The sequence below is a fragment of the Dryobates pubescens genome, chromosome 16, assembly GCF_014839835.1.
Source record: "Dryobates pubescens isolate bDryPub1 chromosome 16, bDryPub1.pri, whole genome shotgun sequence".
In the NCBI taxonomy this organism is placed as follows: Eukaryota; Metazoa; Chordata; class Aves; order Piciformes; family Picidae; genus Dryobates; species Dryobates pubescens.
In genome coordinates, this window is record NC_071627.1 from 16,012,522 (window position 1) to 16,065,243 (window position 52,722).

At 45.6% G+C, this 52,722-nt stretch overlaps 1 protein-coding gene across 4 annotated transcripts; it reads left to right on the forward strand.

Annotated features, from left to right (window-relative positions):
• The first annotated feature begins 1,835 nt into the window (after window positions 1-1,835).
• CSNK1A1 (casein kinase 1 alpha 1) lies at window positions 1,836-38,235 on the forward strand. Of its 4 annotated transcripts, none has more exons than XM_009904726.2 (11): window positions 1,836-2,415; window positions 3,281-3,387; window positions 17,664-17,790; window positions 19,510-19,608; window positions 22,063-22,146; window positions 25,523-25,662; window positions 28,771-28,849; window positions 30,013-30,087; window positions 31,831-31,937; window positions 32,808-32,956; window positions 38,096-38,235. In XM_009904726.2, exons 1-11 carry the CDS (start codon window positions 2,293-2,295, stop codon window positions 38,101-38,103), a joined length of 1,098 nt encoding a protein of 365 aa, XP_009903028.2. In that variant the 5' UTR covers window positions 1,836-2,292; the 3' UTR covers window positions 38,104-38,235. The 4 variants fall into 4 exon arrangements, with proteins under 4 accessions (XP_009903028.2, XP_054024200.1, XP_054024199.1 ...); XM_054168225.1 differs by having other exon boundaries at window positions 32,808-32,920; XM_054168224.1 differs by lacking the exon at window positions 38,096-38,235 and having other exon boundaries at window positions 32,808-32,961.
• The last annotated feature ends 14,487 nt before the right edge of the window (window positions 38,236-52,722 follow it).

Sequence of the window (52,722 nt, forward strand, 5' to 3'; positions counted from 1 at the left end):
ACACAAAGGGAACTTGGAGCTGGTCTTTGCAGTTCAGGGCAGTGCTGGCTGCCAATTTTCCCTCTCCGTTCCTCCTGGTCTCTCTCACGATGGAGTCATCATGTAGCTGACTGAGTCCACCACAGGAAGAAACACAGGCAACTCAGAGACTTCCTTTGCTGCCTAACAGCCAGATGGACACAAGCCAGGACTTTTTTGCACTTGTGCAGACTGGGAGTGTTTGTACCACAGTGCCTTTACCAAGGTAGAATGCAACATGGTAAGTCTAATAAAAGCCTCTACCACCATGTGGATGCTGTTAAGAGGACTCTACCTTTATGTGAACAACATCCTACTTGATACAGTGTGTCCCCTAATGTGGACCTCTTGATCTCACTTTTCTCCAAAGTAGTTAGCTAATCAAAAACCATCTGTGCATAGAGCAGTCTTGAAATCAAATTTTGTACTATTCTCATGGCTTTGGGTGCATCAGGCAAACTAGAAGTCAGCTTCTCTGACTGCTCCCCTTAGAAGCAGACACCCTGAATAGGCTTTCCTTCCAAAAACATGAGCTACATTACTGTAGGAGCTTTCTTTCTCCTGCAGACTGAATCATTTCCCAAATGTAGGCTTGCACAGCAGAAGACGCCACTCTGACAGGGAGTGATGATGAGTCACTGGGAATTCACAGTTTCATGTTCCTGCAAAGCAAAAACTCACAGCACCGAGCAAAGGGGCAAAAGAGATCTCAGTTTTGACAGACAGCAAAGAACAACTCCTGGAGCACAGGCTGCTGGGTCAAAGCAGTATTGAGGAAAGGAGCTGAGTGTAAGGGCCATGTGAAAAAGGAAGCCTAAAGATGTGGCCATGATGGATGGTTCTGCTCATGGTATGGTCCTCGTGAGAGGGCCACAACCTTCTCAGCCTCCTCACCTGGACTGAGAAGCTCCCAGCAGAAATGTGTGCCTCTAGTCCAGGATCTGCAGTTCTGTGCACTACAATCTGAGTAGACCATGGCCGAAGGTCGGGAGGATAAATCAGAGGCGGCAGGCTGATCAGTGAAGGGTGACAAAGTAGCTGTCTGTGTGTGCAGGGAAGGCGCCACCAGCCCCACAGCTCTGCCCTACAACCTGCCAGGCTGCAGATACCACGGGGCCATGGCGCTGCGGGGGCACAAGGAGACAGGTTGTTGTGGGCTCATCTATCTGTAAAACCAGACCATTAACGTGCATGCAAAACAGGGTTTGCGACGTGATAAGAACCTTGAAACGGTGTCATCAGCCCAGCCACATCCCCATATAATGGAGGCGTGAAGCATGCGTCACGGTGGTGACTCTGACCCGGCCTTATCTCCTGTCCCCTAGCCCCAAGGGCTGCCGCACCCTCCTGCCCAGGCTGATGAGGAGCTCCCCATGGCGGGAGGCTCACGGCTAGGCAGAGCAGGCACCCGGAAGCCTCAGCACAAGCCTGGCGGCTTCGCAGCCCCGTTGCTCTTCGCCCCGAGGGGGGCAGCCCGGGGCAGTTTGGGCAGAGGCCCGCAAGCGCGGGCTGCCTCTTTAAGGGGCAGGTAAGGGCACGCCTGCCGCACGTCTGCCTCTCGCCGGCCTCTTCCGCCCGGCCTTGGGCTCGAGCGGTGCGCGTGCGCGCCTTGAGCACGCGGTGAGCCCCCGAGCCGGGGGCGGGCAGAGAACGACGCCGCTGATTGGCTTGGGGGGCGTGCTGGGCGCGCGCTTGCGCGAGTGGCGCGGCTCTACCCTCTCCCCGCCCTTCGGCCCCGCCCGCCCTGCCCCGCGCGCAGGCGCGGTGCCGGAAGGGGGCGGTCTTTCTCCGGCGCACGCGCGCCAGCCGCCCCGCCCCGTTCCCAGCGTGCCCCGCGCGGTGAAGAAGCGGCGGCTGCAGACTGGGGGCATTTTGTGTCCGCGATAGCAGTGGTTGAGAGACAAGATGGCGGCGGCGGCGGCCGAGTGAGGGACCGGCGGTGGCCGGGACCCGGCGGAGCCAGCGGCTTCGCGTTTCCCTTTTCCTCCCATTCCTGATCCCTACCCTTACAGCACCTCGAAGGTCGCCTCTTGTCTTTCTGGAGTGCCCCGAGAGCCGCCCGGCCGGGGAGCGGGACAGATCCGCGGAGGGGGGCGCCCGCCGGAGGGGCCCGGCTGGAGCTGAGCAGCGGGGAGCAGTCTTCCTTGTTCTGCCCCCCTCCCCTCCCCTATTTTACCTCCCCTGCCCCGATCCCCTGTTTTAGGGCGGAGGTAGAGTCCAGTTTTTTCCCCCGAGCTTTTCAGCGTCGGGAGGGCCCCTCAGCCGTCTCTCGCCATGGCGAGTAGCAGCGGTTCCAAGGCCGAGTTCATCGTTGGAGGCAAATACAAGCTGGTGCGGAAGATCGGGTCGGGCTCCTTCGGGGACATCTATTTGGCGATCAACATCACGAATGGGGAGGTAAGGGCGGCTCGCACTTCCTCACCTCCGTGGGCCCGCCGGCGCGGTCCCTCTCGCATCTTGGTGGGGGGGCAACCAGAGACCGGCGATAACCTTACCCAGGCCAACTTGAAGCGTGGTTTTGATCCCGGTATCGCTGCTTGCCAGGCCCAGGGCGGCCCTGTCTAGCCAGGGTGGCCTAGCCGCCCTCCGCGGGGTGGGGAAGTGAAGGTGCGGACCCCGGGGTTGAGTGGCTTCCTCCGCCGGAGGGCCTTCGCTGCTGGCAGGGAGGCATTGCCCTTTCCGATAGCAGAGCTCTACGGTCGTGGGCCCCCACCCAGCAGCTGCACAGCTCGCTTGCGAATGATGGGGAGAGGAGGCCACCATTATGGAAAAACATACTTTGTCTTCTCTGAGCGGCCAGAGTCGTCCCTCTCCTGCCAGTCAGCTGTGCCCCCCCTCAGCTGGAGAACACTTTATCTCGTTTTCATCAACAGTAATAGAAACAAAGAAGATCCCCTGTTTCTTCTTCTTTTTTCTTCCCTTTTTTGTTTTTTTTTCTTCCTCCCCCTCATGACTGAGCTGTAAAGAAGAAACACCCACGTATGTTCTTCCTCACTTACACGGATCTAAAGACTTTACATCTTCAGCTCAATTCTGTGACCTGGGATGGATATTTATGTACAGATCATCACGATCGGATTTCATTTGAAGATACCACAAAATGCAGGACATTGAGCACAGAGAGCTTTACAAAAACTATACCCGAGTGCATTCGCAGCAGGGATGTGTGGGGTATTTTGAAGTGCTCTGCCCCTTGAGCCTTGGTGGCAAGGCTGTGCTTGGTGGACACTCTGCTCTGACTCCTTGTTCTCTCTCACTGTAGGAAGTTGCTGTGAAGTTGGAGTCTCAGAAGGCTAGACATCCCCAGCTGCTGTATGAAAGCAAACTATACAAGATTCTGCAGGGAGGAGTTGGCATCCCACATATACGGTAGGAACCACTTGCATATGCCGGTACAGCGACTTTTCTTTAGCCTTAGTATGAGGTAGGACACCACCGTTAAAAAGGGATTTATCTGGGGAGTGATTGTGTCGTTGGGGAGAAAAAATATGTTCCATTCCAAGTGCTACAGCTGGTTCGGTATCCTCTTATCCATACATTCTGTGCTTTGAAAGTGAGATCTTCAGCAGATCCTGAGCTGTGAGAAACCTTTGTCACGATTAGGGTAAAATGTGAGTGTTTTGGTGAGAGCCAATGTTGCTGCTGAGAGTTTGGGGCCGGTACTGGAAATGGCTGCTTTCTTTTGTTGCTTGCTTGCCTTTTTTTTTTCACCCCCCCTTCCCCCCCTCTTTTTTTTGTTTCAACATGTCTTCCTCCTCCGCTCAGAAAATGGCGGATGGACGTGATTAACCCTCCCCCTTCTCGTGTTGGGACAAGGGACGTGCTCGGGCATGTATCTTTTCCTTTCATAGTTATGTGCTGAAAGTCTTGAGACTGCAGAGAACCTCGACCAGGAGTGAAATGGCAGCAGCCCCTCTCTGTTGCCCACAACAGATGCGTCACTAGGATTTTCGTACAGTTAAAGTGCCAACATTAATCCCTCCCAACTGCTCATTATGCAGCTTCCTTGTTTCATGTTCTGTCTGAAACTTTCAGCGGTGTCTAATAATTTCCTGATCTGGAAGAAAAACTGGTGCAGCAGACTCTAGGAGGAGTTATTTCTCTGGGGACTGAGGTGTTGTGCTGGGTTAGTTCCCAGCTACTGAATCTATGCATCAGAATCGATTAAGTAAAACTTAAGTTTTCCTCCACAAAGACTTTGTACAAGAAGTTGTTCTGGTTTTTAAAACTTTGTTAATAAGTAGTTTTAAAGTTAGTATTTCTCATGTTTGCACTATGGCATAAAGTAGTTTTATTCTGTGAGGTGCAGAAATGATTTCACTACAGATGTTAGGTCAAACAGTGGATTACATTTGATCTGGCAACCCTTCCCTGATTCAGTTGTATCTGTACCTTTATCACTAGTGGGCTGTAGGCCTGTTGTGAGGTTATAATGATGGTATATTCTAGATCATGTATTAATTTTAGCAAAACCTAAATAAAACCTGCACTTCTGAGGTTAATAGCTTCCCCCTCACATAAAACTGGCTGGAGCCCTGGATGTGAACTGGAGCTTTATAGCAGAGGACAAAGTGTTGTCTTGGCCATCTGTCCTCATTCACTACAGCCTTTTGCAGGAATAGAATAACAGTACCTGAATTAAACAGAATACAGCTGAAACAGCTGTTTATGTGACAACAGGCTTAAGCTTTAGACTACAGTTTCCTTCATCTCCTCAATTGAGTGCCCTTCTTTCACAGCTGAAGTAACAGAAATTGAATTTTGGGAGATGTAGTTGTTACATGGTAAACCAGGGATAACTGGGAGAAGAGCCAAAGCAAGCAGATACCAGGTGTTTTGTCACAACCTGGAAAAGCAGCCCTTCTCTGACTGGTTCCAAAAAAGCAGATGAATCTTTGGTGCTCTAACAAGGCCTAAGTGCCACATATTTCAAATTGTTTGGGTGCAACAGAAGTGAGCTGCTATTACAAGTTCTTGGATATGGTTAAAATACCCTTTGAGAGCATTTTTTGGAAGCTGAAATACTGGAAGTAATCTCACACGCTGGGAAACTTGAAGCTTGTATCTTCAATTACAGCAGTCATATTTGAGCTTTCTCTGTGTTTATTCCTGTATCTGACTTTGTGTAACTGGTGACTGTGGTTTAGATGTCTCATCACCACAGGGGAGCTACAACCTTTCTTGAACACAGTCACACACTTCCTCCTCCCCCCTAACCCCACCCCAAATAATGCAAGATTACAAGAACCTGAATAAGAAGGGACAGCTGAGGCAATAGTTATATTTGAAACAGCTCAAACTGATTCACAGACAATTGATTCACTGTGCTGAAGGTGTGAGGTCTATCTGATGTCAGCAAGTCTTAAACTTTCTCACTTTCAAGTTCTCCCATTGTTAATCTTTGTAGGATTTTTTTTTTTCCCCCTAGAAACCCGTTTTGAGAGTTTTTGGAAAGGCCTTTTTTTGTTGTTCTTCAGAAACAACTTTGAATTTCAATCAATTTGTGCCAGATGCTGCTTGGCATGGTCTTTGCCTAGGCTTCTATTACTAGTGGTCTTCTTGCCTTATGACATCTGGTGATGCTTGGAGAAATCTAAAAGAGTATTTTTATGTTAATCAGCTCTAAGAGGAAGCTGAGCATGGTACCCAGCACAACTGAGCCATGCTAAAAGGTGTATGTTTAGCAGAAGCACAATCCACGGTACATTGAATCTAAGGGGAAAGGATTTGGCCTGCCAAATGACATACATCACTGAGGTGCTTAACAAGGGTATGACTTTGAATGACTACAAAGAGTAAGACCAAAGTGAAATAACTGCATGAGATTTGAGTCAGTTCATTCACTTTTGGCATTAGCTAGGTTGGGAGGATGTATGACTTTGTGCTCAGGACACTTTGCATGTGTAATTGATAATACACCTTCTGCCATTGTTTTATAATGGTATGCTGTCAAGTTGTCAAGCTGTTCTCTGCCTTGCTATATTTAGAAAGGATGAATCAAGTTGAAGGAAAGTCTTGCAGTGTATTTGTTAAAAATTCTGTAAGGTGACACCTTCAAACAACAACAGCACAAACAGCATTAGATAGAGAATTAATGAATCATTCTAAGCTGTTCTCACTGCCAGGCTGTATAAATTTGGCTCATCATCACTCCAGTGCTACAATTCTGGGAAACAGGCATTCCTCACTTAAGAGTGAGGGACTTGTTCTCTGTTTTTCATCTGCCTAAGTAATGCAGTGGCCAAGATCAGCTTATTCAAAGTTGTGTTACGTGGTTTGCCATACTGAAGTGGTGTGCTGAGGTTCTCTGACTCACAAAACTGGACTAATAAATTAGTTATGCATTACTTACTCACTTTGAGCACCTATTCTTAAAGCTCAATTCTGCCCTTGCAATGTGATTGCAGACTCTACAATAAGGTAGCACATCTGGAGTGTCACTGAAATTATCTGGAGCCAAGCAGAATTTTCTTGATAGCCTGTAAGACTGATTTGATTGCCTTTCTGGCTGAGTGCAAGAAAACTATAAAGAACAGAATCTCAGTTTTGGAGTTAGACCTTTTCTTTTAGTATTCCTTCTGTGGGGTCAGCTGTGAACCTTCACTTGGCATGGAGGGTGAGTGAACAGGGGCCTTGGCAGCCTGCACAGAAAATAAGAAAAAATTTAAACTGGGGTGTCTTTATTCTCTAAATATTCCAAACCAGTTTAGACTTGCAAATCATTGATTTCACTGCTTACTCTTTTCTGGAAGAGCAGCAAAGTTTCTGAACTCTTACTGGCATCTCACAAAACCTTGTATTTCTAAGCTGTGGTTTGTTCTTGATGTACAGATTTCAGTTAATTGGTACCTTAATTTTTCCCCAAAGGCTCTTGAACCAAGCTTAACATTCTAACAATCTGATCTGCCTTTAGGACACAATGCAAAGTCTGCAGTATTCTGCTGGGCTTATTCTCATTGTTCTCAGCCATCAGCTGTCGCTTCCTCCCCCCCTCTCTTTTTCAGTGGCAAAGCATTTTTTATCTGTAATCTTGTTAACTGGACACTGATCCTGTTAGTTTGGACTATCTGCCTTTATTCTGGATTTCTTGGTTCTGGCTTGGAGGAGTGCAGCAGAGTGTGTGGTGATTTTGAGTGTTGTTTTGTTCATGTTGTAACTGCTAAAGCATGCTTGACAAAAGCAATCGTTTGAATTACCTGCAACAACCACTTTTGATTTATGGTATTTATCAGCTTTTGTTAGTGTCCTTTCAGGTGGCCTTTAGGTACTCTTTCAGGCATAATTCTGAAAGAAAAGTGAGCTTCAGATTTTTATTTTTTTTTCTCCTGATACTACTATGGGTTAGCTTGTTTTCCTTATCAGCAGTTTCAAATGGAAAGCAGCTGTACTTAGAACCAGCTGTGGCTCTTGGTGATGTATTAGGTGAAATGTTGCAGTTAGGAGCAGGGAGAACCTAGTGAATGTTGAAACAGATGCTACATGTGTCCTTGTGTGGGCAACACTGAAGAGATACTGTACAGCAAGGTGATACTTAAGTTTAGTCATTTGTAGACTTAAAACCCAAAAGCTTGGCATGGGTTTTTTGGTTTGGTTTTTGCAACGTTCTCTTTCGAAGAAGTAAATCTATAAATCCCAACACTTCTGAACTTTTCAGTGCAGTAAGTTCTTGCAAAATATTTTTGTGTTGAGAAATTCAGTATTGCCACCCACATATCCCTGTGCAAGCTCCTAAATAGTGAAGGATATTGTGAAGCTTCTGGCCAAAAGAGGTCAACCTACTCCTCCAAGGTAAGAGCAATTATGGACAACCAGAGAGGGAGAAGCTTTGGGAACTGTACATCAGCTCCACACAAGTGTGGCTGGGTTGAAGTGGTGTTGAGGGAAAACTCCAATTTTTAAGAAAGCTGCTCCAGAAGGAAGGTTGCAAAGGTTTCCCACTTCTCAGCCTAGTGCTTTACCATGAGGGTGCTGGAACACTGCAACAGGTTGCCCAGGGAAGTAGTGGGGGCCCCATCCCTGGAGATATTCAAGGCAAGGCTTGACAAGGCTCTGAGAAACTTGATCTCCTGTTCCCCCCACTACCACCCCAATCATCTTACCAAAGCAGCTCCTGCTCTCTCTACACCATCCTCCACTCTGCCTAAACAGCTCCTATTCCACCACCACCATTTTTGCACCTATCCCAGAGCCTGGGGCAAGGCCCTCAACCAGCCAAGATACCACACAGAGGAGCTCAGCCCCAGTAAGGAGGCCCAGCTAGCACCCGTGGATGATATTGGAATGACCATCAATGCTCTTCCTACCTAACCAGGGGGCCACCAGGCCCCCCGGCCTTTGTTGTCACCACCACCATCACCCAGTGTGCACCAGGGGCACTCACCAGAGATGAGAGGAGGATCCCTCAGCCCCGACAGGCTCTGTTTGGGGCTTCTGCCTTTCCTGGGGGGGGGTTAAAAAGGGGAGTGGGTGGGGAGGGCAAAGTGGCCACACCTGGGGTGGGAGTAGACTCCAACAGAGTCCAGGTGCCCTGGGGTTTGAGGGGGGAAAAAGGGAGAAAATGAGGCAGGTGGGGTGGGAAAGGGGCAGATATGGTGGGAAAGGGGAGGTGGTGGTGAACAAAGGGGATTTGAAAATAACTTCATTTTCCATAACTCTTCCATAATGCAGTTCCTGGTTTGCTTTGCCTCCATGCAAAATGAACAAACCCATCAGTGCTTCATAAAAAAAAGCACAATGGTGGCTATTACAATAAGCCTTTCCATAAGTATCATTTTGCTGGGTGGGAAAATCTCTGCTTTTCAGATCAAAATAACAAGTTTTATCAACAACAACAAATTCTCCAAGAGTGAATTTTCCCCCTGGATACCAGCAGAAAACACCAGGATGATGAAGGGGCTGTAGCATGTGCCCTGTGAAGAGAGGCTGAGAGCCCTGGGGCTTTTTAGTCTGGAGAAGAGAAGACTGAGTGGGGATTTAATAAATGTTTCTAAGTGTATGAGGGCTGCGGGTCAGGAAGGAGGGGACAGGCTCTGTTCAGTTACACTCTGGGATAGGACAAGGGGTAATGCATATAAACTACAGCACAAGAGGTTCCACCTCAACAGCAGGAGGAACTTCTTCACTGTGAGGGTCACAGAGCACTGGAACAGGCTCCCCAAAGAGGTTGTGGAGTCTCTCTCTCTGGAGACTTTAAAGACCTGTCTGGATGTGTTCCTGTGTAACCTGTGCTAGATTCTATGGTCCTGCTCTGGCAAGGGGGTTGGACTCTTACGATCTTCAGAGGTCCCTTCCAACCCCTAACACCTTATGATCCACTGTCTTTGTTCTTCTGGTTGCTTACTGCCATGTTTTTGGATAATCTGTTAATAACAGACTCTGCCAGTATTCATCTTCACTAAGCAGTACATGTAATGGAAAAACATGGTCAAGTGTGGTAATCTTAGGGCTGTTCTTACAGTGGACTTTTCCCTGAGCACTTCAAATTTAGATCTCTGTAACAGTACTTAAAAATCTGTAACTACACCTCTCAAAAACCTTCATTTTGAACTGTTTCCCCAATAGCTTCCCAGAGCATTAAAGAAAAATGAAATCACACATGCCCCAAAAAGAAAAACCCAACCCAAAACCACCACCAGAAAAATACCCACCAAACCCAGAGGCAAAAAAACCAAACCTCTTGATGCTTCCCCCTCAAAAAACCCCAAATAATCTCAAAACTGGCAGTCAGTCAAATATGGTCTGAAAAGTTTTTTCCTCTCTTCTTTTCATGGGTAAAACTGACACTTTCTTCTAGCCCTGAAAGCATTGGGGAGGAAGGTTCTGTTACTACTTAAGGCTGCAAACTGAAGGGCAGAACCACTCTAGTATCTAGATAAAGAGGAAGGCTCTTGTTCTGGTAGCTCAAAGTAAAATTGAAAGCTAATATTTTAATACATGCAATTTTTCTGCTAAGAGAAGAATGCCTTTAAACAATCTCCTTCATGCTTTATAGCAGTTCAAACTTCTGCCTTAACTGGTCTCTGTGGATTCCTTAGAAACATCCTAGAGAGACCACAGTTTGAAAACAAGTGGTCCATTTTTCATTTTGTTGTGTTTTGGGTTGGGTTTTTTTTTTTCCTCCTTTCTTTTTGTTTCTCCTTGCTTTGGTTCAGCCATTGCAGAGCAGCTGCAAAAGTAGGAAGCTTTAGTTCAATGCTACTCTTGTTTGGAACAGGCGACGACAGAGCTACTACTGAAACACTTTTCCTCAGTGGTGTTTCCTGTGCTTAATGTGGATTAATGGCTTACCCTCTGACTTCTGTGGAAGAAACTTGACTTAGGTTCTCCTCATGCCCTACCAGGTGTAACGTATTCCAACAAACAGCAAGTCAGCTACATGGAAGTACGTATGCGGCGTGACACTAAGCAGCTGAAATGGCCTTACTGTGTAGGAGATGAGTTGCACTGGCATACTTCATGTGTTTGTATTTCTCTCATAACTACAAAAAAATGATACAGAATGTTATTTATAGAGTCTATCTAACTTCATAGTGTAGGGTGCTCGTTGCTGTTTCTTTATTTAGTGCTTTGGTGGCCTAATTCATACTCACCATGGCAACTGTTAGATGACATCTGCTAAATATTCCACTTCAGTATTTCAGTCATGCCATATTGTGTTAACTTCATTTACATTTCTCCTAGCTGGCTAACAGGTAAAACGTGCTTTTCCAGCTTTAGGGGAGATAAACTTGAAATACAAAATGCCAATTTAGACGTTAATCTTATGATGGTAGTTTACCTTTCTTGTGTATTGCTTCAGAATCTATTAGAACACAAATGAGTGTATTTTTGCAGGCAGACTCGACTTCCCAATTTGTCTGAAACATCATTATTTGTCAGGAGATCTCTGTCCTGGGATGTCTGGAATGTGGGACCAGAAGGGACCACTTTGGTCCAAATCCAGCACCTGTTCTGGATTATGTGCTATTCTCTCTGTGAATCAATCAGGTGTAATGTTAAAACTTTCTAGTCTAGCAGGGCTGTGCTCATGATTCTGTTGTTGAACAGAAAGCAAGCTGCTGTGCCCAAAGATAAATGCCTGTAGCCACAGGCAGTCAGCTCCTATTTACTTATTTTTCTTTTTTTTTTTTCTGTTTTGTTAGTAACCTTCTTATTGCAGTCCTCATGTTTCTATAAAGAATAGTTGCATAACTCTGTAGCTGCCTTGCTGAGCTGTTGGAATACATGATTACAGAGGTCACCACCTCCCCATCTTTCTTGAAGTCTCTTTTCTGTCCTTGTTCCAATTTGGATTTCCTTTCCTGAATGTTGGTGACTGGGCTTGCATGTCACTGCCTTTAGCATTGATACCAATTGCTTCACAATTTCTGTGTAGAAAACTTTTACTGCTTAGGATGACTTACTATTTTTCAGTGATGCCTAATGTTAGAGCTATATGATTATAGGGAGGTCTCTGCTTTCTCTTTAGTCACATCATCTGACTAATGCCTAGTTCAGAGACTTGTGTAAATGACTTAGTGCTTGCAGAAATGAAATACAGTTCCAGAGTGTTCATCAGTTCAGTGTCATTTGGTTTTCTGTAGGATGTCTGAATCCTTTTGTGTTCATGAGGCCTTGCAGACTTGCATATTCACCTTCATGTACCTGCTGACTTGTCAAACTTGCTAATAAGATGATTTCAGGGAGTTCTAGCAATAAGTGCTTTCCAGCTTGCTTGTTCACAATACACTTTTGTTAGTATTTTTTAGCCACCTTAATTCTTCCAACAATCTCCTTTTTTGTCATATGAATTCTTCCACTTGATGCTTGAAATCCCAGGTGCTGGGAAACCAGTTGCATAGAGCTACACAGAATAGTCTTAGGGTCACATTGTGAATTATCAAAGTGGAGAAGTTTATGTAATATTGATGAAGTCCAAATCTCTTTGTTGTTTGTTTGTTATTGGTGTTAATGTAGCTATAAAGGTTTCTGGAAGTCTGAAGATGAGCTATTCAAGTCTCATCACAGAAGCATTGCATTTCCTTGCAGTGAGACACCAGGAGACACTTTCTTTTTTTGGGCTCATGAAAGCGTGGTCACCTGCAGTTCTCTTCTTAATTCTGGTTTGCCACAACCTCCACTTGAGCAGTTTGTGTTCAAATGGGCAGAAGCCTTTTGTGTAGGATAGGTTACCTGGCAAAGCAGGTGCTGATGGAGGAGAACTTTTATGAAGCTGGTAAAAAATACTCTTTGTTACAGTTGCTGTGGTAGTAGGAACAGTTTCTTGTGAGACTGAGCTGATGTTCTGGTTTTGTGTATGATAAGCTGTAGACAAAATGACTTGCTATTATTCTAACAGTGACAATGCCTTTACTGTCTTTGTGGTTTCAGAATGCATGGAATTTGGGACTTCTGTATCAGTGATAAACAGTTCTCCAGTTACCCAGTAATTTAGTTTATCTTAATCTGAACTCCAGATTTTTTAATGTGACTTTTCCAAATCCTTTTACTCATGTGTCTAGCTTGCACAGCTTTGATAATCGCTCTGGTTTTGTTACCTTGTTGTTGTAATTACAAGTGCCAGTGTAATGGATAAAATTACTGGTTTTCTACTAAAATTGTCTAAGAGGTACAAGACTCTGAAATGGCCTATGATTTCATGGCTTGTGTCTGAATTTTGTTAGCCTGTTGCCCACCCCTTTGCTAGTTAACCTAACGCAGTTTGACCCTTTTAGCCTGATGGTAGAATAGAATTAACCAGGTTGGAAGAGGCCTTTGAGATCATCAAGTCCAACCTGTCACCCAACACTAATCAACTAAACCATGGCAGCAAGCACCCCATCCAGTCTCTTCCTAAATACCTCCAGTGCTGGTGACTCCATCACTTCCCTGGTCAGCCCATTCCAATGGCCAATCACTCTTTCTGTGAAGAACTTTTTCCTAACATCCAGCCTAAACCTCCCCTGGTGCAGCTTGAGACTGTGTCCTCTTGTTCTGGTGCTGGTTGCCTGGGCGAAGAGACCAGCATCCTCCTGGCTACAGCCTCCCTTCAGGTAGTTGTAGACAGCAATAAGGTATATTAGGCATTAAGGTGTATTTATAGGCAGATACACCAGATCTGAAGAGAATATTATAATAACCAAATGTTTCTTCAGTTAAAAAACCCAGATCAGCCAACAAATAAAACAAACAAAAAAAACCCCCAACAACAAAAAGACCAACCAAGAAACAAAACCAGCCCAAAAACCCACCAAAAAAAAGAGGCAACAAATCAAGCTATCAACAGACATTTTCTCAAACATTTATTTTGTCACAGACACTGATTATGAAATAGATGGTGGCTGAAAGTGGCATCATACCATTTTTGAAAGATGTAGTTCTGAACTCAGGGGCTTGTGCATCAGTTCTTCACTGGTTTCTCTCAAAGGCTAGTCAAGGGAATTTGAAAGAACACCCCACATGAGTTCAAGCAAACATGCGCCTATCATGTGATCGGGCATGGAACCGCTGTGTTACGTGATTTCATTGTTCACCATAGAGCTACAAATACTGACACCCAAGACACTGGAAAAATGAGCTGTGTGCCTATACTGGGACAATGTAGCAAGCTGCTGAACATGATTTGGAAAGTTGATTGGCAAGTCTTGATCTTTCACATTAGATGAGTCATTGAAGTCACTGTTTAACTGTGCTTTGATGGAGAACTTTATAAAGGATACTTCCTGTATTCTGACCGATCTGCAGTAATGTGATCTGTAGCTTTAAACACATGAGATGAGGTAGAGTGACAAAGCATTTTTGTACGTGTGTGAGCTTGGGCAGGCCTTCCAGCTCACATGGGGACTAGGGTTCTCAACAGCTCTGTCAGGTGTTAGCATTGTGCTGCCAGTTCAAGGATAAATCATAGCTCTTCATAAGAATAGTGTCCTTCTAATAATTTCTGTTGTCTTCAATAAATTCATCCTGTTCATGCTGTTCTTTGGGAAAGCTGATAATCATACTTTGTGTGGGGCTTTTTTGGCATAAGTGTAAATGGACCTATGCTACAGACTACATTCTCTATTTGGGATATGTGTGTCAATGGGACAGAAACCATTCAGGGAAGGCATTAGTTTTCCTAGTCTAGTAATTTAGCTTTATGTCTGGAAATAACAGACAGTATGTAACTATGCAGGGTCATTACCCATCTGAAGTGAACCATCAAGTAGTTAAATCTTTGCTCCACTTTCCACTCCTCTCCAAAACTCTTCCTATTTAAAATGTCTTGCTGCTGTTGTCTCCTTGACTTTAGTATGGGAGAGAGGACTCACAAGTGTACTTTAGCCAGGAAAAGTCCATGGAGCTGACAGACATATAGGTTACTTGTATTTTGAGGTCCTAGTGCCAGATATAATAGTTGCCCAGGGCTTTGTATGGATCATTGCTCCATAATAGTAGTTCAAGTTCTGTTGCTGATGCAACATTAGAACTTTGGATGATCTCTTTGAGACATTGGTACTCTTCTTGAATTTCCCCTCCTCCCCCAGAATTGTGCTTGGTTTCTTGCCATATTGTTTTGTACTTTAGCCCAGTACTGTTAGAACTTACATGCCAAAGTGCTCAAAAATTGTGTTCATCCAGAAGGTGTATATATATGCCATCTTATGTTGGTGATGTGAAGATGGGAGTAAAGAGGACTTGCCCATGCTCTTATTTACCATAATATCCAAGGTTTTCTAAGAAGAGCCAAGCCTTCTAACGTTTTTACTCAGAGCTGCCAATAGTAGCAGCTACTAGACTTTGAATGGACATGATGTAGCCTTACTTCTTAATCTCATTTTCCCTGGAAATCTTCCAGGGGAAATGAAAACTTACTTGGAGTGTTAGCAAAGTAAATAAAGCACAAAGTACTCCAGTACCTTAGCAGAAGTTTCAGTTGCCAGTACTGAAATTAAATGATGCAGCAGTCATCTGGGAGGAGTTACAGGCAGGTAGATAAAGAAGAGAATGAAATGTTAAGAGGTCTCTTCTTATTTCTTTGTCTTGCAGAGTTGATTCTGCTTTCCACCAGTACAAAATGATCAGGAGATTAAAATCTCCTTGTATGTATGTAGAAATAGGCCAAATGGAGGTTGTGCAATCAACCTGAAGTACTGCACTTACTAAGGAGAGAGAGAGAGAGGAGCCAAATGTGTTTTTAAATGTAGCTCCCAGGGTAGGCTTCTTTTCATCAGCTTCACTTTTTCTGCAGTGCTGTAACTAAATTTCCTTAGCTCTGCTGAAGACTGATCTTTGATCCCTTCCCTTACAACGCGTTCTCTTGGGCACTGAACCGTTACTGTACCGAACAATCACACTCAACATCTCAATTGGACTTCTGTTTCTTGAAGAAAATCATATTTTGTCTAGGCCTTGATTTACTCCTTAGAGTGCTTCGATTCAGCTCATTCTTTAGACTTTCGCCCAGCAAACCTAAATTTCATGTGACAGAATAACTAGGCAGGTAATTTGGTTCAGTTTTCATTACACTGGATGACCATAATGTTTCATTTTCGACTGTGACCTCTGGAGTTGTTTATAGAACCTTGTCAAACCTAGTCAGTGGTTTGCATGGGTGACTTTGATAGGAACCAAGAAGTAGCTTTACAGGCATAGTCAGTAATTCTTGAACTGAGGCTGGTTTGTTGTTGATTAAGAACTTTGCTCAACGTCTCGTTTTGACTCCTCATCTCTGCATTGCATTTTTTAAACACTCTTCTTGCTTGCTCTTGAGCTTGGAACTAGCTTCTGATCACTCCTTAAAAGGGCCTAGCTAGGCAGGTCTTTTCAAAATGCCTACGTTTCATGGCTTGGTGCCAGGTTGCTGTGTGAGTATTAACCTTTACATAAAGGACAGACTTTATCAAATAATACAATCAGCATGCTTTCCTGGTTGAGTCACTTGTACGTTGGGGTGGTTTTTATTGTACATTATATATGTACAGTACAGTATCTATTGAATGAATTTTTAGAAGGGAAAGCTGGTAAATAGTACTTACAGTACTGGTATGATCATAAACATTGAAATGTCAATAGTTTTCTTCCATTTGAAAGACTGCTTTCAACATACGTGTTCTCTGCATCCCCTCTTATGTAGGGCATGAATAAAGGTCCTAGGCTGACCTGTAAAAACAATGGGTATGATCCACAGCTTGTGTAACTTCAGTGAAGTTTATAACAGTGCATTACAAAGTGCATGATTGTAATGCAGGCAGTAGGACAGCACAGGCCAGTCATTCCTGAAACAAATCCAAATATAGAATCTTTTCTCTGCAATTTAGTAAACATTTTACTTTACTACTCTGGCTGAGCTTGGAATCCTGTGAGTACCAAGGCATTTATCGGTTTTATCAGGGGTAATGATTTTCCAGACAACTAGGCATTAGCCTCCTGGATTCATTGCCTAAAGTGGAAATAAAATGTCTATACAGATCTTCAAGTCCCCACTACTACTGTTTGAGCTGAATCTTGATTATTCCTTTATTTTTAATCTGCTTCCTCTTACGAGGTATGTTCTTGTTGTATCTTGTCTGTAGCACTGTTCTTGGAAACTTCAAGATTGCTCTGAGAGGGAGCTGGTCACTGCCTTATCCACTGACTGCAGGTACTAGGCCCTTGTCATAAGGACTGGGTGCCTAGCAGAAGCAAAATACAACCTTCTGATCCATAAGGTGTTTAATCTTCAGTGATATACTGGTACTCGGCACAGGTCCATGAGGTTTTTCCACACACACCTCTTACTTAACTGTAGGTATCTGGAATGCGCGAAAGGACAGTAGAGAATATTCAGGTTCTGTCTTTCAGTGCCCCTTTAAAGTATGTAAATTCACAGCCAAGATTTGCAGAAGTGAAGAAGTGACTCCATCTTGGTGAAATAACTGTGAAATACTAGACAAGGATTAAAAGGAAAATGTACATGGGAGGGCTTTCTGCTTGTTCCTCCCAGCACTGACATTTATTTTTTTGCCCTAGATTGGTATATCTGACACTTGGGGGTGGGTATCGCTCTTTGGCTGCAGGCAATATTTTGCTGCATTTGTATTTTTGCTTTGAGACTTAGGGGTTTTCCCTTTTATGATGTTAAAACCTGATAAAAGAGCCTTAATCTTCTACTTAGTAGGACACAGAACTTGACTGCCATTAGTTAAATTTGGATGACTAAATGAATGAAGAGGTAGCAAATGAATTAGCTTCATGAGCTGCTTTGCTCTGTTGCAGAGAAGTCATACCTGAAAACAAAACCTGAAGCATGTAAAAATGTTTCTGTGAAGCTAAACACAGGAAAGTGGTGGGAGTGGAAGGTTTCCTGCCTGTAGACTTTGTGCACAGACTGCAGTATGTGGACATGAGTTGGCTTCTGCTTTTACTGCATTTTGCTTTGGGTATTTTGATATTTCAGTTGCTGTTAAAGAATAGGAGTGTTTCCTTTTGAGGGACAATTAAATGTGCACACACACTTACTGATGTGTGTATTCTGTTTTGTCCTCAGACTTTGTTTTCAGGAAAAATAAGATACAACTAGCCTTGTTTCTAAGTCACTTTTCAATGTTGAACAGCAATCTGCAATGTGGCCTTCAGCCAAGAGGTCTAATGGTATTCCGGGCAGCATTAGGATTCCTGCTAACACTGGGTAATTTTCTTTGTTTCAGGTGGTATGGCCAAGAAAAGGACTACAATGTTCTAGTTATGGATCTTCTTGGGCCCAGCCTTGAAGACCTCTTCAACTTCTGTTCTCGCAGGTTTACGATGAAAACAGTACTTATGTTAGCAGACCAGGTATGTACAAACCTTACCAGAGGGACTTGAAACCTCTGAAATACTTGGTGTAGCATGATTAAATCATCTGTTTCAGTGTTGTGTATAGCTAAGTGAACACTTGACCTGCATAGGATCAAAGTGATGGTGGCTTCTCTGTGCTGTGGCATAGAAAATGAACGTAGACCTATAGTGAAACACAGCACAAGTACCAATTCCTTGATGCTGCAAATCTAACAAGTGCAGCTTCAGTGTATTGAAACTAATGTGGCTGGATTCACACCCAATATCAGCTGTGGGGGTGGCATTAGAAGCACTCTCCAGTTACGGTGCTTCTGTTGCATGTTGTACAGCTGTGGTGACAGGTGAGCCATGTGTAAGTCTGTGAGGCTGTTGTTAGTGAATATCACTGTGCTCACAGCCTCCTGTAACTTCTAATACCAGTCTGTGACCTAGAAACTACAATTCTGTTTGTTGCAGTGCTTAAACAGTTCTTAACACTGTTAGTGGAGATGCCACTCTACCTTAGATTTAATCAAAGCTTCTAAAGCTGAGGCCTGCTAACTCTTTTTCTAGCAATTCATGTTTTTTTCAACGTGGTCATGGGCACAGCAGTTGAAATGACCAGCTGTGTTGTTTTTTCCTTGCAATTTAATAAATGGCTTGGGTTGTGCTGTCTTCAGCTACTTGAAAGGGTTTCTCAAGTTGAATTTTCAATGGTAGCTTAAATTTCATTTAATATTACGTAATTGATGTTAGTACCAAGTTGTCACTTGGCCAGATGCTTGTAGAATCCCAGGCTCTTGGCCAAGGAAGCACTCGGCATTTGTGTGCAGACAAGGTCAGCAGTCCCTATTCTCAGCTGCCTTAAGTGAGTGGTACGCTTGCTTTAGAGAGCCATTTGCCTGCCCAGTTAGCTAGAGCCTGGATGTTACAGCATCTCCAGGGAATCTGCATGGGGTTTGTGCAGTATTCCTTTGGATTATAAACGCTGATTGGTTGTCATCTGGGAAAACACAGACGGGATGTGTGATATCAGTGCACAGAACTGGCTTTCAGGACATTGTCCAGTAGGACAGCTGTCAAGAGTATGATGTTGTAACAATTCAACTTGCTAAAGACTGTAAAAAGTGTTTTAGTAGCTGGAAAGCTCTACCACAGAAATGTCTGCTGTGATCTCACACACAGGAAATTGCATGACTGTATGCTAGTACAGATGTGCCAGAGTTCTTCTGTCTTCACTGATGACTGTTACTCCTGGATCATGGTAGCCTAGCTAGGACATTGCAGGCCAGAATCAAGTTGTAACATGCTCCATGAAGACTATTACCTGGAAAAGTGACACTTGATGATGAATGCCCAGATACATGAGTAACTGCTACAGGGGGAGGGAAATGAGCTTTAAATCTGCCTTGTGGTAGGTGCAGAAAACCTTCGTTTGAAGTAAGAAAAACTACTCTTTAGTGGGACGTTACAGTTAGGACATGAACATTTATGCCTGGGAAATAGTTTCAGGTATTTAATTTGCCATTTCCTGACCAGGATTATGGACTTTTAACATAAAGATTTATTTGAACAGCATAAAATAACCCCTTGGTTTTCTTTAAGAAACTTAAGTTGACGAGGAAAGTAATAGTAAAAATTCATGCTTTTATTGAAGATTTAGGTGAATTGCATTACTGTGAAATCTTAACTGTTTTGTTGTGGATGTTGTTGTGTGTTTGTGTTTTTCTTTTACAGATGATCAGTAGAATTGAATATGTGCACACAAAGAATTTTATACACAGAGACATTAAACCAGATAACTTCCTAATGGGTATTGGGCGTCACTGTAATAAGGTTAGTCTAAAGCTCTTTGTTTAAAAGATCCAAAAGGAATGGCTATGGTACTTGATTCACACTGCAAAACCTTTTTAAAGCTCATTGCTAAAACTGATGTTTTGGATGCTGAACCATAGTTCTTTGATGTGAGAGCTTGGATTTCTCAATGTCTGCTTCTAAATGCAGTGGCATGCACAGGTGGGTCTCTGAACCTGTGAGATGCACTGGATTGCAAAATGATTTCTAGACTTGCAGCAGGATAAACTAACCCTAGACAGTACTTGGCTCCTTTTCTCAGTACTGGAGTTTCATTATTGAGATGACTGTTGTAATAGCATTTTTCTTCCTCAATGATGAGGTCAAATCTTACCTGGTTTTGGGGCTGGCTTCCCGGGATGAAAAGAATTTGTGCCAACGTGGGAGCTCCTGACCTACCAGTCATCAGGGCATTAAATTTTGCAGTGACAGACTGGTGAAGACAACTCTTCAGCCATCAGAAATGTGGATACAACTAATAGCTAACATGTAGATCAGTTGCCTTTATAGAAATAAAATTATGCAAATATATTGATTGAAAACTGCTGAGTTGCAGAGTACCTGAATATATTATACAACAACCTGCTCTCTGTTTTTTGGGGGGAAGCAGGGCAGGGGGTGGACTGAGGTTGTTGCACTTGTTTGGATGGGTAAACCTAGTGAGGAGTGCATGTTTCCTGTTGAAAACCTTATAGAGGCAAAAAACTTTTTATTTTTAGTTCTCATAAGTGAAATATACTTAATCCTGCAATTTGTATGTCGAGCTCGGGCAGACAGGCAGCATTGGCAGTGCATTAAGCATGCTACTTAATAGAAATTAACTTCAGGACAAATGTATGTGATAAAGCTGTTTATTGGAAGCAAGATTCCCACTTATCTTCTCTATATGCTGTCCAAGAATGTCTCATCTCTTTAGGCACTACTAGTGTTTAAAATGTTTACCTTTGTTTGCCTGTATGAATGCCAACTTCAGGGCCGTGAATATAAGAAGGGGAAAGCTTGATTAACATGAGATAACAGCTCTTGTCTGAAGAGGTGCAGTGCACTGAATGTTTAGGTCCAACCATTGTTGGAAAAGCTTGTGAGTCCAGCTGAAAGGCAGTCTTTATGTAATCTTGTTGCTGTTAAACTTTGCTTGTTCCCAAGTTTCATACTTTCACTCTGTAGAACTCTATTTTTTTCCCTGCTGTGTCGAGCAATTAGGCTCCTTAATTTTCTGGCATGACTTAGAGTGTAACTTGAAAACTTCAAATATTATTTTTTTTCCTAGTTTTAGTTTCTGGTTTCCAATTGTTCTTTTTGGGCCATTTTTCTATACTTTGCACAGTCATGCGAGGTTGGCATTGCTGCACTCCGTTTCATCTTGATGTGGATTAATGGCCTAGAAATTGCTGCTGTGCTTACTTTAGTGAAGGAACACATTAGATTTGCATCAGCTGAAATGAAAGCCAAAATTGCCTGTAAACCATTATGTTTTTTCCCCATTAGTAAACTAGTTAGGGAGCCACCCAAAGATACGGTGGTAAACACTGTCTGTGGGCTTGGGCTTCATTACTGTTGCAAGGCTTTAGAGATAGGGAGGGAGGTAGTTCTTGACATAAGTGCAGATTGATAGGTTTATACACAAACAAAATGAGGAAGGGGTTGTTTCAGCTGGGGACCAAGTGCCCTATCTAGGAAACAGTTGCCACCATGCAGTCCTTTATTTCTTTTCCTAAGTGTAGTTTGGGGTTTTTTAGAGATGACTATGTAGAGTTGAAAGAGAATCAGCCATAAAGACTAGAACAGCATGGTAATCTTGTTCCAGTAGCTTCCTGGCAGTTACATTTTTCTAAAAAAAAAAAAAAAAAAGAAAAAAAAGAAAAATCAATTATTTTTTTCAAATTTTAATTTGGTGATTGGGAGAAATTTTGCTCCCACCTTAAAAGAGAAAATTTCCATCTCTGCTAGAAATAAGCCCTGCATGCTTATGAAAGTAAACTTTAAGGTGACTAAATGCCTTCTACCTCTTCCTTACTGAAGATTTACTTTTTCTAAATGTCTTTTGGGGCAAGGGCAGTTTGTGGAGCCAAAGGATGCTTCTGTAAGCAAAACTTCAATTTCCTTTTTTAATAGAGCCAAATGTCACCATTGCTATCCCTGGTCAAGGCAGTGCCATTTTGGAGCGGCTCAAAAGTTGAAATTTATCTTCTCAGATCTTTCAAATTTTCTCCTTGGAAAACAAGTAATTAAAAAAAAAATAAAAATAAAAAGAAAAAAAAAAGGCAAAAAGAACATACCTAGCTTTTTTGAAAAGTACAGTGCTTGGTGGAAGAAGGATGGCATTTGGCTACCCTGTTCTTTCTCGAACGCCTCGGTGTTGCCTGTCTGCGCCAGCCGTTGTTGCAATGTAAGCAATACTGTTTGATGCACTGCCACCCTCTATTGTTTGTTCAGTGTTTAGAATCTCCAGTGGGGAAGAGGAAAAGAAGCATGACTGTTAGTACTTCTCAGGACCCATCTTTCTCAGGATTAAACCAGGTCTGAACTGTCTCCTATTCCAACCTCAACCCCAAATTCATGTGCTTTTATTTTTGTTTTGGTTTAGTTGTTGTTTCTTTTTTTTTCTTCTCTTTTTTTTTTCTTTTCTTTTTTTCTTTTCTTATTTTCTTTTTTTTTTCCTTTTTTTTTTCTTTTATTTTCTTTTTTTTTTCCTTTTTTTTTTCCCCTTTTTTTTTTCTTTTCTTTTTTTTTTTTTTCCTGGAGAATGTAGACCTTGCAAAAGCACCTCTTATGTTGGCATTATTCAGACATACTTGGCAAACATGTAACATTACTAAGATGTTTCCCTGTGGCGCTTGTTTAAATGGTGGAATTACTTCTAAACTTGATATTAAAAAGGGCTAAATGTACGTGCTTGAGTTCAGATGCAGAAAGGGAGTTTAGTTTTGTCCTTTAAAACTCTGTCAAAGAATTCACCCTAGTGAAATACCATGGCCTCTGCACAGGGCTCTCTGCTTGCCTTCCTGTAGGGTTCCTGCAGTGTCGATGAATACATGTGGAGAAGCTCTGTTACTGCTTCAGCCAGACTCTGTGCCTTGCAGTTTTGCTTCAGAATCTTTCCAAACGTGTACTGAGGGCACTCGTGTTCCCATCCCTTGCAATTACAAGTGGAATTTTGTAATCAACAAGCTGTGTCTTGGAGAAGCATGGGCTTATCTTGTGGTGTTAAATGTAGTACTCCTGACTCTTGAAGAGAAGATGAATTGAAGAGAAATGAAAACATATGCCAGTTCTTAGCAGGAAATTGCTGAATATGAATCATAGCTCAGGATTCTGGCCATAGAATCAGTCCATAGTTTTCCACAGCGACAGTCTTCACGTATTAAATCCCAGGCAGCTAGCTGTTGTACGCAAGCTGACAGGCTTCTGTTGTCTCCTGAAACTTTCTTATCAGTTGAGGCAGAGACTTTGATCTACTTCTATAGTTGCTCTTGGCAAAAATTTTGCCCTACTTCTCCAGTTTCCTGCTGATCGTGCAACAAACAGAATTGAGGTGGTATGAGGTTATCTGTGGGAATACATCTGTGATCCTGCTGGCTGGCATTGGTACATTCTGTGCTCATCCAAATCAGGCTGTATCTTCCAACTTAACTCTTTGCAAGATGGACTTAATCCTTCGCATTCCATCCAGCTAGAGTGGGAAATACAGATTGAGCATAAACTAAGAAACAGAGTAAACTTCCCTAGAGAAATCAACGTTGTAAAATGTTATCCACTTGCTTGTCTAGTGTATAATATGCCTGTGCTGCAGAATTGATTCCTTTTTTGGGTGTTTTGGAGTTCTACCCATATCTCTTGTGGAAACGCAGAATCATCTCATTCAGGTCTAATATCCAGAGATCCTAGGGTGGTGGAAGAAGCAGAGCATCATTTACTTTTGTAACTCTATCAAAGACAGTAGTCTTACCAACTCTTCCAAACAGGGTGAGACAACAGCTATTTGTTAGAGGCACTCTTCTTCTGTATTACCTGTTTTAATTCATGAGCTGTGACTTTGTCCCTTTGTACCCTTAAGAGCAAGATCCTCAGGATTACAGAAAGCACATAAAGACTTTGAGTCCTCCAAAGTGTTTGTAACTGAATGTGCAGTGAAAATGACCAATGTATATAGTGGTTGGATTTCCCTCCTCAAGGCATAGTAATGTGCTTAAACTAATGGGCAAAGGCCCTGCAAAAGTAGCAGTTGGAAACTATACATCAGAGGTTGTCATCAGATTGGAAAGGTCTGATCGTGAAACAAGGGATTGCATTTTAGCTCAGGCTTTGCTTTTAGGAAAGTTGCATTTGCAGTATATTAATCACAGAGAAGCTTTTATACTGTCTGCTTTAGGAGTTTAGTATCAAAATCGCTCATTTCCTGGTAGCTGGAGAACATGTCCATGCTCTAAGAGAATTACTACCTCTAGTGGTAGCCGTGGCGTGTGCAACAAAGACCAGATCCCCATTTTACTAAACTAAGGAGTGCCTTTGGCTTTAAAACTTGGGTTTATATCCTCTTGCTCAAAGCATTCTGGCCTTTCAGGGTGACTTTTGCTAGAAAAACAAATGTGCTTGTGGTTGCACATAAATCACAGCCAGACTTCAACTCAAGGTGTTCTACTCAGAGGTTTTTAGTGTTTTTATCCTTCCTAGACTACTATAGTTAGAGAACCTTCTTTCAGTAACAGTCTAAAACACTGCTGCCATGCAATTTAGAAACTTCCAGCAGCTTTGATACTTCCATGTTGAGCGTCGCAGCACTTCCAGTGTGTCAGAGCGATCCTTCGTCTCACTCTTGGATGTAGGTATACCTGCATATTAATCTCCAGTACTTGTTTACATCTAAAGCTGCATCCTCTGTTCTGGAATCACCTTTAAGGTGATACCAAATAGGTTTCAACTGAGAACTTAACTGAACCTCAGGTCTCCTTTCCATCATCTCCTTCCCCTACCCAAGTTACTTTTACAAAATCCATTAATCTGCAGGACTTGTAGTCAGCATTGGACTCCAGAGCTCAGCCTGATGGTTTGTAGCTTGAAGACTGCTTGCTAGAATTTGGAATGTTCTTTATGTACTTCTGCCTCAGCTTTTCTTGCCTAGTCCTGAAATCTTGTCACAAGAAGGTACAGTCAGTATTAACCTTTGTAGATAGGCTGGCTGTTAGCACACTAATTAGCACACACTCAGTTATTGCTTAGTATCAAATCAGGCAAACTCAGTTATTAGAAACCTGAATTGGGTTCTGTGTACTAGGCTCTAGCTTCCTGCCTGTATTAATATCATCAGCAAGTGTGTCATGCTGCTGTGATAGTGCTCTGGTGGTCCTAAATTGAGCGTATGACTGAAAGCAGGACGTCTTGTTTGCTGCGTGAGGGTTCTGGTCTTACGCTCTGCGAGTGGCCAGTGTTCTTTGAGACCTAGAGAGCAAAACAGGATGTGCATCATTTGCATTGAGCTGCTGAGCTGCCCTTAACGATCTGTGTGTGTGAGGTGCTGCAGTGTGAGTGGGGTTTTGTGGAGGGTGCTTTCCCACGTACTAGTTTTCTTCTTAAATTGTGCACTGTAGTTATCAAGCTAATGTGATACAGACTACAACAGTAACACAAAATAATTGTAGCACAAGTTACAGATGCTGAGTAGCACAATCTAACCTATTCCACTGGATTGAGAAGAGGCTTGAACTAATTCACTGTTGAGTTTTTGAACTGGCTAGTTAAAGCTAGTTGTGACTCTGCACTGTTACTTTGCTTCCTCTTAACTGTAGGCTGTTATATTTGTGTGGATGTCGTACAATGTAGCTAATGCTTAGTGAAAGAGGTTGGCTGGTTCCTTGCACTGCATGGGAATATAATCTATTTTCATTTTTCTTTTAAGTTATTCCTTATTGACTTTGGTTTGGCCAAAAAGTACCGGGACAACAGGACAAGGCAACACATACCATACAGAGAAGACAAAAATCTCACTGGCACGGCTCGATATGCCAGTATCAATGCACATCTTGGCATTGAGCAGAGGTGAGTCCAAGGAGATTACTGCTGTGCTTTTGGAGGCTGCAAGATGATCTTATTTGTAAGCTTCTGAAGTGCCTGAACTAATTTTATGTGAAAAAGTTTATGTACCCCTTTGCAAGTGCTTTTCTTTTTGACTGCCTATGCAAGCTCCTAATTTGCTTCTTGAAGAGAGTCTCAGTCTTGCAGGCACGAGGTGGAGGTTGTTTGGCTTTTTTAAAGGATAAGCTGTACATTCATTGTGAATCTGCCAGGTAATTCACAAATGAAATGGAGCACTTTCCTGATTGTGTTGATACCTGTGGATGCCACAGCTGACTGGCTTGAAATGCCATTCTGTAGCCAGGAGGGATATTCCAAAACTGGTGTGCGTCCTGTTCTCTCTACTTCAAGTTAGCAAACTTTATCCTTTTGCCTGCAGGCAAGACTTAAACAACTTCTCCTTCATTCACACTGGGTTTCTGGTATACACAGCCATAGTTGTGACCATGTGTATATGTCTGGACATATCTGAGCTTTGTTTAATCAACAAGCATGTTACCATCTGGATCAAAAGCATATTGCTAGTACAGCAGCACTTTAGGTTGTTTGGAAGTATATGTTAGGTACTCATAGGGTATGAAACAATGCCTCTCTTCTCTTCCTAACCTGTTTACTATGCCCAGATACTGTAATGTGTAACAGTGTGTCTTTACTATGTGATGCTGAGGCTGCTTGGACATAGTTAAAACTTCCATGAATTCCCATGCCTCTGACCTTCAATTTAATAGAGATGGGCATGACAGAATTTCTAGTGGTCAGCTTCAAGAAGATGTAACTTACAAATATTCAGTGCTTTAAAATGCTCCACATTTCCGCTTTGCTTTAATTTCATTAAGTGTATTTTGTCTATTATTATTTAAGCCTACTTGACCTATGGGTCAGGAGAGGTAAATAACACATGTCATTTCTGAAATAAGTGCATTTCATAGAACTTAAGCTGTTCTGGTAAGGAAATAGATGTGCTAGCACCTCACAGTGAAGTAGGGGAACTGCAAAGAATGATTGCTTTGTAATTTAGGTCTCTGCTGGTACTGGGAATTCTAATATAGCTAGAAATGTACCTTGGTGCATGCTAAAAGCTGTTAAACATCTGGATCAAGACAACAATGAGGCAAACAATCCTGGATTCAAGAGAAACCAGTCTTGAAATTTATGGCCAAATATTTCAGCTGTTGGTGCTGTACTTCAGCTCAGAGAACATATTTTCCTCTATGTAATGACAGCTTGAGAGGACAGCAATCCTTTCCTTGGTGTGGTAATGGGAAGAGTTGTCCTGTGTTTCCAAATCCTGAAAATCACTTTTATCAGTATGTGCTCAAATGTAACATACCCATTACAGAGTTACAAAAATAAATGCTTCCTGCTACAAAATCATGAAATTAAGCATTCAGACAATGAACTGGATGGGGGATGGAAACTATTCAGCCTTTCATTGCCTCTGAATTTACCACTGCCTTCTCAGAAAATGTAATTTCATGTCATGGTTCCACACTGGTTTGCTGAATCCTGTTGATTAAAATCTGCAATTCCAATAGCCTTAGCAAGTTTTTCAGGCAGGAGTTTGTGGTCTTTGTGTCATTTTTCATCCCCCTGTCTTTGTCTGTGGTTTCATGTTCCAGCTGAGATCAGCTCAGAGCTAGCTGCTGTAAAGAGGAATGAACCAATCTTCTCTTCCCTGACCCCTGGGTGCAGCTAGTGCTGTGTTGGCCTTTTGGTGAAATAGTTTAGGGAGCCAAGCTGATTATTCTTTTTTTTCTCTCTGGGAGAACTCCTGAGCTGGTTCTCCAAGAGCCAGAGAACTGTAACACCAGTTGAGGGTGTGACAGGCAAGCATTCTGGTGGATATTAGTAGTTTTTATAACATAAAGCATCATCTACTATGTCTTTCATATCAGGAATTGAAGGTATATCTGTTCAGGTTCTTACAGATTGTTCTCACTTAAAGGGAGCTGGTTTACCCTCACCCACTGGTATAACCCTGTTTGCAATACCACTGTTAGCCTTTTGCTCCCTTTTAGGGTAGTAGGTGCATAATCTTTTCTTTCACTATTTAAAAGCTTTTGCAGGTCTGCCTAGATGGCAAAGCAACAGCAATAGCTGTCAGGCTCTGCATACAGGAGCTGGGAGGGGAAGACCAAGTTATTTTTCTTTCTCATATTAAATAGATGTCAGCTGCTGAGGGGCAGTCAGAGGTAAAATCTGATTGTACCACAGCTGGGAATAGGTAACTTTGCCAAGAGGGGGAAAAAAAATCATGGAGCATTTTTTCCACTTCAGTGAACTGCACTAGCTTCAGTGGTTGAGAAAGCTGAGTAGCAAAGTATTGTGGTGTTCAGTGTGGCTGCAGTGTAGATCTGGAGCATATGCAGTATATATGAGAGTTTCTGTGCAAATTCTCACTGGAGTCTGTGGATGGATGACTTAGGAGTTCTTTAGCAGCCTTGAAACAGACTTCTTGTAGGAAGAAAGCAGAGGCACCTCTCAGCTTGGTGCATACACTTTTGTGTATTGCTTGTCTTCTAAAAATCATGGAGACAGTTCAAGGTTTTTTTGACAGAAGTGAAGAAAAGTTACAACCTTGTGGGGCCAGGTGTTCAGTATTGGTCCCAGACTGAGACAAGGCTAAAGGAGAAGTCTTTTTTAATGAAGTTAAGACTCAAGTCATATATCTCTCGCTTAACACATTATGGTTCTTGCAGGTAAAATGTTAGTTTCTATCCAAGCTACTTAAGTGAATGGGAAGATATTTAATGTTTCACTTTATATTGTTCAAAGTTTTTGTTTCCCAAATTATTCTAATGCAACTGCAGCTGGAAAACTTCCTAAACACAATGCCTGCTGAAATGCCTTGCAATAGGATCTCCTTCCAGCTTTTGAAGACTTGTTACCTGCCTGCCAGAGGAATCCTGAACACCTAGATGACTTAGATGTGTTAGAAAGAGACCTCCCTTTGCACCAAAACTTAGGTTTTATGCCTTAATTTTTGTTTCAATTGTGGAATGCTTGCACTATTTGGAATCAAGTATGACATGCCAAGATTTATAACCCAGTGTGTGCTTCTTCATTCTGCAGTCGTCGGGATGACATGGAGTCTCTAGGTTATGTATTGATGTACTTTAACAGGACCAGTCTGCCTTGGCAAGGATTAAAGGTAGGTTATGTTGCTTATTCCCCAGTCTTTTTTTTTTCTTCCCATGTTTGGGTATTGTGCTGCCTGCTAGTCTGGATGTGTGGTTGTGTAGAATGTTCAGCTTAGTTCTACAAAGCATGGTATTTATAGAAGGTAGAAGAAAGGTTCGTTCTGCTTCTTGAGCAGCAGGCAAAATATGTGTTGTTTGATTGTCTTACATTTATGCTAAAAGTGTCTTGCATCATCTTTGCAAATTACTGTCTTGTAGGCTGAGGCCCTTTTTGGGAGGTAGAAAATCACATTGTTGGTGGCTTTTTGAATATCTGTAGAGAGCATGGAAATAATCTCTCTCACCTGTAAGGTTCATCTTCAGTGGTACCTTCAGTTGGTGGCACAACTGGATAATAATCAGCTGCAACAGAGTTCTTCCAAGTGGTGAAGCCCTGGAATGGGTTGTCCAGGGAGGTGGTTGAAGCCCTGTCCCTGGAGGTGTTTAAGACCAGGCTGAATGAGGCTCTGCCAGCCTGATCTAGTGTGGGGTGTCCCTGCCCATGGCAGCGGGGTTGGAACTAGATGATCCTTGTGGTCCCTTCCAACCCTGACTGATACTATGATTTTCATGTATGGCAGCCAAGTACAGGCATGGAAATATTGCTTCCTTCTTTTGTACAGACTTCAGTGATTTGTTTTCATGTTTTAATTGTTGCTCTTCCTCCATGTGAGAGTTGTGTAACTCAAATGGTGTTGCAGCTGCAAGTTTTCTAAAAAGACAGGCAGCTTGTGGAACACTAGAACTCTTCAGCTGCAAATGAATGTAATGGCTGCTTACTGAAACATGCAGGCAGCCCTTGAATAGGGCACTGAGTGGGAATTAATAGAACTTTGGCAAATGTAAATGCGAGTCTGGTCTGTTTAATGGACAAAAGCAGCAGCTAGAACTACACGAGCTGTGCCATGTGATGGAAGCATTAGACTGCGACAAATGGTATTAAACTGTGTCCAAATCTTAATACCAGATTGACCTTCATTCTCTTTGCAATAAGTGTGTGGGACTTGGAGATTTCACATAAAATACTTATGGTTGACCAAAGGATTTTTGTCATTTTTTTTTTTCTTTTAACTACTGTCCTTGTTAATTTGGTGTTGTGCAATATCTCTTATGTTGTGACCTACATGTTCCACAGGCTGCAACAAAGAAGCAGAAGTATGAAAAGATCAGTGAAAAGAAAATGTCCACTCCTGTTGAGGTTTTGTGTAAGGTAAGAGTTTCCAAATGATGTCATACTGTGAAATGGAGGTTCTGTTCTTGGGAGTTGTTCTTTAAACTAGAGCCAATATATTAGATAGCCTCACAGGCATTTGCTGCTGAATAATGCTGCTCTGGCAGTCACGGGTGCCTTGTGCTTGGCCACCCAGCAAGACTGAATGTAACAGAGCAGGCATTTGCTGCTATTGCTTGGCATAATTCATGCCACCATCATTGCAGTTCTTGGTGACTGTTGGCTGTGCAAGCTCTCCAGCTCTCTTGAGTTAGGCTTGTTCATTCCTTCAACAGCTTTTGTGAAAGTTCTACGTGTGGCCTTTTGGATAAATAAAACCAAGGTAGAGCTGGATAGCTTGCCCCTATATACTTGTTTCTGCCTCTTCAAGATTGTTCATATTGTCTTCTGCATCTGAAAGAGGCTGTAGTAGAGTGAGGTGTCAACTGACCTTTAAAGCCGTGTAGCAGAATTACTTCTTTTCAACACTGTCTTTCAGGTCTTAAGATTTCTCTTGAATTGTGACAGCCATATGCTTATTAACAAAGGTCCTTGAGAATACCCAGTGTATTTTAGCACATTTAACAACAGCACCATGGATTACACTTCCTAGTCATGAATATTTATATGCCCTGACAGCATCTTCCATACTCTTGGACTATTATTTGTTCTGTTTTTTGTAGCACAGCAATATGTTACATGCTACTAACCACATGTAGGCTTTAATATAGCATTAAATATGCAAAGCAGGGAGTCTCTGAAAAATGTTTTCATGGGTTAAATCCTCACATTTGAGTGGTAACTCTTCAATTTTCTCCAGTGTGCTCAGATTATCAAGGAAACATGAGTGGGATCTTTAAAGAGACAATTTACAACTAGTTTCAGAGACCTGGTTAATAAGACCTGGGTTTAATCGGGATGAATGCAATGCCTTAAATACATGTTGAAGGTTTTGGTAGCAGGGAACTTGTGATTGCAAAGCATGCATCAAGTAACAGTTCTGGGGAAGGAAAGTGTACCCTGGTACCTTGCTGATGAAATCCACTTTCTGAAACACAGCATAAATGAGTAACTAGAGGCAAAGTGGAATTTGCACGTAGGAGCCTTTAGCCAGATTTGGCGATGACGGAGGCTCTTGGAATCAATACGGCTGACCAATATGATCGGGTATTGATCCTTTATTGTTCCAGTATGGCAGGCCTATGGTTCAGGCCTATGGTGAAAGCATGGCACGGTAAAGCATGGAAGGAAAGGAGATAGGAGAGGCAGGAAAAGAAGAAGTGCGTAGCAAGGAAACTCCTGCAATTTATATAACCTTGGTATGCCTTGTTGGCATGGACTCATTGGTCCCCTATGAGTGACCACACATCACACTATTGTAGCTTATTGGTCCAACTGTGGATGACACGTGAGGTTTGTTGATGCAGGTGCATGTCCTGTTATCCCAAGATAACTTACTATGTTTCTAGCTACCAGCATCTTGTTTTAGTTACAGTGCTGCAAGCACAGCACTGTTTTGGCATACTGGTAGCTGGCTCTGCACTTATGCTGAGCATGGCCTACCACCATGTCAGGCTCTAGGCCTGCACTGCCAGATTGCTCGCACTGCTTGTCACTATCATTCCCACAGGAGCCTTCAACCAGTTTTTCCTCTGCCATTATAGTCATAAATAGAACTTTTTGCTTTCTTCCAGGGTTGTTAGCAGCATTTTGCTGAAAGCCATGTTTAACATTGCTTTACAGGGATTCCCTGCAGAATTTGCCATGTACCTGAACTACTGTCGTGGCCTGCGCTTTGAAGAGGCACCAGACTACATGTATCTGAGGCAATTATTCCGTATTCTTTTCAGGTCAGTCTCAAAGTGGAAAAGTACAGAAACTTGTCAGTGCTTTACTGGTTGGCAGCTGCTGAGGGAGACTTGCACTGCAGAAAGTTGCTCCATCTATGTGTGACCTAGGCAGTTCTACACCTTCCTTTACTTCAAAATGCAAAAAGCTTTTTAAAAGACCTGAAAAATACTGTTCAGTGTTAAAGATGAAGGAAAAGATTCCCTTGTCTTTGCATTGAATGGTCTGGCCACTAATGCTAGAGGATTGAGCCCATGCTTCAAGTTCTTTTGCAAGAAATTGACCCCTTGGTAGGAGTGTTTAAAGCTTTTTATGTTTGGAGGTTGGTGGTGAGACTAACAGTGACGCCCAGGAGAGGGATTTCAATGGAAGGGAGTAGTGCTGTTTCATTGAGCTTGTTAGAGAAACCAGGACATAAACTCAACTTTGTGGAGTGAACAGCATCTATCAAAAGAACAAGGCCTGGTACTGATCTCCCAAGAGTCCCTTCAGGTTTCTGGAATTCAAAGCAGTTTTTATTTGATGATGTACAATACTGCAGTCTTTCCTTGAAACAGTACTAAAAAAAAAAAACTACACAAAAAAGCTGAGAAACCACAGTGCAGGCAGTGGGTAAGCTGGGCTGTGAGCAAGTGCTGCTCCTACAGATGCAGATTTTTGCATAAACAATGAAGAAAATACTGCCTTACAGCATTTGGGCTTGCTTCAAGAATCCCTTTAGTTGGTCATACTTAGCACGTAGAAACCATTGATAATCTCCAAAGCAGCTTACAAAAAGAGCTAACCTCTAGTTCTGGAGTTTCAGCAGGGGGTTGGTATTGGCAGTAAGGAAATGATGGTGTGTCACAGTAAAGCATTTTGCTCTTTTCTAGGACCTTGAACCACCAATACGACTACACATTCGACTGGACAATGTTAAAGCAGAAAGCAGCACAGCAGGCAGCCTCTTCCAGTGGGCAGGGGCAGCAGGCCCAAACCCCCACAGGCAAGCAAACTGACAAATCCAAGAGTAACATGAAAGGTTAGTAGCCAAGAACCAAGTGACGTTACAGGAAAAAAATAAATTACACTAATTTGGACCCTGTCAGCAATTTAAGTGTTAGATCAAGGAGGTGGTTTAAAAAACACATTTGGCTGTTGATTTGAAAAGCAAAAACCAAAAGACGTCCTTGGAGAATTTGACTACTAACTTTATACCAAAATGTCCTTGTTCTTCATATCATTTCTTCTGGGGATATTGGGTCATTTTAACCACTGCATCTTTTGCTCCTGCATTAACCACTTTCCAAAAAACCAGAAACTGACTTGGTGTTGGGAATGTGACATATGTATTTATTTTTATCTCTCTCTATACATATATATATATATATTTGTATATATATATAAATATATACTACAATCCAAAATCCTAGACCTAACACTTCTGAAGGGGTGATTCTCATTAACTAGGCAAGGATCTAGAGACTTTGGGTTCTACGCTGTTCCAGCTGTGTGAAACGCAGTGCCGGGGGTTTGCCTTTGGTCTGTATGCTTCCACCATTGGGAACAGAAAATTGTGAATCAGCTGGCTTCCTCCAGTGGGATTACGCCGAGACATTTGGTCCAGAGTTAAAAGGAGGGACCACTGAGCTCAAAATGCTTTGCCTGAAAGGAGGAGTAACCCCAAACTGCTGTGGACTGCCAAGTCACAATTTTCTGAAGTATCTGGATGTTCTGGGGTGGGTCTTCAGGTTCTTCACTATGTTGAATATTTTTAGGTTGTGGTTTCAAAGGGAAACGTTGTGCAATGCTCAGGATGCAATTGTGTAAAGCTGCAAGAGGAGTTCTCAGAAGCCACATTCATTTTCTTTTGTGTTTTTTACACATTCTAGAAATTTTTTACTTTATTTGTCTGGGATGGAAACCTGGCAATGTCATGAAGCTGCTGCAGCTAGTGACTCTTGCAGCAGGCCTTGTAATGAAATATTCCTTAAGATGAGCCATGGCTAAGATTGAAGCTGATGAGTCTGTATGAATGCGAGCAGAGAAGCTGGGTTTGCTGTACACTGAGGCATTGCTAGTACTTGCTGCTCTTCAGTACATTCTTGTCTTGGCATTTCATTTTTATATGCATAAACCAAAATGGTAAGCTACCATGGCAGACCTGGAAGTCAAATGACGTGCAGAGATGTTTTAAATAAACCAGAACACTGTTTCTCATAAATTGTGGCAACATTCAAACATTGCCAGGTGGCTTTGGCCAAAATAGCTGTCCAAAAATACAGCGCTTCATTCATCCACAAAAATGAAGGAGTGAGATACCTGCCAGCCTGGCTAGTTTCTTGGGGGGAGAAAAAATCCATAGGGTACCATTAATGGCAGATTCTTTGTGGCATAGAGAGTCCAACTTGTTTTGCTGGACCCAGCAGGTGTTACAACACTGAAAGCTGCAAACCAGTTCCTTCAGCTGAAACACCAGTACGTAGCAGAGTTTGTGATTAAGCGCCCAGGCTTAGATTGCTTCCTGAAACACAGACGCTCTGACTGAAGTTCACAATCCACTACTGAGCCCAGCCCAGTGCTGGGGTATGGAGAGATTGGCTGTTAGAGCAGAGAGAAAGCTAAGCAAACATGCAGTTTCTTCACAGCATCTTGTGCCTAAAGCTAAAGTCTTGAAGGAGGTGATGATCTGTACTGCCCAGAAGATCGATTTGTATGCACTTGAAATACTGTTCTGCTGGTGAAGTATTCTGAGGTTTAATAGCGCTGCTCTTCTGACTCAGGCGGTCTCTGACCAAGTGCTATACCATAAGTGAAGAAAAGGTCATTCTAATGATTATGTGCCTCCACCTTACTGTCATGATTCAGTGACAGAGTGCAAGGCTGCAGCTGACAAATACGAGTAGCAGGGAAGCTGCCTTACACTGGCACCTTACCAGTCATTGCTGTTTCTTGATGGAGATTCCTCATTGTACTGTCCTTTGGTACTAAGGCCCATTACTGTAGCCATGAAGAAGCTGCTTTCTGGCAGAACTTCATTGACTCTTTCATGAAATAACAGCCTTCTGGGGGAACAACTTCTTCTCCCCTCCTCATCACGAAGAGAAGTTGTTGACCTTTGGATTGATCGCACTGTAATATCAGCAGAACATTGAAGTAGTGCTTGTCAAACATCAGAGGACTTCCCCAGCTTCCTAAAACAGCTCTTCATCAGAGTGAAGATTCTGGGTTTCTAAAATACTCCATACACCTTTTTGTGGGGAATATTGCCTGTTAAAACATTTTCTGAAACCAGCTACGTTCAAGCAGGAGGCTGTAGGGTTCAGATGTTGCTGTCCCATTGAAGGTTCATGAAACACCTGGTTATTTTCTCCAGAGCTAAGTTAAATTCCTATGGAGTTGCTGTAGCAAAGCCTATGTTGAAGTGGCTTAAAAGGCTTCATCAAATTATACCCCTTTGGTTAACCATGTCCAGTGTAACAAGAGTACTGGAAATAGTAATTTACAGGTGCATTTGATTGATTAAAATCTTGCAGTGTACTGCATGAAGTGCAAGTCCTGTTGAAGATGTTTATCTTTGGGGAGGGTGGGGAGATGGTGTCCAGAGACAGACTGCTTGGACAGTGTGCTCATTTTATAGATGCTCCACATTAAGCTATCTCACTGAGTCCTATAGGTTATTCAGGCTGAATATTTTCTTTGCTTCCAGGGTAGCCTGTTCTGTCAGTGGCCTTTTTTCATCTTTTTTCCTGTCCTCCTCTGGAACCCCGTGCAGTGTTTTTTGTAACTGCAAGATCACCTGGTTTTTGAACTTGGGAGAGGTGAATTGTTTCAACAGAGCTGCTCTGCTGACTCTGGGAAGCTTAACTCTTGATCTCCACAGTGCAGCAGTCATTCAGGTGTACTAATGTTTACAGTCAGCTTCCTGCAGCCATAAAACTGACTCAAGCAGTCAATCTCCAGGGTAAAGTCTATGGTTCCATTTGAGAGAGGTGTTTTGAATTCACTTCAAAGTAGGGTTCTGTAATCCTGCAGAAGGTCCCATTAGCATTCACTGGACACCTGTGGTCATGGCAGTGTTTCTCAGACTATTGGTTTGCTACTTGAGGTGTAGCTAGTTGATCACTAAATGCTTTTCACTGCTTGTCTCTGCAGTTACTTATTAAAGAAAAAATTGGAGCCCTTCTCAAGTAGAGAAGCTTCTTTGGAATGTGACAGTATAGTTACTTTCCCCTTGATGATCACATCTGCAGTATGGTAATAATAAAGCAATCTGAGTATCCCTCACATAGCATAGAGATTATCAGAGTTTTGGGTAACATCCTGCAGGGACAAGGAGTGATGAATGTGCAGATTTGAGCTGGCCCTGTGTGTACTGAAGATTTGTTAGAGACATGCCACCGTAAACTCTTCAGCATGTTCTCCATGCTGGCAGTCTTGTATGCTGTGCGACTGTTAAAACTCTCAGTGACAGCTGTGGTTGGGAGCACTCCTGTGTAGTCTTACAGGGACTCAGTAGGGATGTTGTGGGTTGAATCCCATTCCCTGTTGCTGTCTGTAGAACTGGGCATTCTCTTGCCCCCATAACACCTTGGATTAGAGGTATCTTCACAGATAGCAGCATATCATTTGTTAGCATGTCCTTTGTCCTCAGGTTCAGGATCCCCTTTTGATCTGTAAATGTCCAGGCTTCTAAAGCAATGAGTTGATCTGTTTCTTTCCACACTGGGAGCACTCTCCTCCTTTGACGACTTAATTTTGGCTGCTTGGATGGAGAAAGTGGCTCAAACGATGAGTCAGTGCTCACTGCTGAACATTAAGTGGAAAAACAGCATAACTTCTGGTTGGATGCATCAAGTAACTTTTGTGGACAACTTCATGCCAGTGGAATGAAGGAATCGCTGAGGCCTCTGTGAGAATTTGCTCTCCAGTGGGATTGGCTGTCTTAATTCTGGCACAGGGTGTTTTGTTGTTTGGGTTTTGATACAGAATTGCTAGTGCTGGATAAAGAGTTGTCCTTCAGTGCATTAAGATGGGGCTCAAACAAAGCTATCCAGTCTCTTCTAAAGTATCTTCAGCCAGTTGTGGAAGAGTTGAAGCTGTGTTCTGGGTGCTATCCAGCTACTTTTTTCTTGCCTTTTTTTTTTTTTTTTTACTGAATGTCAGGCTGTGTTTAAAACTTGTTTGCACTTGCTTCTCTGGATGACAGCACAAGCTATAGCTGAGGTCAGCTTTGTCTGTATTTCACTGTGGAGAGATTTCTGTTGCAAAAACTCAGAGCTGTTGCTCAGATGGATTTGTACATCAACAGAATACCATGCTGTTTGGAGGGCATCCAGAAGGGAAGCTTGCTTGGCAAAGTAATCTTCACTTGAGACTCCTGTTAGCCCCATAAAGCACAGTGCTACTACCTGAGTCACCAGAAAGGAGTGTATAAGCAGTCACATGAAGGGAAGACTGGCTTAGCTTGCAGTAACTGGTTGACATCTGTGGATGTATTCCTTCACTCTCCCTTTTCCACAGTGTCTTGAACTTGTCATTTGGAGTACTGAACTTTAAAGAGCTCTTCTTGACACCCCGTCTCCCCTGTCACATGAGTTATTTCCCTTGCCCTTCCAAGGACATAAGGCATGCTGGTTTCCCAGTCACTGTCAAAGGTCCTTGCTTCTGATCGGGTTGCCCTGTGTCGTACATGCGGGCATGTAGCGAACGCCAGTTACTGTAAGGTAAGTTACTCTTGTTCCTGTTCTGTGTGACACCGCTGCGCTGCCTCTCTGAGGAGCACCACTGCAATCAGATGACAGTTTGACATTCAAGGATATAAACATGAGACATTGCAGACAAGTAGAAAACAATCCTATGAAATTACATCCTGCTTCCTAGTGGCAATAGCACATCTTGTTTTCAAACTGTTGGTCTGAATTCCTCTTTGAGGAATGTGGCATCCAGCTGGTGCATGAGCCTGTTTACCAGTGCAGCTGTAGGTGTGTGTGTGTGTGAGCAGAAGGGTGGTGGCAACATCGATTAGCTTTGGGAACGGGCGCCAGGAGCCCTGCAGTTCTGAGACTGCGCGGCGTTTCCCCTTTGAACGTCCAGAACCGCTGTTTGATTTCTCCTGCCGTGAAGGCTGTGCTTCCTTCTCCTCCCCTCTCAGTAAATTGCCCTTGTGTTTGTTTTGCAGGTTTCTGAGCGTGGCGAGGACGGGACAGAGCAGAGCAGATCGGAGCAGGACTTGTCACTCCCCAAATCCTAGAAATTTTTAGTTCATACGTACACTTGCCAGTGGCTGTGGGCAACCATTTACTTGGTGTAAAGAACTTAGTATCAACTGGCTCTGGGCAGCGTCAGCGATGCTGCGCTTGGAGTTGTAGCAGCTGTAATTGTGAATATTACTGAGATAGTGAAACATGGTGTCCAGTTTTCTATTGCATTTTTTTCAAGTGGAAAAGTTAAAACTAATGGTTGACACACAAGTGGAGAAAATTGTGCATATGCCAATTTTTCTTTTTTTTGTTACCTTTTTACTTTTGAACTACACTGCTTTATGAGATCTCATTGTTTTGGAAGAATGGCATGAACAGTCTTCGGCAACAGTTGTGATAATCGTAAGCGCTCACAATTGTGCACTCTTTTCCCCCTGGTTAATTTCCTCCCTGGGTTTTGAAAGTTGTACACTTAAAACATTCTTAAAAGTTGTTGGCTTCTATGTGCAACATACCAAGCCAGCTGACATGGTAGTAACCAAAGATTCCAGTTTTTAAGCGTATGAAAGACTCTGCCTGCTTACCTGTGCTAGAAAATAACAGCATCTAAAAGTGAAGACTTAAAAAAAAAGAGAAACTTTAGCGACTACTAGATAATCTTTAGGACTCTGCATTAACTCTATAATGTTCTTGGTATAAAAGGAGAGAGAGAGGAAAAAAAAAAAAAGCAAAAAAAAAAAAGGAAAAAAAAAAAAGCAGCATATTTGTCACGAAATTTAGTTAACATCTTACAACTGAAACCTGTATGTAAGTTGCTTAGATAAATGTAATCACTGTAAACATCTATATGACCTGGGATTTTCTTTTGGGGAGGGGGGGGAGGCGTTTATTTTGAAGCGGGAGCTCTTTTTTTTTTTGGTTGTTGTTTACAAGTTCATTAAAAACTAAACCAAACCCACACCTGTTTCTGTAAGGAAAGGAGATGATTTATTATTTTTATTTCCCCCCCCCTCCCCTTTTTAATTTGCCTTGTTTTAATTCAGTTTGAAGAGATTTCCCCCCCCCCCCGTGGCCCCTGTCCTCTCAAACCCCTCGAGGGGTTTCGAGGCCGTCGCGTTTTCTTTCCTGAATCATTCTAGGTTTAGTGTTGGTAACTCTTCCTCTTTTTTTTTTTGTTTGTTTTAAAGAAATTTTGTATTTTATTTTTTTTTTTCCTTTGAGGGGGAAGGGGGGCAGTCTTGCATTTTTTATAACTTTGTTGTTTGAGACCAGCCCCTCTCTCGTACTGAGGTTGGATCTTTCTTAAAACGAAACGGCGCCTCTCGCGGGCTCGGGGCGAGCAGCCTGCGGGCGGTGCCACCTCATGCCTCGGCTGGACTGACTTGTGATTGCTAGTTTTAAGAAGAGTTTGAATGGAGTATTTGGATGGTTTTAAACCAAGGCATTTTCTTTTCAAGTTCTTGTGAAGTGGCTATGACCAGATTTACTCTTGTTCTTGGGGGGACAGCCTCGCACCACGCAGAGTTCACATTGGTTACTGCCCCGGGCTGTCTCCCTTCTCACTCCTATTCTAGCCCAGCTGAAAGAAAGAAATACTTTTATTGCTGGTAATTCTTTAACAGTGTAATTTATTCCTTTATAGCATGTCAGAATAAATTAAAAAAAAAAATGTCTGAAAATGCTGCCAGATGCCTATTGTGTAATGTTGTTCGTTTGTTAGCTTTTTAGACAGTTCCCTTGCATGTAGCACATTTCCTGCTCCCAGCTTCTGTTTTTACTGGTTGAAGAGGTTTTTAGTTTTGAAAGCTGTTTCTTCAAGATCAGAACACTTGCACTGTGTGCTCATCACAGAGTGGTAAGCTGGATCAAGGCTGTACTGTTGTGCAGTCACTGTGCATACTCCCTCTACAAGAAGGATCTGCCCTGAGAAGATGTTAAATTTTAGCTGGAGAACATTGTGTGCTAATAAATGTTTGCATAGATAATCTAGGAGCGCAGGGAGGCAAAAAGTGTGTCAGGCTTCAGAGATACTGGTGCACGTTTGGAAACTTCTGAGTCAGAGAGCTCTCTGTTACTTGGAAGCTGCAAGAGGTGGTGTAGCTCATTCTTCTGGCTAGCATGTTTTTCTCATCTCTTAAGTATTGCCCCATCCAAATAAGGACGCTTCACAAAGCAGTGCCTCATGAAAACTGCCATGTTTCCAAGAACTGGTATCTGGAGTACTATGTTAGGTCCTTATACATGATTTCTACTGTCTAGGCAATGCATCTGACAACATGCATTGGCAGAAGGGAAATGCTTTCTTGGCAGCTGTTGGCAGGGTGGCTGCCTGGAATTCTGGCACCGGTTTTCTTGCTTTGACATCAGATATTTGGATGTCAGAGGAAGCAATTTGGTTTCAGAAGAAGAAATTATTTCCTCTGTCCATGGCTTTTGAGAAGGGTTGTAAAATATTAGAAACAACTGCCCTTGACAAGCACTGTAAGCAAGAACAGTTCCTAAGTTAAGGGGCATCAGAATGCAGTGGCATGTAGTTCTTCACTGCAGGCCTTCTCCTGTACAGGAGTGTGGAGTCCAGTTAATCTTTCAGACACTGTGAGCTTGCTTCTCTGTAGAAGTGTGAGCTTAAACTGACAGATGTGGTGCTGCTTTGCAGAAAACCAGCCTGCACCAGTGGTGCTGACCAATGACCAGGATGGCAACCTTCCTTTAGGAGATGCTGTGATACTGACACCCATTTGCTGTATAATTTTCTTTATTTGTAACAAAGACTTAAACCTGAAAGCATTAAAAACTGTGTGGATCTTGACTTCTGGTTGCAGCTCTGCAAAGGTTTTGTGTTGGGAGGTTTATCTGCTGTCTGCAAAGTCAGAAGCGTCTGCAAGCAATCTCGGGCCCTTTGTAAGTAATTACCATTGTAACAGAGGCCATAAAGCTGCAGAACTACACCCTCGTGCTCCCTGGAAAGTGCTAGAATCCAGGTAATGACGTTAGACTGTGACAATGGCTTCTTAGTCATTTTACTAAGCAGTGCACAGAGTTTCCAAGCAGTTTATTAACCTTATAACAACTCTGAGAGGCATCTTAAGGCCATCTTAAGATGACTTAAATTGGATCGTGGAGTGCTCATGAGCAGCATACTGGTTCATTGCTTTTAACCTATTTAAGCCATTCCTTGTTAAAAGCAATTTAGAGTCTTTTCGTCTTCCATAACAGGCTCTGAAAGAAAGAGGCAGCTCTAGGTCTGAGCTGTTGGTAACGTTGCTCTTGCCACCTTGCTTCCTGTGCTTGCTGCTGGGTACTGGTATTGAGGCAAGCCCTGACTGTTGAAAACACTGTCAGCCTCTGAAAGCTAGGTGTGCTTCTGATAGGTGTGTCAAGCCTGTCCAGTGTCTGCCAGCCTCATCATGTTTTGCTGACTTCCACTGAATTCTCTCTGTGTGGGGGCTGGTTTTGAAGCTTGGATGTCAGCTTGCTCTGCATTTGCACACTTCTGCCTGTTCTCCGCTGGCTTCTTCAGGTGCCTTGCATGCAACTTGTGGAAGCTGTACATTCCTGGTGTGCTGTGCTGTGCTTGTCCTGAAATGGATGGCAGCAGAAGTGAAGGTGCCCGGTTGCTGTCTGGAGCAGGCTGGGCAAGGTGCAGGACAAATTTCTGTAATCCCAGGCTGGTCTGGCTTAAGGCTTTTTTTTCCTCTTGACAGCCTTCTCCAGTTCAGAAGACTTGTTGCTTAGCCAGCTCCATCAGCCCCATCTGCTCCTTAATCACAGTGAAATCATGATTTCGTATCAGCTTGATGTTGTAATACAAGTTTATGAGCATGGCAGACAAAAAAGGGAAAATGGGCTGGGAGGAAGAGCTCTGCTCTGAGCACTAATGCCTCTGGAAACGTGAGGTGAGGGATGACACAGAGGAAGTGCCCTCCCTTCTAATGGGGCCTGAGTGGAAGGACTGTGTCCATGGCATGTTCTAATCTGGAAGTGGCTCTTTAATGCAGTCCTTGTTACCCAGGGCTAAACAGGAAGTGGGACAAGGTACCAGGTCTGTGTGCAGAGAATTGAGAGTGACTTGTGCTCAGACACTGGGGTGCTCACCGGGCTGGGCTGCATTAACAAAGCTTTTCAGAGTAGACCTGGACTGTGTTGTCCCTAGCAATGAAGGAAATGTGTATAGAGGGAAGGCTGTGTCCATGTGTTGGAAAGAACCACCGTGGGCTCAGCTGTTTTGCAAGCTCTGTGACAAAGGTGTAGAATCCTGAAGATACTAATGACTTTCTGAGATGTTCTTGGAGCTAGTGTTAAGGTTTCCAAATATTTGTGTCTAGAAAATAACCAAGAGTGGTATAGTTCCTGTTAGAGAACATCTTGGCATTTTGACATGAGGCTGCTTCTGGAAGTTTCTGAGCACATTCAGTCCTAACTCTTCTGGGTTTGTCCCCAGGAGCCTTTTGTTCCTGTTGATAATGGAGATTGTTTGTTCTAAATGCAGCTGGTATTAACTTCATTTCTAACCCTCCACGAGTTTGAAGGATAGCAGCAATAAGCCCAGTTGATGGAGAAGCTCGCTCAAAACCGCTCTGTGCACTGGTGGTGTCCAGAGAGCAGGCTCCTGGCTCCCTGCGCTGCCTGTTCACCACCCTCGAAATAGCAGCGAGCCCTGAGCTGTGTTGCAGGTTGTGGACTTTGAACGTTCTGAGTGAAAGCAATTTCAGATCATCAGAAGACCATGAAGGAGTGTACCTGCTGTCAGACAGGGCAGACAAGCTTCTGAGCTTTCCCTGTCACAGCCAAAACCTTTGTGTCTGGGCCTTATCCTTTACAGCCCTGTAAATACACAGGGCAGGTGCTTTGGCTCTGCACAGCTCAGATAACTGGCAGAGGTGGGGCAGTGGAATTTGCTTGACTCAGTGCTTTGTGGGACCTCTTAATCCACTATACCAGGGGCACAGCAAACTAATCTTCCCCTTTCCCTTCCTTGTACCTTGGTGAGTCAACCATGTATTGCTGATGCTGAAGAAGTGCAGTGGGACTTTTCCAAAAGGAGACCATAAGATGTGTTTAACTGAGAACCCCTGGGGTTTGATGCTGGTCATCTTCTCAGCACAGCTTACCCTGATGTCTGTCTGGGTCACCCTCCCTGCTGCACATGCTTTTCTTGTGGGTTTTGTACACCAGCTGGTAACTCTGCTTCTCAGTAGCATGGGTAATTGTAAAGATCCTCAAGCCCTATATGACTGCAAGGACTGATGGTCCATAATCTCACAGTCCCCAGGTAGGTACAGTGGGCTATACCTAGTGGGACCAGCTTGGGGCTTGCAGCTGGCTCTGGCGTCCAAAAGCATTTTCTCATAGCTGGACCAAGCTGACTAGTCTTTGCTTATGGGATCTGCCACGGCTTCATTTGCTTGCAGCTGTAGGTAGGGCGTTGCCTGGGTCAGAGAGGAGCTAGGAAGCATCTGCCTGCCTCGGTCTGCAGACAGGTACAGTCAGGCAGTGGGGGAGGAGAGCAGAGAGGTCAAGCTAGAAACTGGTGCACGTCCTTTCAGCTGAGGAAAATCACTTAGGCAGCAAATGGACTCATTCTTGCATGCCAGAGGCTTCCTCGCAGCACAGCTCTGACTTGTGCTGAGCTTGTTCCTCCTCGGTGGCTGCCGGCATGGCAGCAGCCGGTGTTGTGCCAGGACTGTTGGCAGCAGGCATGCCTGGCTCAGGGTTACCTGGTGGGGAAAAGCCTGCAAAGAGCATCAGGAGTGTGCACAGTGGAATGTGTTCATGTTCTTTTAGACCAGGCGGACCTCTGCTGCATGACAGCAGCAGGAGTGGCCAGAAATCCCTGCTGGCTCACCTAGAAGCACTTGCCTGCCTTCCCAAGGCCCCTTGCCGCTGGGGGAGGAAAGGCACGGAGCCCGGCTGCGGCCACTCCTCCCTTGGGCTGCCCGAGAGGTACGAGCTGTTGGCTTTCACTCGCAGGCTCTCGCTGTAGCGGCCCTGCCGCGCTGCAGCCCAGGCGCAGGGTTCAGCCCTGCTTGCCTTGCCCCCCGGCGTGGGACGGCGCCGTTGTGCGCAAGCAGAGCTGGCGTGGCCCTGGCCGGCTCCCGGCTGTTTCGCCTGAAGCTGTTAACAAATCCCATCAAGCGATCACGGATAGAAGTCACTGCTCGGTGACCTTTCTCCCTCTCGCTGACAGCTTTTTACATTGCACTTCTTGACCCTCCCTGTACCTGCTGGCAGGGGGCTCACAGGTGGGATGTGAGCTGGGCATGGAGCAGCAGCTGGGGCTAGCTCCTGTGCCAGCAACCAGCAGGCGCTGCCAGAGTCTGGCAGCCTGTTCCCAGGAGCAAAGCACAGGCTTGGGAACTTGATGCTGATTGGAAGTGGCTTGTTTTTGCTTCCCAAAGTGCAAACAGCTCGCAGGGCCTGGTCTGTGCTGCACTCAGCCTTCCCTAGTGAAGGCTGCTGAGGTTTGTCAGCCCACTGCTCCCACTCCTGTGCCGTGCCTCCCAAAGCCACAGCTGTGGGCAGGGATAGCTTGTGTGGGCAGGATCTCTTTGGTGGTTATGGAGCGGTGGAATCATGATACCCTGGCTCAGTTGTGGCCAGACAGCCTTTCCTTGGCTGGCTTATCCAGAGAAGCAATTGAACCTGAATGACAAGGGCTATCCAGGCAACCATGGGCCATGCAGTGCAGGGTGTGTTTAAATGTATTTATGGTCCTCCCCAGGGCAGGACACAGTGGAAAGAAGCAACTGCTCCAACACAAGCTGGGTACCAGTGCCAAGATCATGTAGGCAGGTGCCCGCTCCTTGTTCCTGGAGGACTCTGCTGTGTCCCCCTCACTGGGAAATCCCAGGGGTGCTGCCCTCTGCTCGTGAGGAAAAGCCTGGTATTGCCAGCTTGCTGGCCTCCCACCCTGTGTCCTGTCTTGCTGTTCCTGGTTTTCAGCAGCCAGGCAAGCTGTGGAAACAGAGCTGCTGCCCTGCCCTGCCCTGCCCTGGGCACGTTGCTGGGTGACGTAAACATGGTGAAGGCAGCATGGGGGAGGATGGGCTGCCCTCTGCCCCCCTTCCCAGAGCCAATGCATAGCTGTGCTTGGTGAAGCCCAGCAGCTTGGGTGGTAGCAAAGGACCCAGCTTGAAGGGCAAATGGCCCTGTGCTTGGGGCATGGTGAGCTCCAGCTCATGGGCAAGGGCAGCCAGCCTTGCCCTAGCCAGATGTATGGCACACCTTGGTGACCCTCATCAGGGACCCAGGGAGCTGCTGGCTGTGGGAAGGGGCTTGTTTCTTACCCTGGGATTCAGTTTGGTACTGGAGCAGCTGTGCTGAGCCTCCCTGGGGCTGGCCAGCCAATATGTAGCATCAGCCACGGCACCTATCAACCACTGGTGTTCTTGGGCCATGCTCTCTGTGAAACACCCAGTTCACAGCAGCTTTCCTGTAACCTCTGGTTTAGAAATAGAGGATACCAGAGCAAGCAGGGAACAGCCATGCCTGTTTGCACACTTGGCTCTTCCTAGGCATGACATGGGGGCTTGTGCAGAGCCTGCAAAGTTCTAGCACGTGTGGGGCTGTCGCCTCCAGTGCTGGCAGGCCGTGCCTCTGGCAGGTAATGGGAGAGGAAAGTGGTGCTGGAAGCAATCCTGCTACTCTAAATAGCTTTCCAGCTGCTGATGTTTGTTAACATGGTTGAGCTGTAGACCTCTGGGAATATGAGGTACTTGGGATCAGTGCTGTGAGGGGAGCTTTGTGGGATGGGAAGGAATCCCAAACCTCAGAGATGACTTTCCAGGAAAGAAGTCTTGTGCCCAAATCCCATTTCTGGAACGGCAGGGCAGGCTCCTGTGTGTATCTGTGGCTGGTTTTATTCTCACTGTGGTAATTGAGACCTGGGGCTGAAGTCCTGATCTCAGCCTGTCTGCCAATACCCTAGGAGTTAAAGGCTGAACCAGGTCCACGTCAGCTCTCTTGACAGCTCTCCAGCTGCCCTGGGGCTGACTGCTGGCGTCTTGAGGCGGTTACCCTGGTCTGGAGATCTGCATGTCTGCTCTGGAGTGTGTTCAAAAGCGTTGGCCCAACCCAGAGCTCAGTTCTGTCTGCACCCTGCTCATTTCCAGTCCGTTCACCCTGGTGCCCAGGGAGCAGCTGTGAGTGTTCTGGCTTTGTCAGGGCAGCTTTCCCGGAGAGATGAGAGAGGGATGATGTCCTCTTCAGGGCTGGCTCCCCGTGGTTTGCCTGGTGTCCTTGGACCTGCAGCTCTGAAATCAGCAGCCTCCTTAGGGAAAGCCCTGATTCAGCTAATCTGCCCATGGATGGTCTTAGGTGAACACAAAGCAACTGAAAAGATCATCTTTGTGCCTGGCTGCCAGGGGCTGTGGCAGTCTGTGGAGCCTAAGTGGACCCTAAGGTTGCTGGAGGACCTGCCATATCTTTGCCACAAGAGAAAGGGTCTTTACAGTGCTTTGTCTTGAGGGCAGAGGGGCATTTGAAAGTGCCACTGTGCTGGACTAGCAAAGGCATTGGAAGCTTGCTAAGTGTCTTAGCTCTGCTGCAAGAGCCTGGCAGCATGGGCAGAGCATGGCAGAGATGGGTTAGATCTTGCCTCTTCTATGGACCTGCCAGCTCAGCCCTGTCTCTGCCTGCTTGGCTAGCTTGCTGCTGCCATTTGGAGCACGGGCAAATGCCTGTGGTGCTTTGCAGCAGGTTCGACATGGAGTACTGAAAGAGACTGTTCAAAGGTGCTGAGTAAGGTGGCTCAGTCTGGCTGCCTGCTCAAACCCACCCATCCAGTTCCTGGGTCCCCAGAGTCCAGCCTGAGAAATAACGCTGCTGCTCACTCAGATGAAGAGAGGATAAGCTGCTCCCTGCTTCAGCTTGCATCAGGAGGAGCATGGTAAATCCCTAGAGTCTGGTCTGGCCCTGCCTGATAGCTGGAGTCTGGAGGTGTTGCTGATGGGAAGCCGAGTGTAGCGTGGGAAGCGCTTGGTTTAAAAACGTGTGAGCTGCCTCCCAGTCTCCTTCCTGCAGAGAGCCCCCAGGTGTGGTGTCTGCTCCTGCTGGGGTTGGACTAGGGCAGTTGGCTTTCCCAGGCTCTGGAGCAGGAGAGGAGGCTGCCAGTTTGGGGCAGTGCTGTCTCTAGGAGGAGATCCACACGTCTGACTCGCAGGTCCTGTCAGATAAGCACCGCTTTAAACATGCTGGCTGGTTAGGAGCGACGCCTACCTCTCGCGGCTGCCAGCTGAAGTGAAACACTGCTGCTGCTCTCAGCAGGATTTCATCAGCTGAACTCTTCTGCCCACCTGGGAGCGTCCACTCCTGCACTATGAGAAACCCCCACCTGAGAGCATCTCCATGGGCCCTGGCAGGAAAGGGGCTGAGAGCCTCCCTACCACTGCTGAATCTTCCACGCTCCCATCCTGTACCTCACTCCAGATCCTTTTGCCTGCCTTTAGGGCACCAGGGCTGGCTGAGCCCAAACTGGTGGCAGGAAACATCCTCTTGCTCATGGGCTTGGGAAGGAGGGTACCACATTTCCAGACTGAGTTTCCTTTCCCCACCTGTAAATATTTGTAAGGCATTTCTCATCATGCTCTGAACTGCCTTCTGTGTCCCACACAAATCTGGAGCTCCCAGGCTTGGCCTGCTTTGTGCCATGCCCCCCTAAGCAGCCAGCTCCAGCTCCTTCATCCCACTTAGCCCAGATTTTCTTCTAAATAGGTCACTCATTAATTGAGGACAAGTACAAAGTTGCTCTGTTTCTTCTAGTCCTCCTAGGCTGGACAGACCCACTTCAGGAGCTGTGAGACCTGGGGCAAGGCTGAGTGATGAAATCCGTGTTGGCTGCTGCAGCTCTGGCTGGATTCTCCAGCTCCAGGCCTTTGATCACTGATGTGTGAAGCCGGGGAGAGCAGGTTGGGGCTGACTCTTAACAGCCTTGCAACAGCCCAACCCTTGCTCGTTTGCAGGAAGATCATCTTGTAAAAGCAGGAGCCTGGTCTGTGGCTGTTGGGAGGGAGGAGTCCTGCCCTGGTGGGATGGGGCTGTGTTCCTCCATGGCAGAGAGGAGACAAGTGCAGTGTGTGTGCTCCTGCCCTTGAGAACTGCTTAGCATGGGAACACTGGTGCCAGGCCAGGTGCTGGGAGAGGTGACAGTGTGGGTGCAGACTCCATGAAGGGCTCAGTGCTAGGGAGAGGGGACAAGTATGAGCTGTGGTCTTTACCTTCCTGGTGGTGTATGTTGCTGTGCTGTGCAGACCCTGCAAGTGCCCCAGCCGTAAGGGGATCTTGAGGCAGCTGGGCAGTCTGTGGGGCCTATCCCAGCAGCTGCCTGCTCCTGTCCTGTGCAGGCTCTGACTCCCAGCCTCTCTGCATATGTGTGTTTGCTCTCCCTGCTTGTTTCCATGCAAACAAGGGCAGATGGAGGGAGCCAGCTGCAGTCTCTTGTTCCTGGCTCCATGGACCAAAGTTCAGCTGGGAGCACAGCAAGCTTGTGGCTGCAGGACCTTTTGCTGCCCAGGGAGGACCTCCCTGCTCCTGGATGGTCTGGGGTGGCTGAAGCAGCCCCAGGCTGTTTTACCTTGTGCGGGAGCTCATCCCCAGCCCCGGGATGGGGATCATGCAGCTTTGGGACCCAGTGCAAGGGCTTGGGCTGCTTCTCCAGAGAAGGAGGCATGATGAAGCAGGGGCCTGGCCTCTGGTGCCGAGGTGTGCCTCCGTTAGTATTGGTTCAGCACCGCCCGTGGGCAATCGTCACAAGGGGAGCAGGGTAGGTAGCTGCTGCCCTCCTGCTCTCTGTGCAGTGAATTGGATGCAGTCTCTGCTCTCAGGGCACGGCCAGCCAGAGGAGGATCAAAGCCCATCCTGGTCCCAGGCCCCAGGGGATCTAGGGGAGGAGGGAAAGGCAGTGGGAAACTCCCCTGTTGGCGACAGACTCCTCTCTCCCTGGGTGCAGTTTGCTTTCCCAGGCTGCCGGGGTTGGGGGTGGGGAGCGGGGCAGCGTGAGCCAGCCCCGCCTGGGTGCTGTGCCATGCCAAGCAGGTTTGGAGCTGCTGGGCAGGCTCTCTGGGGCAGGGAGGGCTGGGAGCTGCTGACAGAGGGGCTTTGGGGCCGTGCATCGGTCAGGAATGAGAGTGCAGGGCTGTGCCTTCTGCCCCGGGGCTGGGCTGGGCATGGCCCTAGGTGCCAGTGGGTCTGCTCCTGGGCTGGCAGGGCTGTGCTGCAGGGACTCCCAACAAGGTCCCTGGTGCTGCCGTGGCTGAGCAGGGGTAGGTGGGACTGGTGATGTGGGACTGGTGATGCACAGGCAGGCAGTGCCTGTGCTTTGCTTAACCAGGGCAGGGCTGCTGAGCTCCTGCCCTGCAGGGGTTCAGGCACGCTGGGCAGGCATGGCAAGCATGGCTGCCACAACGCCTTCCTGAGTGCTGACTCAGCAGGGTGGGTGGCTTCAAGCCCAGACTGTGGGTGTAGGGCAGGCTGAGCCCTTCGGCTGTCACAAGCACCTGCATCCCCCTAGCCCTGTGCATGGCCTGGCAGCTGCCCCCACACTTGCACCCTTCTCTCTGTCTCTGGCAGGCCTGCACTCCTGGGGGGGCCATATGCTTGTCCCCTCCCTCTCCCATGCCAGCACACACTAATCCTCTCCTGCTGCAGCAGCGAGGGCAGATCAACCCTAGCCTGGGTTTGCAGGCTCTGCTTTGGAGCTGGGAGCCCTGGGATACTGGGAGCCCCCCAGGATCTGAAGGACGCAGTCCTGCCTGAATGGAGCTGTCCGAGCCCACATCCTCCTTGTCAGCATAGCTTTGGGGAGGAGAGGAGATCGACAGTGTGACCCTGGGGGGCTGCTCTCTGGAGCCAGGGATGTTGCAGGTAGGGCATGTGCTGTGGAGGGTCCCACAGGGGCCATGCAGAGCAGGCAAGTCCCTTAGGACAGAGCTGGTCTCCACTGCTTGTCTGCCTCCCACTGGGTGTGTGTGCCTGAGCACGCAGCCTGGCCCTCCCCCAGCCCTGCTGAGTTCTTTGAAAATCTGCATATGCAAAAAGCCTTAATCCTGGGAGCCTTTCCCCAGCTCAGGGGTGCCCTGGCCTGGGCAGGAGATAAGCTAGGGTTCTCCAAACCACCTTGGGGCCAAGTGCTGAAGCACAGTAGTACAGTACTGGAAGGGCCACGATGCTGAGCATGCTGGACACCAGGCTGGCACCTGGGCACTTTCATGCTATGCCAGCCTGCAGGAGTTTGGAGGGCAATGAGATGCCCTGCCATAGGTGCTGGTGAGCGACAATTGCATGCAGGCATATGGATGTCAGTGGCTGTCTGAGGGCTGCCACGCCAGCACCCGTCACCTCCTTGCTTAAAATCACCCTATTTCCCTTCAGGCCCTGTCAGTGGGTGGCATTGCCCAGCCCCCACGAAGGGCTGTGCCCAAGGCCAGTGCAGGACATGGGGATTAGTTTTAAGCCGATTGCTGCTGCCTGTTAGGGAAGCACAAAGGTATCGGCTGTGGCTGCCTGAGCGGCTGGGGGATCGTGGAGGGAGTGCAGCTGCAATGGGACTGGCACTGCACCCCAGTGGGCCAGGATGAGATTTGTCCCTTCTCCAGTTCATTTGGTTTTGCCACAATGACTTGTAAGGGCTCATCAGCCTCAACGGCCTCTAGGACTGAGGGTGACCTGCCCTTGTCCTGCCCCAGCATAACGGCCTGCAGGGACAATCACCCTCCTGCCCACCTCCACCCTGGGCACCTGTGGGCATGAGCCTGCCCGTGTTGCAGCAGAATGGCTGCAGATGCTTCCAGCACCTTGCCCCTTCTGTCTCTAGCTAGGCCATAAGAGAGCCCTTTTAATTTTTTTGGAGGGCTATGGCATGTGCCACACAGGCTCTGGGAGACGATGGAGAGGAGGCAGGGAGGCACAAGCAGACAGTCCCTGCCAGCAGAGGAGGATTTATGGCCACCCACTTTCTGTAAAGATCATAACCATGCAGGACTCTTAGAAAGGGTGGAAGGTGGAAAACTGCCCCAAAAAGGGAGTGTGGCAGCTCAGCTTCCCCTCCTGGATGTCTTCTAGAGAGCAGGGGGGCTCATCAAGCCAGGCAGAGGGAAGGAATGAGCATGTCTGCGTAGGAGCCCAGTGGAAGCAGCCCTGCTCTGCCATTGCTGCCACATTCCAGCTCCAACTCCATCCTGGGGCATGGGGCTGTATTGTGGGTGCTGCTCCCAGGTGGTGCTGCCTGTGCTAGCTGACTCAGGGCAACACCCTTCCCAGCACGGCGGGCTGGGCACAGGCCAGCAGTGGCACTGAGTTGGTGGAGGCTGAGCTGTGCAAAGCGTCTGAGCAGCTCTCTACCAACGCCACCTCAGTGAGGAAACTGAGGCAGGGAGCGTGCAGTGCCTGTGAGTGATGCCAGGGTGGCATCTTGCCCAGGGCAGTGTGACTCCCCTTGCTGTGCTTGGCTGCCTGCCTCACCCCCGTGCTTGCCCTGCCCACCCTGCAAACCACAAGCCAAGCCTCACGGAGAGACAAAGCTTTAGCTATCCTCTCCCTGGCCATCCTGGGGCGGGCAGCAGAGCCCTGGCCACGCTGTTCTCAAGGCAGGAGAGGTGTACCTCGGTTTTCCTGGCACAGATGGGTTGGTGCTCCAGGCTTTCTGCCAGACATGCTGGATCTCCTTGTAACCCATGCACACAGGGCTAGGAGAGGCGGCGGTGAGTCCCGAGAGGGACATTTGCAAGGCTTGGAGTCCCCGCTCTCCCTCACAGCTGCTGGCGCTGTTGCTGCCACCAGGGTGGGCTCTGCAACTGCCTGGGTGGAAGCTGGTAGTAAGAGGCAGGGAGGTGAACCCCAGCCCTGCTTTGGTGACAAGGAGGCTTTGTGCTTCAGCACAATGGCTGAGGCACCTGGTTCACAGACCAGCTGGGGCCAGGTCAGGAATTCTTCAACTAAAGGACTTACTTTTGGTTAGAAATCACCAATATTGGTCAAACCTAAACCTCTCTCAGGGACAATTTATCAGCCTTGATACATTTTTCTGGCTTAAAAAAAGAAACAAAAGGGAAACGAAAGAAGGAATCAATCAAAGCTCTTAGAGCTGGCATTTCCTGAGCTAAGTGCTGTCTTTTCTTGGTTTGGGTGTGTGTTTCCATTCTGCACCAGCATGTCTTGTAACCCCCACAACCACCACCATCAAAACAAACTGCTTGGAAAGGGTTGAAACGAGGTGGTTGGAGCCACAGCAAACCAAGAAGTGCTGTCACGGGGTGGGTTTGAGTTTTGGGTTGTCAGCTGCAGAGAGGTTTTCTGATTGCCACTTCCCTCCTTCAAGCAGGGCAGGAAGGACTTTCCCTATCCTAGCCCACTCTGGGCCCCTTTTTGGAGTGGTCTCTCTGGGAGGGGCCTTCTTGGATTCCCAGCCCCATCTCATCCACCTGCCCTTCCCAGGCACCCCACTGGGAGCCTGGGGAAACCAAACAGCAGCAGCCCAGTGCCACTTTCAGCTCCTCAAATGGTCTGCCAGCCTCGGGGCCCTGGCAGAGAGGGCAGCAAGCTGAGCAGGGGCAGCAGCAGCATGGTTTGCCTGGCAATTCCCTGTCAGGGAGGAGGAGACTGCCTCTGGGGA

Excerpts from the sequence above, each read along its gene's own strand:
- CSNK1A1 (XM_009904726.2), top strand. The coding sequence starts at position 2,293 with ATGGCGAGTAGCAGCGGTTCCAAGGCCGAGTTCATCGTTGGAGGCAAA. Across the intron at positions 19,609-22,062 it reads TTGGGCGTCACTGTAATAAG|TGTTTAGAATCTCCAGTGGG; the intron begins GTTAGTCTAAAG and ends TTGTTTGTTCAG. Across the intron at positions 30,088-31,830 it reads CTGTTGAGGTTTTGTGTAAG|GGATTCCCTGCAGAATTTGC; the intron begins GTAAGAGTTTCC and ends ATTGCTTTACAG.